The 72,089-nt window shown below is 38.0% G+C and overlaps 1 pseudogene; it reads left to right on the top strand.

Moving 5' to 3' along the window:
• Window positions 1-46,712: 46,712 nt before the first annotated feature.
• LOC110540332 (poly(rC)-binding protein 2-like) lies at window positions 46,713-47,904 on the top strand (annotated as a pseudogene).
• Window positions 47,905-72,089: the final 24,185 nt, after the last annotated feature.

Below are 72,089 nucleotides of genomic sequence, written 5' to 3'. Positions count from 1 at the left end.
TTGTTTGTTTGTTTGCTTTATCACTCACCCAGTAGTCATCAAGCAGAATGTTGTTCAGTTTCCATGAGTTTGTAGGATTTTTGTTATTTCTGTTGCTGTTGAGTTACAGCTAATCCATGGTGGTCTGAAAAGATACAAGGGGTTATTTAAATCTTCTTGTGTCGCCTGAGGCTTGCTTAGTGACAGAGTGTATGGTGAATTTTGGTGGAGGTTTTGTGAGGTCCTGAGAAAAATGTGTATTCTATTTTGTTTGGGTGAAATGTTCTGAAGATAACTGTTAGAAACATTTGATTCATAATATTTGTTAGTTTTATTATGTCTATATTTAGCTTCTTACTCAAGACCTGTCTGTTGGTGAGAATGGGCTGGTGAAATATCTCACTATCAACATTTGTGGTTAAGTGTGTGATTTAAGCTTTAGTATGTTTGTTTTGCTGAATGTGTGTGCCCTTGCATTTGGGGTATAGATGTTTAGAATTGAGACATCATCATGGTGGATTTTTCCTTTGATCAGTATGATGTTCCCCTCATCATCTCTTTGATTACTCTTGATTGAAAGACTTTTTCTCCCATTTTAAAAATTTATTTTATTTTATAAATTACAGTTTATTCAGTTTGTATCCCCACTGTAGCCCCCTCCCTCATCCCCTCTCAATCCCACCCTCACTTCTTCATCTCCTCCCATGACCCTCTGGGAGGGTCACTAATAGGGGAGGCCCTACTTTCCTTCCCTCTGACCCTAGCCTATCAAGTCTCATCAGGACTGCCTGCTTTGTCTCCTTCTGTGGCCTAGTAAGGCTGCTCCCCCATCAGGCTGAGGTGATCAAAGAGCCAGCCACTGAATTCATGTCAGAGGCAGTCCCTGTTCCCATTACTAAGGATCCCACTTGGAGGCTGAACTGCCATGGGCTACATCTGTGCAGTGGTTCTAGCGGTTCTAGGTTATCTTCATGTATGGTCCTTTTTTGGAGCATCAGTCTCAGAAAAGACCCCCATGCCCAGAATTTTTGCCTGTTGTTCTCCTTGTGGAACACCTGTCCCTCCAAGTCTTCCTATTTTCCATTTCTTTAATAAGATTACCTACACTCTGCCCAAAGTTTGGCTATGAGTCTCAGCATCTGCTTTGATGCCTTGCTGGGTAAAGTCTTTCAATGGCCGTCTGTGGTAGACTCCTGTCCTATTGCCTGTTTTCTCCTTCTTTCTAAGTCCATCCCCTTTGCCTTTCTGCATGAGGATTGATCATCTTACCCAGGGTCCTCTTCCTTGCTTAGTTTCTTTAGGAGTACAGATTTTAGTATATTTTCCTATATTTTAGAGTGTCTTTTCCTGCTTGTTTCTTGGGTCTGTTTGCTTACAAAAGCTTTTTCCTGCCCTCTAAGGTAATCTATAATTTTGTTGCTGAGTTGTGTTTCTTGTATGAACAAGAATGATGGATTGTGTTTTCATACCCACTCTTTTAACATATGTTTTATTATTGGGGAATTGAGTCCATTATGTTAAGTGTTATTATTGACCAATGATTGTTGATTCCTGTATTTTTGTTATTGGAGGTAATAGTGTGAGTGTGTGCTTCCCTTTTGTTTTTGCTGGTGGGAAATTATTGATTTCATTGCTTTCTTGGGTTTAGTTGCCGTCACTGTGTTGGAGGTTTTCTTCTAGTTATCCTCTTTAGGGATCAGTTAATGGAAAAATATTGTTTAAATTTGGTTTTGACATGGATTATCTTATTTTATCTATCTATGGTGATTGAAAGTTAAGCTTGGTATAGTCGTATGGGCTGGTATCTGTGTTTTTTTTTAGTGTCTGCAAGATATTTGCCCAGCCCTTCTAGCTTTTAAAGTATCTCCAGAAAGTTCTAGTTTAATTCTAATAGATGTGCCTTTATGTATTACTTGGCCTTTATTCTTTGCAGTTTTTTATGATTTTTAAATTTTTTAATTAATTATTTATTACAGATTATTCACTTTATATCCTGGCTGTGGCCCCCTTCCTTGTCTCCTCCCAGTTCAGTCCCTTCCTTCCTCCTTCTTCCCCTCCTATGCCTCTCCTCTAGTCCACTGATGGGGGAGGGCCTCCTTCCCTTCCATCTGACCCTAGCTTCTTATACATCTATAGGCATCTCTTTCTTTAGGTTAGGGAAATTTTTGTCTATGATTATATTGAATGTATTATTTGGGAATCTTCAATCTGAGAATCTTCTCTTTCTTCTATTCCTATTATTCTCTGGTTTGGTCTTTTCTTTGTGTCCCAAATTCCCTGGATGTTTGTGTTAGAAATTTTTTTAGACTTATCATTTTCTTTGACCTTTATATCAGTTTCTTTTCTAATGTTTTCTATGCCTGAAAGTCTCTCTTCTGTCTTTTGTAGTCTTTTAGTGATGCTTGCATCTGCAGTTCCTATTCCTTTTCCTAGGTTTTCCATCTCCATGATTGACTCAGTTTGTGTTTTCTTTATTGCTTCTATTTTTCTTTTCAGGTCTTGCAGAGTTTTATTCATTTCCTTCTTCTGTTTGCCTGTATTTTCTTGAATTACTTTAAGGGATTTCTTCAAGGCCCTATGCTGTTTTATTGTATTTTTCTGTATTTATTTGAGGGGTTTATTCATTTGCTATTTAAAAGCCTTTATCATCGTCAAGATTAGATTTAGGGTTGTTGTGTGCTTCAGATGTGTTAAGCTATCCAGGGCTTGCTTGTTTTAGTAAAATAGTTGGTTCCTGATGGTGCTGTATTGTGATGAGTTTTGTTGAGTGTATTTTTATGCAATCTTTTAGCCATTTGTTTGTCACTAGTGTGAGCAGGCTTGGAAGTAGTCCCTGATGGCTGTCCCCTCTGGTAGTTTCTGATGGCTGCTGACTCTGGTATTGTAGGCAGAGCTGGGACTTGGGAACTGGCATATGCAGGTCACACAGCAGACCTCATTGCTGCTGGTAGTCTATAATGATGTCCATCTCTGGAACTACCATTTGATCATAAAAATCCTTCTTACTAAATTACTATGAAAATATTTAATAACCAAAGGATTAATGCCTTTCATTATAAGCAGGCAATAATAGAATGAATAATAAGAGAATGAATGAATAAAAGTAGTTGTTCAAAAAATGGTAAGCTCAGGTAGATCATGAAGAGAAAATTGCACAGTACTTAGTGAGACATGAATTAGAGGAAGCTGTAACTTTTGAATGTTTATAGCAATAACAAAGACATATTGGCAACTTTTCATAATTAATTAATATTTACATGGCTACGACTTTAAAAGTTGAGGAAAAGATCATACTCTTTATGGGCTTATAAACTCTAATTGTCAAAATGGGAAAATGCATTTTGGTTCTCTCCTTAAAGTCTCTTAAACACAGTTGAATTCAGAGATCAAACAAAAATAAGGATCTCAGTAGAAGTCATTGTATCTATATTTTCCTGAATAAAACTGGTCTTAAAATTGGAACCAAAATCACCTCAGAAGAAATGATCAGACTAGTCTATAGTCTTTATAATATTTCCAGAAAGTCCTAAAAGCATAGGAAATATTTTTTTGTTGTAATGTCTTTAGTACACAAATATGGATGAGGCACTACCATATAACTAATAGTAGTCTCTATGTCAGGCATAGCAGAGGAAAAAAATACAATTTTCTTAAATTGGTTTTACATGTTTTCTGGGAAAATATAAAGGTGACACTAAATAAAAAGAATTCTGGTAGGTGTTAAGAATAGACTCTAAGAATAAAATTCAGTGCTAAAGCACTTATGCAGCATGCACAAAGCTGGGAATACAATCTTTACCAGTGAAATATATTTAAAAACAAAACAGGAAGTAAATAAAGGAGATTTAATGTTTTCTGTCTTTGTTAGAGTTCCTATTGCTGTGAAGAGACACCTTAACCCACTTCTGTAAGTAAAAATATTTAATGGGTCTGCCTTATTGTTCGGAGGTCTATTATCACGATAGGAAGCATGGCGGCATGCAGGCAGACGTGGTGCTGGAGAAGGAGCTGCAGCTTGTTCCCAAGGCAGTACAAGTGAAGACTGTGTGCCAAAATGGACACAGTTTGAGCATATAAGACCTCAAATCCTGACTCCACAGTCACACACTTCTGCTTACATGGCTACACTTATCCCAGCAAGGCTATACGTCCTCATTGTGCCACTCTCTATGGCCAATACACAAGTCTATGGGGATCATTCCTATTCAGACCATAGTTTACCTACATACCCTATTGCTATGACAAATAACCTAACCAAAGCAAGTTAAAGGGAAAGCACTTTCTTTTGGCTTACAGTTAGAGTGTACAGTCAACCATAGCAATGAAGTTAAAAAGGCAGAATCATGAAACAGCTGGTCAGAATGCATTCACAGTGAAGAACAGAACAAAGAATATGTGTGCACAGTTAGAAATCAAGAGCATAAAGTCCACAAGTGATGCTACCCAGTTTTTAGGTAGGCCTTCTTTTCTGTGCAGGTTAGTTTTTGCTAACTTTATGCAACCCATAATTATTTCAAGAGGAAACATCAGTTGAGGGTCCATAATATTGACCTGTAGACAAGTCTAGAGAACATTTTTTTGATTATTTGATTCACCATTGTTATTAGAAGTCTCAGTCCCCTCTGAGTTGTGTCAAATCTGGTTAGGTGTTCCTGAGTTATATGAAAAAGCAAGGTGAGCAAACTATAAAGAAAAGCCAGTAGTCAGCATTCCTTTAGCCTTTGCTCCAGTTCCTGACTACTGGTTCCTGTCTTAAGTTGCTCTTTATATATACTATAAGCTGGAACATAAAATAAACCTTTCCTTCTCAAGTTATTTTAGACAAAATTATTTAGCTCAGTAATAAAAGTAAAATCAGAGAGACCTCAATTAAGTTTATATCGTAAATCTTTCATAAGTGGGTCTATTTTATTCACAGTAATCTCTAACAGATTTGTCTGGAGCCTTGTTTCCTGGTGATTCTAAATCTTGTCAACTTGACTGTATTAAGCATTACATTGGGAAAAGTGGGGAGTGGTTGAGACATATGAATACTAAGAACCCGTCATATCCCTCAGCCATATCTGAAATTGTGACTTTTCTGATAATACTGTTCTTATGAATTTTGGGTTTTAGCAAAATGGATTATTGGGAAACAGCTCTTGATGCCATTTCTGATCATTTAAATTCAACTCCAACTCCTGTCTCACAAAGTGGAAGTAAAGAACCAACTCTTATAAATTGTTCCCTGACCTCCATTCATGTTGTGTGAGATCACACATACACTGACACACACACACACACACACACACTGACACACACACAAGCATACACACACATGCATACAGACAAATTTACAAAGACAGATAGTGAAAGGACAGTTAACATGTAATAACCATGTTATACACAGTCAATATGATATTTTCTATTAAAATAAGGCTGTATCACTTCCACATCTGAGATTTTTTTTTGATTTTTCAACACATTTTTTTTGTTTCAATTTCATCTAACTAACTCATTTCTTTCATAAATATCTTTCTTTTTAGCATAGGTGCATGTTTGTCTATATATATAAGGGTGATAGAGATGGGCAACTGGTATTGCAAGATTATGCCTATGGAGGCTAGAGGTCAACATTGAGTATCATTTCTCAGAAGCCATCCACCTAGTTGTTTGTTTTGTTTTGTTTTTTGTTTGTTTAGAAATAGGTTATTTACTGGCATTTTGAACTCATCAATGAGGCTAAAAAGGGAACTAGCATATCTTGGTATCTACCTATCTCCTTGTCCAAGTACTCATATTAAAATATGCTACCATAACTAGTTTTTAAAATTGATAAACCTACTAAAACCTGTACATCTAAACAAACTAATTAAGAGAGAGGACCCTGACTAAAATGCTCAATCTTCATCCCGAAAGGCAAAGAGGATGGACATCAGAAGAAGAAGAAAACAGGAAACAACCTAGGAACCTGCCACAGAGGGCCTCTGAAAGGCTCTGCCATGCAGACTATCAAAGCAGACACTGAGACTTATGACCAACTGTTGGGCAAAGTGCAGGGAATCTTATGTAAGAAGTGGGAAATAGTAAGATCTGGAGAGGACAGGAACCCCACAAGGAGAGCAACAGAACCAGAAAATTTGAACACAGGGATCTTCCCAGAGACTCATACTCTAACCAAGTACCATGCATGGAGATAACCTAGAACCCCTGCACAGATGTAGTCCATGGCAGTGTAGTGTCCAAGTGGGTTACATAGTAATAGGAAGAGGGACTGCCTCTGACATAATCTGATAGGCCTGATCTTAGATCACCTCCCCCTGAGGGGGGAGCAGCCTTACCAGGCCACAAAAGGTAACAATGCAGCCACTCCTGATGTGATCTGATATAATAAAATCAGAAGGAAGGAGAGGGGGGACTCCCCCAGCAGTGGCCTTAGGAAGGGGCATGCACAAAGAAGGGGGGGTGGGACTGGGAACGGAAGAGAGAGGGGCTTATGGGGGGATACAAAGTAAATAAACTGTAATTAATAAAAAAAGAAAAGAAAAGGAAAAAATTATGTGATAATTCATATTTGAAATAAAACACCCACAAAATATCTTCTCAGCTCTGATGAATATTTATTTGAGGGATGGCAAGTTATATAGCAGCAGACAGCTGTGAAGAAAGAAGCTGTATGCTACTTCTGTAATAATTATATAATCTACATAATTTATTTGAGATTCTTTTGTGTATGATTCTTGTCAGTTCTCTCTTTACTTTTGTTGCTATTACTATCAAATTAGAAATAGTTACAGTAATGTTTTGGCACATATCTCAATATTATTTAGCTCTGAAAGTGTTTCAACATTGGCAATGGGAATTTTACTCTACGTGTTTTTCAGCTGTGTCTTTTCAGTCCTGTGATTTTTCTTTAACTTTTAATTATTTATTTGTTTACTTCATAAATTTCTAAATGTACATAATTTCTTTCCTTCTGGAATTACATAGTACTCCAAGATTCGCTGGTTTAAAATTTACCATAATCCAATATTTAGATATTAATTTTTAAATTGTTTCTTTTATTAAAGGATGATATTAGAAACTAAAACCTAGCTCTGGTTTGCTGTTACTGGCATGGTGTAACTATATAAACCCATTGTCACTTATATTTTCCAGAAGTAACTTTAACCTACTCATTTTTTTTCTTATTTAAATATTCATCATAAAAGACTCACTCAAGATTCTACTGGAAATTACTAACAACACAGAATTTAGAATTTTGTGCTAGGCAATAAATGTTTTATGAGCACATACCAATGTAAAAATAATATAGAGTTTTTTCTCAAGCTTTCAATTTCTATGATACTCAATTAAAATGTTTTCATTTTGAGAGGTCATATAGTATTGAAGTTTCCTGAGAAATGTTTAAAAGTATCAGTAAAGCAGAGATTAAATTTAACTCTTACTGTGCCTTATCTGATTACATGTTTTTATTGAATAACTTTGCAACTGATCACACATTTGACTCAAGCAGTTTATGAATTCAAATAAAATACTGAAATTTGCTAATCTTTTTATCATTTACTTAACTACTCACAATGATGTCTTCAAATTTCATAAGCTCATCAAAAGTTATACAAAAAACATCTTTTTATTCTAATCTTTTTGACAACTGAGCAATTTATGAATTTGTTTTTTTCTAGAAAAACCTGTGGCTAAAACAGCAGAAAATTTGATATAATTATGATTATATGATTAATGTGAGGTTAACTACTGAATGAGTAAGTTTTAAGCAATGAAATCAATATGATTTGAAATGTTTAGAGTGCAAACTTCATTATCCTCCACTCATGGTTTTCACTTTCAACAGGGGCAATACATAATCTAAATAACTCCAGTGCCTCAACTACAAACAAATAGGTATCAACAGAAAAGCTGGCCATTACATATCCAAAGTAACAGTAACAAAATCAGCCACTAGAGTAAATAATTTTGTGTTATATTTTGAAAACACTGTATGCATATCCACATGTTTATTATAATGAAAATGCACTTATAAATGAATCTTTACATATAGGATGCATCAGATAGAAGGGGAGGAGGTCCTCGTCTATCAGGGGACTAGGGAAAATGTATAGTGGGAGAAGTGGGAGGATCAGTGGGACTTGGAAGAGACAAGGGAGGGGGCTGCATCAGGAATATAAAGTAAATAAATTGTAATAAATAAATAAAATAAAAAAGAATATAATGCAATATCTTTTCTTATGAAGGACAGATAACAAACACATTGTTCACTGCATGTTTTTCATATCCAATCATACTTAAATTAATCCAAACATTATGATGTAAACCAGCTTTTAAAAATGGGTATGAATTCATATGTTGTAGACTAAGACAAACTTTATTTTATTTGTGAAGCAGTGTCTGCTTAATCATAATTTCTAGTTTAGGCCTTAACCACATACTGTTATTCTACTTTGTCTCTTCCCTTTGACTCAATTAGATATATGAAATATTATTGTCTTTAGAAAGAATATCTATACTGGAAAGGAGGTGGAGAAAGTGGAACCTTCCTTCACAACTGGTGGGGATGTAACCTTGTACAACCACTTTGGAAATCAATCAGGCGCCTTCTCAGAAAATTAGGAATAGTGCTACCTCAAGATCCAGCTATACCACACCTAGGCATATATCCAAAATATGCTCAACTATACAACAAGGACACGTGCTCAACCATGTTCATAGCAGCTCTATTCATAATAGTCAGAATCTGGAAACAACCTAGATGTCACTCAGTGGTGCAATGGATACAGAAATTCTGGTACATTTACACAGTGGAATATTACTTAGCTATTAAAAACAAGGAAATCATGAAATTTACAGGCAAATGGTGAGAACAAGAAAGACCATCTTGAGTGAGGTAACCCAGAAGCAGAAAGACACACATGGTATATACTCACTCATACGTGACTATTAGCCATATAATATAGGATAAACCTACTAAAATCTATACTCCTAAAGAGCTAAACAACAAGGAAGACCTTAGAGAATATACTCAATCTTTATTCAGAAGGGCAAACACTATAGACATCGGAGAGACAGGGAACAGGACATGAGCCTACCACAGAGGGCCTCTGAGAGACTCCACTGATGGAGGTATTGAAGCAGAGGCTGAGACTCATAACCAAACTTGGGCAGAGTGTAGGAAATCTTACAAAAGGAGGGGGAGATAGAAAGACCTGAATGGAACAGGTTCTCCCAAAGGAGACTAACAGAGCCATAAAAACTGAGCCCTGTGGGCCCTAAAGAGAAGAAAACAGAATAATTTCTATAAAGCAAAGGGCAGCATTGTCCAATTTATTTCTAATATCAGAGATCAGACCTCTACTCTTGCCTGATGCGTCTAAAACAAAAAGGGGGAACTGTAGAGAGCTGCGGAATGCTATGCCTTAAAGATGGAGCTGGTTTCCGCCTTCCACCTTCCCGATGGTGAGTGCTCTCTGTCACGAACAACTCCACATTTGGCTTAGGCCGAGGATCTGGCTTGCTTCCATGTATGTGGACCTATCTGCATTGCCCCCGTGGCACGCCTGGGTTGGCTACCCAGAGGCTATTTAAGCTGTGGGCTGGCTTTCCCCGGGGTCCGAGGATTGTTCAATGTTCCTGAATAAACTGCATTGAAAAAAAAAAAAAAACAGCCTACAGACTTGGAAAGAATCTTCACCAACCCTATATCTGACAGAGGACTAATATCCAGATTATATAAATAACTCAAGAAGTTAAAAATCAACAAATCAAGTAATATAATTTAAAAAATGGGGTAAAGACCTAAACAGAAAATTCTCAATAGAGGAATAACAAATGGCAAAGAAACACTTAAAGAAATGCTAAACTTTCTTAGTCATCAGGGAAATGCGAATCAAAATGACCCTGAGATTTCACCTTACACTCATCAGAATGGCTAAGATCAAAACATCAAGTGACAACACATGCCTGAGAGGTTGTAGATAAAGAGGAGCCCTCTTCCATTGCTGCTGAGAATGTACAACCATTTTGGAAATCAATCTGTCACTTTCTCAAAAAAAATTAGGAATAGTGCTACCTAAAGATCCACCTGTACAACTCCTAGGCATATATCCACAACATTTTCAAGTATACAACACACGGTATATACTCACTTATAAGTGGATATTAGACATAAAATATAGGATAAACATACTAAAATCTATACTCCTAAAGAAGCTAAGCAAGAAGGAGGACCCTGGGTAAGATGCTCAATACTAATTCAGAAAGGCAAATGGGATAGACATCAGAGGAGGGAGAAAACAGGGAACAGGACAGAAACCTACCTCACAGGGCCTCTGAAAGACTCTATCCATGAGAGTATCAAAGAAGATGCTGAGACTCATAGCCAAACTTTGGGCAGAGTGCAGGGAATCTTATGACAGAAAAGGGAGAGAAAAAGACGTGGAGAGGACAGGAACTCCACAAGGAGAGCAATAGAAACAAAAAGTCTGGGTACAGGGGTCTTTTCTGAGACTGATACTCCAACCAAGGATCATGCATGGGGGTAACCTAGAACCCCTGCACAGATATAGCCCATGGCAGCTCAGTGTTCAAGGGGGTTCCCTAGTAATGGGAATAGGGTCTGTCTCTGCCATGAATTCAGTGGCCGGCTCTTTGATCACCTCTCCCAGAGGGGAGTACAGTCTTACCATTCCACAGAGGGAGACAATGCAGCAGGTCCTGAGGAGACCTGATAGGCTAGGGTCAGATGAAAGAGGAAGAAGACCTTCCCTATCAGTGGACTTGGGGAGAGTCATGGGAGGAGAAGAGAAAGGGAAGGTGAGATTGGGAGGGGATGAGAGAGGGGGCTACAGCTGGGATACAAAGTGAATAAGCTGTATTTAATTTAAAAAAGAAAAAAAAAGACAAATGTGCAAAATAAGTCAGTGGAATAAAGAACAGATTCAGTTTGACCTCAAACTTCAGAACAGTGCCCCCTGACCTTGCATCTCAGCATCTCAGAATCCAGAAGAATGCTCCCTGTGGTGTTCCAGAATCAGATCTTATAGTGTAAAGTAAGATAAGGGAGAGCCTTTTATCACCAGGCCTAGAAACTCCTTTTGTTTTACTGTATTTTATTTTAATTAACTAATTATTTTTTGAATAAACTACAGGTGGGAGGAAATTCATACAGCCCATTTTTGAGAACTGTACGTACAATGTGGGAGTTGGTTTCCTTCTGAAATTCTATGGGAAACCAATTTCTTAAAGTCTTGAGAATGTTTTATGGTTTTGGGGTGAGGAATTTCCTCTAAAAATTATTAACACATTCTTTAATATGCTTTTTTTGTAAGTGATTTTTTTTTGTAAAAAATTCTAAATGAAAAACAAACAATAACAACAAAAAGAAATTGAGTGGTTGGGTACATGGGAAGAATAGGGAAGAACTGGGCATGACACTGTGATTAGAACACATCTTACGGAAAAAATCCTTTGCATGAATAAAGCATAAACAGCAAATGGAAAATAAGGCTATAACTGTAGCATGTTCTGAGATTGCAGAAGAACTTAACTGATAGTAATGGAATTAATGTACAAAAATATAAAAAATTAGAAAGTAGAAAATAACCAATTATTAGTTTTAGAAAACAAAACAAAACCCAAGTGGTTTATAAAACATAAAGTTAAGTAGAAACTAATGAAATACTAATGGAGTAATACTATTTCTTTATGCTAAGTTTAGAGATAATTAAAAGTAATATGGAAGACAGTGATACTTGTTTAAAATGAAAGGATTTATTACTTTTAACATGTAACTCTGGGAGCAATGAAAAAGAAAAAAGAAAAAGTGATGGAATTTGTTCATACAACCTGGATGATATAATTAAATCCAGGATTTAGAGTGAAAACAAAAATAAAAGAGAAATGAGTAAATGTACAACAAGAAACATAATTAAAATCTCTTTTCAAACTAATTCTTTTGACTCTGAGCCACATGTGCTTGTAATTCTAACTGTTTGGGCTAGAAGATGACTTTTCTTGATTAAGATGGGGATATTTTAGGGCCAATGACATGTAATTCTGCTTTTATATTTAAAATCTACCAAGTAATTTGAGCTTTTGAATATAGGTATTTTTGACCTTTAATTAAGCACTACTGTAAATTTGTTTGGTTATTAGCCCAGGTCTTCTAACAAGCACCTTTTCCTTCTTAAAAATTAAGAACTACACAGAATATTTTGTCTTAAGTACTTGGGATATTAGCAGAGCTTCATTTTTATTCAGGCTGATTTTTAATTGTTTTCTATTAAGAACAATTACCTCACACACTAAAACGAATGGTAGTTTAGAATAATTCGAAATAGACTGATGTCATTCTTCTCTCTTTTTTTTGTTAAAATGTCAACCTCTTCCATTTATAAGTAAGTTTGCATCATGTCTCCTATGCTTTAGTAAATTTAGGAGCATTAGTAATGCACATATGACTTTAAAGATTAAAGCTATTTAAATATTCAGTCTTGAGTTCTTGAGAACCTTGCAGATGGATTATCTGTGTCTGTTACTAACATTCTGGGAACAAATCACCTAAGTATAGTGATGACAATAATGTATAATTGGTAAGCATGCATAGTGGAAATAAATCTGCAGTAGAAATGCTCAATAAACATAGATATGTAATTTTAAGCACACACACACACACACACACACACACACACACACACACACTAGGTCCAGTCCATGCATGGTGCTTGATTGGTGGTTCACTCTTCTCTGGATCCTGGTTAGTTGGCTCTGTTGGCCATCTTGTGGAGCTGCAGGACCTTCTATCCTTCCCTGTACTTTTCTACAAGACTCCCTATGCTATAACCAAAGTTTGGCTCTGAGCCTCAGCATCAGTTTCAATTGCTGCTGGATGGAGCCTCTCAGAGGACAGTTATGCTAGAGTCTTGTCTGCAAGCATAGCTGAGTGTCATTAATACTATAAAGGGTTGACTCTCTGTTGTGGAGTGAGTCTCAGGCTGGGCCAGGTATTGGATGGACATTCCCTCCATCTCTGCACTATCTTTATCCCTGCACATCTTGTAGGCAGGGTAAATTTAAGGTTGAAGTATTGTTGGGTGGGTTGGTGTACCCCTTCCTCCACTAGAAGTCCTGTCTATGGAGTGTGCAGTCTTCAGTTTCCATGACCTCTGCTACTAGAAGTCTGAGCCAGAACCTGTTGCAAGATATTTTATCACATAGTGAAACTCAAAATTGTGAACTCTAAATCCCTGTTTCTTGTTTGGTGTGGTTGAGCTCTATCACACATCTTTAATTCAAGAACTTTCAGTTTATTATAAACAGGTGATTATAGTGGGGTTCAGCAATTCCTAGCATACACCTTTAATCCAAGAGCTTTCTGTACACAGGATTTAATTAAATTAGCCCTAGGTTAAGAGGCAGAGCAAGAAACCAGCTGACAGGGAGTCAAGAGTAGGCAGACTTAGATTCGAGGAGTGTTTAAGAAAGCATGTTGAAGTTGAAGGAGCTTTAGCTCTTTAGCTCTTGAGCTTTAGCTCTCTGGCCTTTGGAGCTTTGAGTTATCAAGATTTTGGCCTTGGGTTTTATGGCATTTTCCTCCTGAGCTGTCAGTGGAGCTAGTGGCCCTTTTGATCCTTTTCATCCGGACATGAGCTTAGAAGTATGGTCTGATAGGTGCTTTCTCCGCCTCTCTGAGCTAGATGGTTTTTATCCAGCATCTGGCACCTGAGTCTTTATAGGTAAAACAGAACCATATCTTCTCAAGATTTCTCAACACTGCTCTTCAGATCAAACCCTTATTTATGGGTGAAACAGGTAATAAACATGGAAAAGATCAGTGTCTTCAGTTCCAGGCTTTTCTCAAATGTTGAAAACATTCTACTGGCTTAGAAATTATTTTAAATGAGCATCTGTTTTACTGGGTTAGGGTATCAGATCTAGGGCTACTTTTGAATCAGATTTCATGTAATGATTATATTACTAATACAAGAGCTAAACTTAATTACTTGATTTCCCATTATGTTTCAAGTAGGTAAAAAAACTTCCTGATTCCCAAATATCATTAAACCAATTTAAAAAATAGTCTAAGTTTCATCATGCAATTGTTATTATAATAATTCTTTTTGAGTACTGTTTACTTTTCAAAATATTGATGATATCATTCTAAATATCACAGCATTTATATAGGTACTTTAATTCAGACATAACCAAATCACCACTAGTAAAATTCTGAACTCAGTAAGTATAGCATTAGTGGAGGGAGAAGAGTAATGGCAGAACATTGGTTACCCTTAAAAGTGAGAAATTAAAGCTAGGCTAGTGTTTGGAGAAATATAGCCCAGTAATAATGATGTGATAGCTTTTTTTTAAAAATATGGTTGGTTTAATATGGAAGAACTGTATTATGTCTCAATTTTAATATAATGATCCAAGTCAATTGGCACAAAAATTCATTTGAATCTAATCTTTAAACCTTTGTACATATCTCCCCTTGTAGGTTCAGTCAACCATGCCAAATCTCTTCAAGAATGTTCCCTGCTGGCATAGAGATGTTTCCCTAGCATTTGTAATGAAGTTCCTTTTGACTTCAGGTAAGGTGACTTCTAAGTCTTCTAGCTTCCTTCAAATGAAATGAAAAAGTGTAGTTGATTTTTATTGATGGGATCTCTAATTTGATTATGCTCCAATCTTTCAAAAAGCTTTTAGAATGTGTGTTGGAATGAAGTCACATAATTACACATTGTCTTGCACTAATAATAGATATAAATTCATCACAGACTTAAAAGCCTGTGGGAATGTGCCAGTTTACAGTATGATATTGATATTGTCATCAGTCATGCATTTCAAAGAGAACACAAACATAAATGAGGGAAACTGTGCTCTTAACACAGTCTTCCTTGAAGGAAATTTCTACTTATGTTTTGGTTTCCCAGGAAACTAGTAACTTATCAGTGACAAGTATCAGATGCATGATAATATCATAACTCCTCTTAGGGTGGTTAGCTGACAACTGACAGGTCTGCAAGCAAGGCTTGCGACACTGGAGGGCTGAACTTGGGTCATGATGCTTTCTACAGTATGTTTTCACACCAGCCAAAATGCTTATCTCTAGTAACAGGTTATTAAGATGAGTATGAAGGAATGAAAGCATTCTCAGGGCACCTGTTTGGACTCTTGGCTTTTTAGGCATGTTCCTAATATAGTTTTCCTAATAACATGTGAGTTCAAGGAGTTTCTGCTTTCTTTTCCAAGCCAAATATATATGTCTTAATCCATATTTGACCTCGTGTGAACAAATCAATCTGTTTCAGTATATTGGACAGTCAATTGTACTTACTTGTTAGCAATAACTCAGACAAAATTGAGGGATATACAGTTTTGAGAAAGACAGAAATTGTTATATTTAGAGACTATGATAAATGTTATTTTTTTCATTCATTCATATTTTGACTGCATGGATATGATTTTCAATAAGCTGAACTTGAAAAGTTGATATTATAGCAAAATAAATAATACTAAATATTCATTCAAACTGAGAAAATAATGATGATTCTAAAAACTTGAGTACCATGAACAATGGGTATTGTACAATAATGTATATTTTAGTTTTAAATACTTGGGCTATCTATAAATAATAAAATTTAATTGATTGTATGTTGTGTTTCTATACAAAATGCTTAGTATATAAGCCCAAAATTTTATTCTAAGCATTTTGGTTAGCATTTGGTTTTCTGTGCAACATTATGCACAGAAAAGACAGGTGTATTTACTTTTGGAGTGTTTCAGAACTATAAAGATCGATTTTCTGATACTGTATCAATGCTATTACAGCTGAGTACCTCATAGAAAAAAGAATTTCACTACATGACTCAGAGAATTCAAGGCTAAAATTCTAAAATCCTATTCAATGTATCTGACTTAGACTGTGTGAGAGCATAGCAGATGGCATGATTGCAGGCACCTGCAAGTGGGAAAGATCTCATTCCTTTACAGAAACTTAGAGTTTGACAGAGGCATCAGATTGTTCTTTAATAAGTCATTCTCATGAGAATTAACTCTATGTGTCATGAGAATATTTTAGCTTCCTTTGGGGAGAGTGACCTCAAAGACCCACCTATTTTTCACTGTGCCTCACATTTTTAAAGATAAAGAGCACCCCACTCAGTGTCACCCAATTGAACAATGCTCCCGCTAGTTTTATGTCAACTTGACGTAATATAGAGTCATGTTGGAAGACACAACCACAGTTGAAACAGTTTACCCAACAGATTGGCATGTGGCAAATTTTCTTGATTGATGAATGATCTGAGAGGTAGCAGCTCATTCTTGATGGTGCATCTGCTGGTATAATAGTCCTAGGAGCTACAAGAAAGAAAGCTGAGTAAGAAACAAGAGCAACCCAGTACTTACTTGCATGAACTCTGCATTACTCTTACATCCATAGTCCTGTTCTACTTGAGTTTCTAGTCTCATTTTCTTCAATGGTAGAAGATATGAAAGTGTAAGCAAAGTAAATTTTTCTCCACATGTTGGTTATTGTCTTGGTGTTTTAGCAGGGCAATGGAAAGCTCAACTAAGACACATAATCTTTTGAGAGAAATATTTAAGCCATGTACAAAAAATATATATCAAACAAACAAGCAAAATTCCAAAGACTAATAAACAGCATTGGAACATGCACTTTTAGTTATATTTCAAGGTTTTATATTTTATAACTTGAGTCACTGCAGGCAAATAGCTTAATCAGTATACTTATATACATACAAATGTATACAAATACAATACACAAATTGTTTTTTTGTTTATTTGTTTGAAGGGTTTATTATTATTATTTATTAAAAGTTATTCACTTTATATATGTATGTATTCTCTCTCACCCTAGCTTATCAGGTCTCATCAGAACTGGTTGTATTGTTTTCCTCTGTGGCCTGGCAAGGCTGCACCCCCCAGTGGAAGGTGATCAGAGAGCCTGCCACTGAGTTCATGCCAGAGAAAGCATCTGCTCCCTTTACTACGGAAACCCACTTAGAGACTGAGTCTATGAGCTACATCTGAGTAGCAGTTTTAGGTCCTCTTCATGCATGGTCCTTGGTTGGGGTGTCAGTCTCTACAAGGCCACCAGAGCCCAGGTTTTTGTGGCTTTATTTGTCTTCTTTTAGAGGTCCTATCTCCTCCAGTCTTTCTCTCTCCCCATTCTTTCATAAAATTCTTTGCCTTCTGCCCAAAATTTAGCAATGTGTCTTAGCCTCTGCTTCAATACTTTGATCAGTAGAGTCTTTCAGACATCATCTGTATTAGGCTCCTATCCTGGTCCCTGTCTTCTCCTACTTGCGATGTCTATCACATTTGCCCCTCTAAATGAGTATTGAGCATCTACCCTAGGGCCTTCCTTATTGTTTAGCTTCTTTAGTGTTCTGCCCAGTTCACGAACCCCAAAAGACCAGGAATAAACAAACAGACTCTGCTGTAAATACATGAGGTTCTTTTTATTATATATTACAAGCTGAAGCTTGGGCCCACACTCCCCCCCACCCCCACCACCGACGTGGTGAGAGCTGAGAGTCCCCGTGCTCGGGCTAGTTGGGTGATTTAAAGATTCTGGTCCGTCCCAGCATGCCCAAGGCAGGGGCGATTCCTGCCTGGCAAGCATCTATTGGTCAAAATGTTGCATTTTGAATTGATTGGCTATAGGGAGGGACCTGGTGTCCCTCCCTAGGGGGATGGGCCAGTTTCCTAGTAACTGTATCTCTAGTGGATGGGGAAAGAATGCAGTAAAGCAGTTTTTCCCTCAGGACATTCCTGGACTTCTCCACCCAGCAAGTTCAGGCCTTAAATATTAATAACAGCTGGTTTTTAATCTCTTGGTCTCTCATTAGGAGTATAGATTTTAGTATGTTTATCCTATATCATACTTCTAATAACCATGAGTGAGTGTATGCCTTGTGTGCCTTTCTGCTTCTAGATTACCTCATTCAAGATGATATTTTCTAGTTCCCACAATTTGTGTGCAAATATGATTTCCTTTTTATTAATAGCAAAGTAGTATTCCACTGTATAAATGTACCACAATTTCTGTATCCATTCCTCTATTGAGGGACATCTAGGTTGTTTCCAGATTCTGGTTATTACAAATAAAGCTACAACAAAAATGGTTGAGCAAATGTCCTTGTTGTATACTTGAGCATATTTTGGATATATGCCTAGGAATGGTATAGCTGGATCCTGAGGTAGCACTGTTCCTGAATTTGTGAGAAAGCACCAGATTGATTTTGAAAGTGGTTGTACAAGTTTATATTCACACCTACAATGAAGGAGGGTTCCCTTTTCTCCACATCCTCTCCAGCATGTGTTGTTATTTGAGTTTTGATATTAGCCACTCTAAGCATAAGGTGAAAACTCAGCTCTACGGGGAGTCACTGGTCTGTCAGGCTGCTTTGTTATTTAGATCTCATCAGAAAGACATGCTTCCACCCTGGATTCACTGGAGTCCATGGTAAGCTAAAATCTCTATCTCCTTTTGTTTGGGAAAGCAGGTGGGATGTCTTGACAAGGTCATGCCTTTTGATTGTGTGAGGATCAGACAGACAGTTGGTTGAGGAAAAGAAGTTTTGACTTCCTTGTGAATTCATTCATTGTACTGAGGTGCTTTTGCTCTGACTTAAAAAAGCATTGCTGGAATAAAGCAACTCTCAACTAGTGTCTACTAGAGCTCTCTAAGAAAGATCTCATGTGTTGTGTTTATTATTTTTTTTCAGTCCTCACTCCTGACTCAAGAACCTTTTGACTATGCCGGCAGGCTCCAGCATAGCTCTGTGATGACTAAGGACACTGAACATTTCTTTAAGAGTTTCTCTGCCAATCAATATTCCTCTAATTAGCTCTGTACCTCATTTTTATCTTTATTTTATTTTTATTCTGTAAGCAATTTTATTTTTAATTTACTTTTGTCATTATCATTTATTATAATTTATTCAATTTCTATGCCAGCTGTGGTCCCCTCCCTCATCTCCTCCCAGTCCCATCCTCCCTTTTCTCCCCTATGCCCCTCCCCTAATCATCTGTTCGGGGAGGTCCTTCTCCCTTCTATTTGACCCTTGCCTATCAGTTCTCATTATGACTGGTTGTATTGTCTTCCTCTGTGGACTGGCAAAACTGCATCCCCCAGGCAGAGGTGATCAGAGAGCCTGCCACTGAGTTCATGCCAGAGAAATCACTGCTCCATTACTAGAGCTCCAACTTGGAGACTGCGTCTATGGGCTACACCTAAGCAGGGGATTACGTCCTCTCCATTCATTGTCTTTGGTTGAGGTATCATTCTCTTCAGGTCCCCAAGGGCTCAAATTTTTTGGCTTTGTTGGTCTCCTTTAGAGCAACTGTTTCTTCCAGGGGTTCCTATCTCCCCCTTCTTTCACAATATTCCTGCACTCTGCCCAAAGTTGGCTATCAGTAACAGCCAAAGAAATGCCCAACATCCTTACTTATCTTGGAGATGCAAATCAAAACAACCCTTAGATTTTACTTTTCACCCATCAGAATGGCTAAGATTAAAAACTCAACTTACATTACATGCTAGAGAGAATGTGGAGAAAGGGGAACCCTCCTCCATTGATGGTGGGAATGTAAACTTGTACAACCACTTTGGAAATGAATCTGGCACATTTTCAGAAAATTAGGAGTAGTGTGACCTACACCACTCCTAGATGTCCATCAAACATATGCTCAACAATTCAATAAGGACATTTGCTCAACCATGCTTATAGCAGTTCAATTCATAATAGCCAAAATCTGGAAACAATCTAGATGTCCTTCAATTGAGGAATAGATACAGAAATTGTGGTATATTTACACAATGAACTACTACTCAGTTTTAAAAACAAAAATAACATGAAATTTGCAGGCATATAGTGGGAGCTAGATAAGATCATCTTGAGTGAGGTCATCTAGAAGCAGTTGTTCTTAAACATATAACACAGGATAAACATACCATAATCTATACACCTAAAGAAGCTAAACAATCTCTGTTCTAGAACTAGCAGTGGTGGTGTCCGAGGTCTGAGTAGGTTCAGGAGACCATTGCCCCCAGGGGCAAGCCGTGCTCCCTGCCAATTGACTAACTCTATGTTTTCCTCCACTTTTGAAAGTCATTTAAGGTTCTTAAATTATTTTTTCCCTTTTTTTAAAAATTTTTCATCAATTACACTTTATTCATTCTGCATCCTCCCATAAGCCCCTCCCTCCTCCCCTCCCAATCCCACCCTCCCTCCTCCCTCTGCTTGCATGCCACTCCCCAAGTCCCGGTGAGTGCTCTCTGTCACGAACAATTCCACATTTGGCTAAGGCTGAGGATCTGGCTTGCTTCCATGTATGTGGACCTATCTGCATTGCCCACGTGGCATGCCTGGGTTGGCTACCCAGAGGCTATTTAAGGTGTGGGCTGGCTTTCCCCAGGGTCCGAGGATTGTTCAAGGTTCCTGAATAAACTGCATTGAAAAAAAAAAAAAAAAGAAGCTAAACAATAAGTACCTCCCTAGAGAAGATGCTCAATCCTCATTGAGAAGGACAAACATGATAGACATTGTGCTATACCTAGTTCGCGAGCCCCCAAAAGATCTCCAGGAATCGACTCCGTTGCAAAACACATGAGGGTCTTTTTATTGAAAATTACAAGATGCAGCTCGGGCCTACACAGCACCCACCGTCAAAGCGGTGGGAGCTGAGCGCCCCGCGCCCAGGTTAGTGGGGTGATTTATAGATTCTGGTCCATCCCAGCATGCCCAAGGCAGGGGCGATTCCTGCCTGGCAAGCATCTATTGGTCAAGGTGCTACATTTTGAATCGATTGGCTTATAGGAAGGTTCCCAGAACATTGATGACCAGGTGTCCCTCCCTAGGGGGAGGGCCCAGTTTCCCTAGCAACTGTATCTCTAGTGGGTGGGGAAAGAATGCAGTTAGCGAGGTAGCTCTCCCCTCAGGGAACTTACTGCTATACCACGCCTACTCTACGTAGTGTTAACAATCGCTGCTTATCTTTTGGTCTCTCAATTGGAAGCAGGAAAACTCAGGGAATAAGACAGGAGCCTACAACAGACAGCCTCTGAAAGCTAATGATAAATGTACACCATTTTTAAATTGGATTACTTTTTTCTTTGGTGTTTAATTTCTTAAGTTCTTTATATATTCTGGATATTTACCCTCTGTCAGATACGGGATTGGTTAAGATCCTTTCCCAGTCTGTAGACAGTCGTTTTGTTATGATGACAGTGTCCTTTACTTTATAGAGGCTTTCAGTTTCATGAGGTCCCATTTATTGATTGTTTATATTAGATCCTGTGCTGTTGGTGTTCTGTTCAGGAAGTTGTCTCCTGTGCCAATTGTTAGATCTATTAATAAAAGATGAGGCTGGCAACCGATCTTCTATAAAAGAGATTTATTAGGTGGATATGAAGGAAGGGAAGGGAGAGCAGGACATGATGGGGAGAAAGAGAGGGAGAGAGGGGGAAAAGAGAGGAGGGGGAAGAGAGTGGGCACTCCAACAGAGCAAGAGCAAAAAGCAAGAAAGAAGAGCAAGAGAGGGACCACGTGTCAGGTTGTTCCTTTAGGGACAAGTAACCACGCCTTCCAGGTGTGGCCACTTGTCTGGTGACACATGATGACATCATAAGTTGCTAGGTAACCCAGAAGCAGGTTTTGTTCCAAGATACTAACACCAATGTGTTCCAGGCTCTTCCCCACTTTTTTTCCCAACAGGTTTATTGTGTCTGGTTTTATGTTGAGGTCTTTGATCCACTTGGACTTTAGTTTTGTGCAGGGTGATAAATATGGATCTACTTGCATTTTCTATATGTAGTCATCCAGTTGGACCAGCACCATTTGTTGACAATGCTGTCTTTTTACCATTGTATTACTTTGGCTTCTTTGTCCAAAATCAAATATCCCTAGATGTGTGGGTTTATTTTTGTGTCTTTTTTTTTTTTTTCAATGCAGTTTATTCAGGAACATTGAACAATCCTCGGACCCCGGGGAAAGCCAGCCCACAGCTTAAATAGCCTCTGGGTAGCCAACCCAGGCGTGCCACAGGGGCAATGCATATAGGTCCACATACATGGAAGCAAGCCAGATCCTCGGCCTTAGCCAAATGTGGAGTTGTTCGTGACAGAGAGCACTCACCATTGGGAAGGTGGAAGGCGGAAACCAGCTCCATCTTTAAGGCATAGCATTCCGCAGCTCTCTACAGTTCCCCCTTTTTGTTTTAGACGCATCAGGCAAGAGTAGAGGTCTGATCTCTGATATTAGAAATAAATCGGGACTTTGTACCGATGTTCATTTAGGTGTCATCCACCCAAAGAGCATCAGACCCGTCCGATACCTTTTTCTCAGAGGCGGGACCTGGGGCATCAACCCGCATGCAATCAGACATGCTCTTTTCTGGGTCGAAAGTGGCTGACCCTGAGTGCAGTGCTTAGCCTCACATCCTGAGCGTATCATTTTAGCTTTTTATGGTATCCAACCATGCTTGGGGAGAATGTCCTGCTTCAATGGCTGTAATGATCATGGCTGCATCACACTGTTGTGAGACTCTAATCTTGCATATATACCACAGGCAAACCAAGGAGACCAACACCAGAAGGCCTGCTAACACTCCCATGCCCGCCCATTCCTTCAGATGATTCATGGCTGCAGCAATCCATGTTGATAATCCTGTGGCTAGTCCTGCGTCCACTCCGGTAGAATTTACTGTGACAATGGCCACTCTCAGCTGCTCCATCGTAGTATCGAATTCTCCAGTCCAATTACCTAAAATATAGCTCGACAATTGTTTAGACAGATTTGCAGCATAGGAAAAATTCTCATGTTGTATGCTAGTGACACAAAGTCCAGCATACTTTCATTGACAGCCAGGTTGAGCGATTTGCCATAGGGTATCAATTTGCTCCTGCAAGAGGTCAATCCTCTGATTGAACACCATCAAGCTTCCTTTTAGTTGAGCATTAATTCCTTTATGTACAACTAAGGCATGAGCTACATTGGCTAAATGATTATTCAGGGTCTGAGCAGTCTGCCCAGTATGACTCATGGCTAATGCCCTGGTGGTAGCTCCAACAGCCGTCAATGAGATGGTAGTAACAATGGTGGCTGTAGTTCCAAGATCCCTTTTCTGTCTGAAGAGAGTCATAGCGTGAGGGGCATCAATGGGCACAGGCACCCATTTTTGTGTCTTTTATTTGATTCCGTTGAGCCACTCTTCTGTTTCGATGCCAGAACCATGCAGTTTTTATTACTGTTGCTCTATAGTACAGCTTGAGATCAGTGGTGGAGATAACTCAAGAAGATCTGCTATTTTACAGGGTTGATTTAGCAATTCTGGGTTTTTTGTTTTCTGTCGGGAGCCGTTACTCAGCCGCCTGCTTTGATATTTAAATCTTGGCAGAGAGATGGTTTTTAGCAGCCCTTTACTAATGGCAGAGGAGAACTTGCAAGTCCATGTCCTTTTGTTTGTGACAACAGGTGGGATAGCTTGTGAAAGTTACACCTCTTCCTCAGGCTCCTTGTGGAAATTAACCTATTGTTCTGAGATGTTTTACTGGCTAAAGTAACTCCTCAAAAAATAAAGTGGTCAGAAGGCTGGAGGCAGAGGATGAGGCAGCACTTGAGACTGGCTGCTGCCACTGCTTGCTGCAGCAGTCTGCCTTTTGCTGTGGCTGTCGAGTCTGGACCTTTAAAAAGTTTCCTGTGTGCTGTGTGATTATTTTATTAATATTAATCCTCACACCCGACTCAAGAACCGTTCGACTCTGCCCGGCTGGCCCCGGCAGTTTTCCATATTAAATTTGGAAAGTTCTTTCAAGTTCTGTAAGAACTGTGTTGGTATTTTAATGGAAACTGCAGTGAGTCTATAGATTGCTTTTTGTAGGATGGCCAATTTTACTATGTTAATCCTACCATTCCGTGAGTGTGGGAGATTGTTCCATCTTCTGATATCTTCAATTTCTTTCTTTGAGACTTGAAGTTTATTTCAAACAGATGTTTCACTTGCTTGGTTAGAGTCACACTGTGGTCCTTTGTGTTATTTGTGGCTATTGGAAAGGGTGTTAACCTAATTTCTTTTTCAGTCTTTTGTGTACAGGAGGGCTACTGATTTTTTTTTTTTTTTTTTACTTAGTTTTGTATCTAGCCACTTTGCTGACAGCGTTTAACAGCTGAAAGAGTTCTCTGGTAGATTGTTTAGGGTTACTCATATATACTATCATATCATCTATGAATAATGGTACTTTGGCTTCTTCCTTTTCTATTTGTATTCCCTTGATCTCTTTTAGTTGGGTTATTTCTCTAGCTAGAACTTCAAGTACTAAGTTGAAGATATAAGGAGAGAGCAGAGAGCGGGCAGCCTTGTCTTATTTCTGATTTCAGTGGGATTGATTTGATTTAAGCTTCTTTCTGTTCATTCCGATGTTGGCTATAGGCTTGCATTATATTGTCTTTACTAAGTTTCGGTATGGGCCTTGTATTCCTGATTTCTCCAGGACTGTAAACATGAATGGGTATTGGATTTTCTCAAATGCTATTTTTGGCATCTAGGAAGATGATCATGTGTTTTTGTTTTTGTGTTTTTTTTTTTTTTTTTCTGTTTGCTTAAGTGGTGGATTATATTGATGGATTTCAGTATATTCAACCACACCTGCATGCCTGGGATGAAGCTTAGTTGATCATGGTGGATGTTATCTTTTATGTGTTCTTGAATTTATTTGAGAGTATTTTATTGAGTATTTTTTTTCAATGTTCATAAGAGACATAGGTCTGAAATTCTCTTTGTTGTTGTTTTTTTGTGTGGTTTAGGTATCAACTATGGCCTCATAGAATAAGTTTGGTAATCTTTCTTCTGTTTCTCTTTTGTGGAATAGTTTTAAAAGTATTGGCATTAGCTCTTCTTTGAAGGTCTGGTAGAAATCTGCTCTGAAACCATCTGGCCCTAGGCTTTTTTTTTTTTTTTTTTTTTTTGGAAGGGAGACTTTTGATTACTACTTTTATTTTTTGGAGGGGATATTGGACTATTTAATCCATTTACCAAGTAATCTATTTTGGTAAATGGAATCTATCAAGAAAATTGTCCATTTCATTTAGATTTTCAAATTTTGTGGCATATAAGCTTTTGAAGTTAGACCTAATGATTCTTTGAATTTCCACAGTGTCTGTCATTATGTTCCCCTTTTTGTTTCTGATTTTGCTGATTTGGATAGTTTCTGCCTTTTAGTTATTTTGGCTAAGGGTTTGTTTATATTCTTAATTTTTTTAAAGAACCAGCTATTAGTTTCATTCATTCTTTGAATTGTTTGATTATTTTCAACCATCTACTCTTCTTCGTGAGTTTGCTTCTATTTTTCTAGGACTTTTAGGTGTGCTATTAAGTTGCTCGTATTAGATGTTTCAAACTTCTATCTGAAGTTACTTATTGCTGTAAAATTTTGTATTAGCACTGCTTTCCTTGTGTTCCATAAGTTGGTGTACGTTGTATCTTTATTTTCATTGCATTTTAATTTCTTTTATTTTATTTCTTTCCTGATCCAAATGTTGGTGAGTAGACTTGTTTAGTTTCCATGTGAGTATAGGTTTTTTGTTATTTCTGTTGTTGAGGTCTAGTTTTAGGCCATGGTGGTCTGATAGGATACAAAGGATTATTTTGATCTTCTTGTATCTGTTGAGGCTTGCTTTGTGTCAGACTATACGGTCAGTTTTGTGTACCATAAGTTGGTGTACGTTGTATCTGGAATCTTTTTGTCTATTCCTATTATTTTGATTTCGTCTGTTCATTGCATCCTTGATTTCTTGGATATTCTGTGTTAGTAACTTTTCCAATTTCCTTTTTTTCTTGAGAAATGTATCAATATCTGCAACTCTATCCTCAAGGCCTGAGATTCTCTTTTCTCTTTTCTCTTATATTCTGTTGGTGACGATTAAGTTTGTGGTTTGTGATCTTTTCTCTAAGTTCTTCAGCTCCATGGTTTTCTCTGTTTGTGTATTCTTTATTGATTATAATTCTGTTTTCCTGCCTTCCACCATTTCTTTCATGCGTTTGATTGTGGATTCCTGACTTTCAATGATGGCATCTATTTTTTGTTTGTTTGTTTGTTTATTTCCTCTTTAGGTGCCTCTATTTGTGTGTCTAAATTTGCCTGTATTTATTTTTTTATTAATTACACTTTATTTACTTTGTATTCCCCCATAAGCCCCTCCCTCCTCCCCTCCCAGTCCCACCCTCCCTCCTCCTTCTTCATGCATGCCTCTCCCTAAGTCCACTGATAAGGGAGGTCTTCCTCTTCTTCTTTCTGATCTTAGTCTATCAGATCTCATCAAGAGTGGCTACATTGTCATCTTCTGTGGCCAGGTAAGGCTGCTCCCCCTTCAGGGGGAGGTGATCAAAGAGCAGGCCAATCAGATTATGTCAGAGGGAGTCCCTCTTCCAAATACTATGGAACCCACTTGGACACTAAACTGCCATGGCCACAAACTGTTTGGCTGCAACTTCCTGTATTTCTTAAGGGATGGCCATAATCTGTTTGTTTTTATCTTCCTCTATTTCTTTATGGATGGCTATAATATGTTTGAGTTTATCTTCCTCTAGGTCTTTATGCATTTTATTTGTTTCCTCTGTTATCCTCTTCATGAGCATGGATGTTAGGTCATCTTCTTGAATTTCTTTTTTTTTTTTTTTTCATCTTCTTGAATTTCAATTATGCTGGATTGTCCAGGGCTACTTGTCCCTGGATACCTGGGTTCTGGACATGCCATATTGCTCTGTCTTTTGTTGATTGAGCTTTTATGCTGGCCTCTATCCATTGGGCTATCTTAGGTTTTTAGAGTTAGTTTCTCATGGTTCCTGTGATCGTGTGGTGGAGAGAATCCCCTTGGCAGGAAGATGTTTTTTCCTGAAGGAAGCCTCCTCAGCTTTTTGGGTGTAGTTACTGTATGGCTGGTATTTTTCAGGAGTTGTCACAGTTCACCTCAGGCATAGAGACCTGAGTGGTAACTGTGGTCCTTGTTAGTCGAGTGGGCTCTCCTCTCACCCGGAGAAGTCCTGGAGACAGCTGCCCTGATTTTGGGTTTCTTGCTGTTAATTTAGTGATCGGCTGCTCTAACCTGTGTGTCCCTTGGTTTGCTCAGTTTTGTTAGGAATAATTGGTTACCCCTCAGAGCAGTATCTGTGGGTTGATCTCAGGGATCACGGGCTTTTGTAGGTCTGATGTTGGGGCTCTGTGCCCCAGTACCCAAGTGTTAATCTGTGGTAGATGATTATTGCTCTCTTGGTAGCAGCAGGCTATATGGTGCACAGCAGGTTCCTGGATTGGGCCAGTTTGTGGGACCTTTTTCAGGGATATACTGGGTGGCCTCATTCCATCCCCTTTGCTTCATTCCCTGTGAGGATTTCTCCAGACAGTGACTCCAAGTCTCTGGTGTCCTGGGGCTCACAGTCCTGTCTGTGAGGAGTAGTTGGTATAGAGCAGGTCTCTGGGCTGGCGGTGAACCTGCCCTCTAGTCTGCGGGACCTTTTCCAAGGGTATACTGGATGACCTAATTCGGGTCCCCGTTTCCTTCCTTCTCTGTGGGATTAACTCCCAACAGGGACTCCTAGTCTCTGTTGCCCTGGAGAGCACAGCTCTGTCTGTGCCGGAGATCTGGGCATGCAACAACTGTCTGAGCTAGCTGCTTGAGCCCAGTTCCGTGATTGTGGCTCATACCCGCTTGTCTGCAAGAACTTCTCCAGGCAAAGCCTGGGTGACCCAAGTCAGCACCATTTCCTTCCTTTTCTGTGGGGCTTTCTCCTGAAAGGGACTTCCAGTTTCTGTTGCACTATGCTGCACAGCACCTTCTGTTATGGAGAGCTGGGCATGCAACAACTGTCCGTGCTTGTGGGTGGAGCCCAGTTCAGTGATGGCTGCTTGTACCAGCTGGTCTGCAAGACCTTTTCCAGGTAAAGACTGGGTGACCCGTCGCCAGTCCTGCTGGTTCCTTCCCCATGGGTTTTTCTCATGACTGGGATTCCCAGTCTCTGGTGTTATTGTGCCCACCACTCAGATTGGGAAGGTGATCGGGGCATGCAGGCAGTAGCTCTGGTCGGCCGACCTAGTGCCTGCGCGACTCAGGATCTCTTCCAGGTTCTGGCTAGGTGACCTGAGAGCGGACCTGAATGATTCCCATGCCGTGAGGATTTTCTCACACCTGGGAAACATGATCATGTTGTTTTAGGGCCCAGAGTTCAATCTCTTGGTTGCTGTAAGGAAAGTGTTGTCTTGCTCCTCAGACACAGTTTTCTCTTGGCACCGCCATCTTTGCTGTGTCTGCTTGTATTTCTTTAAGAGCTTTGTTGATTTTCTTTATGTGCCTCTAATAACTGGATAAGTATTGATTTAAAATTATTTTCCTATGTTTCCAATGATAAAAATATCCATTGATTTTGTTTTAGTTGCTCTTATACCTATGATGTCTTGATTTTTGTTGGATGTGTTAATTTTTAAACTTAATTTATTTTTTATTAGTTACAGTTTATTCACTTTTTATCCCAACAGTAGCCTCCTCCCTCATCCTTCTCAATCCCCCCTTCTATCTCTCATCTCCTCCCATGATCCTCCCCAAGTCCACTAATGGGGGAGTTCTTCTTCTCCTTCCATCTGACCCTCTCATCAGGACTGGCTGCCTTGTCCTCCTCTGTGGCCTTGTAAGGCTGTTCTCCCCTCCGGGGTAGGTGATCAAATAGCCAGCCACTGAGTTCATGTCAGAGATAGTCCCTATTTCCATGACTAAGAAATCCACTTAGACACTGAATTGCCATAGGTTATCTCCATGCATGGTCCTTGGTTGGAGTATCATTCTCAGAAAAGACCCCTGTGCCCAGAGTTTTTGGGTCTGTTCCTCTCCTTGTGGAGCTCCTGTCCCCTCCAGTTGGATGTGTTTTTATGTCTGCCTCTAGCCATCTGATGGTCCATACCTTTCTCTGTTTATTCTTGGAGTCTGTAACATAGACAGGGTCAGTCTGACTCTGGAGTCTGTAGTATTCTTCAGGAAGAAGAGAGAAATCCACTGGTTAGTGAGTGGGTGTTGGTATTTCAAATGCAGCAAAGGGAGAAAGGTTACAGGAACATGTGCCCTAGCACAAGAATGTGTGTGGAATTGTTCCTGCCTGTATGGATGGAGTGTAAGCGAGGAGGGTAAACAGATAATGCTGCTGGTGCTGTTTGTGGGTACATTGTGCTTGTGCAGTTACCCTGATTGGCTCAATGGCCCACAGGTCTGTTGTTGTATTGGGCTCCCAGCTCTCAGACATGTCTGGGCTGCACCATTTTGTCTCCAGTAATTGTTTCTAGGAATGTTTGATTGGACTTCATTGGGAGACCCACGGAACAGTGGCTTCAATGTTGAGAATACTGTCCCAGGGATCCCTATATTGCCCAAAGTAAGGGTGTGGGTGAAAGGAAGCTGAGATCTGGTGGCTAGAGTAGAGGGACCCCTGATCTAGGTTTTATAGTCACTTTCTCATAGATGCACTCCCTTGCAGGTGAGTGTGGTAAGCTCAGAGGGTCACAGTTTTCTAGTCTCAGATTTGGGTTACCTGTTTGACCTTTAGAGTAAGGAAGCTCCATTCCTGGGATTATGCATTTCCTGCAGCTACTGTAGGTGAAGGGGCTGCTGAAAGTGTAGGGGTTCAATAGTTTGCCACTCTCAGACCCCAGAGAGGTCCAGCAGGGGCCTAGATCCAATCTGTCCCAGCTCAGGGGTTGTCCCTTCTAGTGTGGAAAGCCACAAAGTCAATGCTCTGGCTTCAGCTGCCCATCCACTCACCAGTTTCAGAGTTTCAGATCTTCTGACCTTCAGAAATGGTATGCACTGGACTTCGCCATATTGGAATCCCCACAAGGTTTATTTTTAAAGAAATAAAGCTTAACAATCATTAAGAAACTGCTAAATAACACCTTCTACCCTTAAAGCAATTGGTGACATTTCTAAACCACTAGTAATTACACATTTGAACTTCTTTCCAGATTTTGACATGGAGTTAAAAACCACCTTAGGGATTACTACAAAGTTATGCTTAATCAAATCTTACCCTATCTTACATAGCTTGAAGGAATATCGACATACTGAACTCTACAAACTGCAATCTCAGCAGTAATATCCTTAAAACTGGTTTGTCTTATCAAGAATAAAATCATTTTCCTGCTATGAACTGAGTTGTACCATTTTCTGAAGCAGCATCAACTGTCCCACACACACAAAAAATAGTAAGACTTCATGAATATTTTAATTTATGCCTACATCATAAACCATTGTCTAAGAATTTATAAATAGATATTCACTTGTTTAATTTTTGATACTTTATCAATTCAACCATTACATTAATTACATTTAGCTGAAGATGAATAAACAGTATTTTGTCCTTGCAGTCACATAGTTGAGAAGAAGAACAGAATATCCCCAGATACATCACTATGAGATGCACCTTCCTGGATCTAAAATTAAGGCTGGTTACCTCCAGAATCAGCTTCCTAGTGAACTCAACAGCATATGGCAATTTAGAATATAATATACTCAATGAGGTAAACTCCTATAACAATTATTTTTCTTGTAAGAATTTTCTGAATACAGTATGTTAGTTCCACAGGCATGAATATTGTTATCTTCGTTTTGAGGCAAAATTATTGTGATAACTGTCAGGAGATGCCTTACAAGAGATGATGCCTATTAAAATTTTCTCAGAAAAAAAATCTGGAGGGTTCCAGAATTTAACAAACTAACAATATTTTCATAAGACCTTCACAATATCTTCATGAGGTATCTTCTTTCATCCAAAGTTACAAGAGCATATAGAAGAGTTAATCAATTGATAAGGTGGAAACTTATTAATGATGGACTCCCAATAAATTCTCCAGGAAATTTATTAGTGATAATTATTGGTTTAAACATTTTTACTTGTGCTAAGTTTCTGTATTGCCTCTTCCAGTTCCTATTCAGAACACAGGAAAAGCATGATCTTAGTTTAGTTCATGGTGAAGAAAAATACAGATATATGCAAAACCAACCTATTTGAAAATAAGGACTCTGATCAGTGATATGGAGTTAAAATTTCATCCTGAGGAGGTTATTATCTGTGAAGTAAATATTCAAGAAATCAGAAGCTTTAAACTCTTACCTACTTGACAAAACATTACTAGGCGTGTGTGTATGTGTGTGTGTGTGCATGTGTGTGCTTGAGTTGCGTGTATCAAACATCTTATCTCTGATTCATTTATATATGATATACCCTCTCAAATAAATTGCATATAAAAAAATGAAAGAAAATAAAGCAAAAAGACAGGTCGGCAGAAGGGAGCATATAAAATGGAGGAAGAGAGAGGAGAGCAGGCTTCCTCCACCGCATAGACATCTATTCACTCAATAAAAGGACACTGCCTCCTGAGTGTACTCCTAAAGTACACTCCCAGTGCTCAGGAGACTGAGAGTTAGGATACATGGTTAGGGCCAGCTTGTGCTAGATGAGAGCCTGAGTCAGTATGAGCAGGTATTTTCATTTTCTTCACAACCACTAAATGAAAGACATATTTATATAAAAATATGCTAGTTCCATTTTCTGAGTAAACTAATTATGGTATATAATCTCAACTTTAAAAATCCATGTAGACTCTATCCACCAGGGTATCAAAGCACATGCTGAATCTCATGCTAAAACTCTGGGCAGAGTGCCAGACCTTGTAGAAAAAGAGGGAGATAGAACGACCTGGGGGGACAGGAACTCCACAAGGAGAACAACTGAGCCAAAAAATCTGGGCCCAGGGCAGCCTGCAGAGACCAATACTCCTACCAAGAACCTTGCATGGAGAGGACCTAGACCCCCTGCACAGAGGTAGCCCATAGAATGCTCAGTTTCCAAATGGGTTCCCTAGTAAGGGGTACAGGGTCTGTCTATGACATGGACTCAGTGGCTGGTTCTTTGATCACTTCCCCCCCTCCTGTGGAGTGCAGCCTTGCCAGGCTACAGAGGAACATGATGCAGCCAGCCTTGATGAGACCTGATAGGATAGGGTCAGATAGAAGGGGAGGAGTTCCTCCCTTATCAAGATACTAGGGAAAGGGCATAGGGGGAGAAGTGGGAGGGTGGGTAGGATTGGGAGGAAATCAGGGTGGGGGAATCCAGCAGGGATAGAAAGTTAATAAATTGTAATTAATGAATAAAAATATACAATAAAATTTAAAATAAAATTGAAAAAATTCCATATAATTAAATTTGGTAAGTATGTTGAAACAGTAAAATATTTAGCAGTTGATCTATAAAAATTAAGTAATAATTACATCTTGAAAATATTTTGAAGTTAAAAATATTAGAATTGCATTCACATATTTTATCACAATATTTATAATCTCTAAATTATGACCATTTTTGGAAATTTACTAATATGATGCATTTTCTATCATACTATAGTCTACATACTCATAAATATATGACCTCACAATTGCATATTAGATTTCTAAATTAAATATTTAAATAAAAATGCTAATTTTTTATGACTCCAACCAAGTTAAAAAAACATTATATTCACAGGAGCTGTCTCTGAAATGAACTCAGTGGATGGATCTTTGATTACCTACCCCTGGAGGAGCAGTCTTGACAGGCCACAGAGGAAGAGGATGCAGCCAGCCCTGATAAGACCTGATAGGCTAGGGTCAGTAGAAGGGGAGGACCTCCCTTATCAATAGACTGAGGGAGGGGCAAGGGAGAAGAAGGAGAGAGAGTGGAATTGGGGAAGGAAAGAGAGGGCTACATCTGGGATACAAAGTTAATAAATTGTAATAAATAAAAAAATAAGAAAATAAAAACTATAATAAAAACATTATGTTCATAATGGATGCTACAAAATTAAAACAGGAAACAAATTAACTCCTATTATTTATAGGCTGATAGACAAAATATGCAATGAAAAGAAAAACTATGGCTCTGACTTTGCTTCCAACTAGGCAGTTGAGTATAGTTCTGTAGTTTCTGAATTGATGGGAACAAGCAACCGTAGTTTACAGAAAAACATTTATTCAGATTAATGGAGCAAACTTCCAGTATCTTTTTGAGATCTTCAACCAGCCTTTAAATAGTTCTGTTACCTTAGCTTTGTATCAATCCTCAAATCGTGGGCACTATGTTATGTGACATAATTCACTTGCTATCTAACTTTCAGCTGCTCTACAGAACGTGAACTAGAACTTGTTAAAGCAGCAGAACTAAATACAATTAAAAAACACATTCAACTATGTAAGAAATATTAAAAGTAAGTATTTTAAACACAAGTTAAATGACATTCTTAGTGAGGAGAAAACATGCAAAATAAATTTTTGTTTAGGGAACTCTTACTTGGGTTAAATCAAATCCAGTTTTCTGCTTACTCAAACCGTGTAAGCAACAAGGAGTTCCTTAATTGCACATGGCAGTCACATAACTAATTACTAAGGTGTATGACTAGATGCCTATCATTTTTGTTTAATCATTTGAGCTATTGTTCACAAAAGAATTTTATAGCTTAACAATTGCAAAGATTGTGTTTACTTCTCAGTATTTGAATTTGAAAAAATTTCAGTATAGACTGCTTTATATTAAATGTGGTTAAAATAAAATTATCTTCCACAATCAATACATTGTTAGAATTTACTTTATTTATTCTTGTTTGTGGCATGTGCATGTGCTTGGGTATATATGTGGAATATGCTCACTACTGAGCACTTATGTGAAGGCTAGAAGTCAAAGTCAGAATGTCTTTCTCTCCTGCTTTTCATCATAGTTTTTGAACCTAGGAATCTCTGACTCTGTTAACAAAAGAGACAGTTAGGTTCTACCTGTCTCCTTTCTGTCCACCATTGGAGTAATCTACAGGTCATAGCTGCCATATCCAGTAGCAATGGATTTAAAAAATATGTATATATTGTCTGTGTACATGTGTAAGGAAGGGATAGGTGGCAGCTTTGTGGGGTTTATTCTCTCCCTCCACATTTATGTGGTTTCAGGAATTAAAGTCAGGCCACCAGGCCTATGTGGCAAGCAAAGTTTACCCACTGGCTTGTATTGCTTTCCTTGCACCCAGGCTTGATGTAGTTTCCAGAGACCCCATTCCAGGTGCATTCTTGTGCAGTAAGAACTTCATTTCCCCAGCCAAAGCATCAGTGCATTTTAAAACAAAATTACAGAAAATCAATTACAGATAATAGTCATAATAAATAAAAAACATAAGCCCAAACAGTTTAAGAAAATACAAGACTCTCCCTGAAATTATTCCTAATAAATATACAAGATATAAAATGGTGGTGAGTGTAATTATACATACTGTTCCCTGACTAACAATATCAAAATAATCACTATCACATTCTAACATAGTCTCCCTCTACTATTACAAGTAATCACTAGGTGTTAGTAATGCTGATTACAGAAAGCTCACATATTCTTAAGACTATGTATTAAATTGTTGAAAGCTTTTACAGTGATAAATTACCTTGTTTCTGTAATGATATAAGTTTGTTTAATGGAGATTATATTGAAACATGTTTTACTGATATTATACATAAAAAATTTTTACAACTTTAAAATGAGAAAAACAGTCTTACTGTGTAGAGGTAATAATACTAGAGTAATATAAATACAAACAGCATTTTAAAATTTTTACATTGTTCTTTCTTTGATTAAAAAATAAAACATGAATGTTTCTTGTTACCATTGATTGTGATATTTATAGCAGTTTTCTTAGGAAATCAGCTTACAGATGCCATAAAATCAACATAAAAACGAAAACTATATGAGAAACCCATACTTTCTATTTACTAAATAAGTTTACTATTTCCTCAGAAATATTTTACAGAAATTAATTGTACAACTCCCTCTTTTTTCAGGTGAGGAATACTGTCTGAGGAAAGATTCTCAGAAGTGTGTATATATTGAAAATTCTTTTGAAAGTAGCCATTGCCATTATTGTTATCTTCATCTTCTTAACCCTTCTCAATGGAGGAGTCTACTATGACCAACAGCTCAGGTATCATTATCTTCCATTAACTCTGCATTGAACCAATTACTTACTCTTAACCAATAGTATAAGGCAGAGATTACTTCTCAGATAGGTTTTAGGAGATATTGCAGCTTGCCATTGTAATTACTTTAGGGACCCCAATTTCTTTACAGACAAATTGAAATTGAAATGTTGGGAGGCTAAATACAATGAGTATAATGAAGGGAAGAAGGGTGTAAAGCACAGAGGTGACCAAGATTTCTCTGAGGAAAGAGAAATTTTATCATTCCAACTGCCTTAGCATAGTGGCAGATCCACACTCTCATAATTACTATCTTGCCCCAACAGTGAATAGAAAAAATAATTATCCTAATTAAACTTCCATCAAAATACTGATTCACAGGATAAAATTATGTGGTTCCTGAGATAGTGAGATGGCTCAGCAAGTAAAGGTCCTTGCTGTCAACCATGATGATTCAAATTCTATTCCTAGAACTTTTATCATCAAAGAAAAGAACTGATTTTTTCAGCTTGTACTCTCACCTTTACAATATGCCATTCCACACATGTGAGAACACATACATGTACAATCAATCAATTGATAAAATAAAATGAAATGAAATGCAATATAAAATAACAATTTTGTGAAAATTTTTATGTTATGAAGGTTTTGAATTTTTTGAGTCATTCACTTTTGGGGGATGTTTGTTATTCTTTCTTATACACACAAAAGGCATCCAAAGGACAATTAATGCAAAGATCAAAATAATATATAGAACCTTTTAACTAAAATATGAATAAGTTTATTATCAATAAATTTATGACTTTTGCTCTAATAAAATATAAATCCTATATTGATATACGTTAACATCATTAAAATAAAAGAATGAATTCAAGCAACAGTTCACAGATCATAAAATGGGGTCAAATTTCATTAAGCTTTTCTTTTGCATCAGATATATAGAGAAATAAAATTTGGATGATTTGTACACAGAAGTGATACAGGGTAGGCTTGTTTGAAGGATCATGTGAACATGGGTATTCTTATTTGAGAATAAGATAAAAAATGTTCAACATCCTTAGTTATCAGTCAAATGCAAACCAGAACAATTCATTATATCTTATACCAGTCTGAAATGCTAAGATAAAAAACTCAAGCAACAGGTGTACTGGAGACAATATGGAGTAAGAGGAATACTTCTCCACTGCTGGTGGGAGCGCAAATTTGGAAAAACACTTGAAAAATCAATTTGGTGATTTCTCAGTAAATTCAGAATTATTCTACCTTAACAGCAAGCTATACCACTCCTGGGCATATACCCAAAAGATACTCCACCATACCAAAAGGACGGTTTCATAACTATGTTCATAGCAACTTTATTCACAATAGCCAGAAAATGGAAACAACGTAGATGTCCCTCAACTGAAGACTATATAAAGAAAATGTGTCACATTTACACAATGGAGTATTACTCAGCCATTAAAAACAATGACCTCAGCTAGGAACAGTGGGTGGGCTAATGCCTGTAATTCAAATACTCAGGGAGGCAGAGTCAGGCATATTGTCAATTTGAGGCCAGCCTGGTCTACACAGAGAAACCTCATTTGGACAACAACAACAACAAAAATGGAAAAACAAACAAAAAGCGAAGGACATCATGACATTTATAGGCTAATGGATGGAGCCAGAAAAGATCATCTTGAGTGAAATAACACAAACCCCAAAAGACACACATGGTATGTACTCACTTATAAGTCCATATTAGTCAGAAAGTATAGGATAATTGTACTGCATTTCACAGACCCAAAGAAGCCAAGTAATAAAGAGGGCCCAAGGGTGGGTATTTGAATTTAACTGCAAAGAGAAAAGAGTTTTGACATTAGAAACGGTGGAAAGAGAGGACATGGTGGAGAAGGGATTGAAAATGGGAACAAGAGGGAAGAGTTGAGGGGAGGATGGAAGGATAGAGTACTGGGAGACAGAACTGGATGGAGGGGCGCATCTCTGTTATGAGCCAGATACCTAGGACAATGGAAACTCCCAGGAATCTAGGAGGGTGACCTTGCTAAGACTCCTAGTTGGTGATATGGAGCCTTTACTGGTGGGATCACACATTCTTTCATTGACACACACTCATTAGAGTCCATTGAAAACAATTCATGAAAAATTTCTTTAATTGTAGAGGAAATTTGTTGCAATAACATGGGTTCTCTGACAAGAGATCCCATCCAAAGACATTCTGGGTCTGTGGGATCCAGCTGGAATGAAACACCTTTAATCCCTCTGGCTGGAATATAGGCATTCCCTTAGTACACCTGTTTAATCATAAACAATAAACGTAAAGTTAGTTTGTAGAAGGAAGCACTCATGTTCAAAAGCGATGATGTCTAACTGAGTGACAAAGGGACAACTCATAGAAAGATTTGACAGAATGAGTTAGAAATAATGTATGTCCAACTTTCAAGAGGACAGGAAAGAAAAGCTACATAAGAATAGTATAGTATCCAGTTGTTATGCTTGTTTTGTAAATATCTGCATATATTAAAGTTCATCAAATTTTTGCTGTCTAAAATATATAACTGTGTATTCATTAAAATAGTTTAACTAAAATATTCAGTATAGCGGTCTTGTTATACCAAACTTTTACCAAGTCAATGGAGTATCAGAGGCATACATAATATGCCCATAGACTTATTCAAATGTCTGTTGCTGGTAGAAATATTAAACTGGCTGGGGAAATCATAAATCATAAATGAAAGTGTTATTTTTCATGTGTAAATAAAAAGAATAGTATAGTAAAGTTGAGACAGTAGAGAAGGGCACAGTACAGAGAGAGAGTAAAGAAGACAATATAGTAGAGTCCTGTAGAGAGTTCAGTAGATAGTATGGAACAGTTGACTTCAGTCAGTGCAGTTCACATCAGTTCAAAGTCCCTGCAAAGTCAGTGCGGTAGTTTGTTTGACAGTTTGCGGCAGTTGACTTTGTGAATTTGTGCAGGTCAGCCTAACTTCTGCAGTTGAAGCCAAAGAATTAGAAGGAGCCAGAAGATTGGAACAGATTACCAGAGTTAGTTTGAGATCAAGGAGAACAATATAGTGAGAATCCAAGAGGAGCCAGATTGGTTCAGTCAGTTCTGAGAGGAATTTAAGCCATAAGAACTGAATTAAACCAGCCAGCTAAAACAACAAGGAGAACCCTAGGGAAGATACTTAATCCTCATTCAGAAGGGCAAACAGGATAGACATTGGAAGTAGTAGAAGACCAAGAAATAGGCCTTTCACAGAGCACCTCTGAAAAACTCTACCTACCATGGTATCAAAGATGATCAATCCTCCCTTAGAAAGACAAATGGGATGGACATGGGAAGTAGGAGAAAACAAGTAACAAGTCAGGAGCCTACCACAGAGGGACTCTGAAAGATTCTACCTAGCAGTGTACCAAAGCAGATGCAGAGACACATAACCTTCGGCAGAGTGTGGGGAATCATACGATAAAAGGGGGAGTCAATATGACTGGGAGAGGACAGGAGCTCCACAAAGATAAAATATATCAGGGCACAGGGTCCTCTCTGAGACTGTTTCTCCAACCAAGGACCATGTATGGATATAACCTAGAACCCCAGATTGGATGTAGCCCATGGTAGTGCATTATCCAAGTGGTTTTTCCCCTAGTAAGGAGAACAGGAACTATTTCTGATATGAACTCAATGACTGGCTCCTTTACCTCCCCACCTCCCCCCCCCCATGAGGAAGGAATAGTCTTGATAGGCCACAGAGGAGGACATGGCACCCAGTCCTGAAGAAACATGATAATCCAGGGTCAGATGGAAGAGGAGGAGGACCTCCCCTAACAGTGCACTTGGAATCAGGCAGAAAGGAGATGAGGGAGGGAGGGTGGGATTGGGAGAGAATGAGGGAGGGGGCAACAGCTGGGATACAAAGTAAATAACCTGTGATTAATATAAAAAATAAAAATTAATAAAAAAGAAGAGACTGAGACTCAGCTAAGCTTTGGGCAGAGTGCCAGAATCCGTATAGAAGAAGGGGGAAATATAAAGACCTGGAGGGGACAGGAACATAAGGAGAACAACAGAGCCAAAACACCTGGACCCAAGGGGGCCTGCAGAGACCAATATTCCACCCAAGAATCATGCATGGAGAGGATCTAGACCACCTGTTAAAAGGAAGCCCATTAGCTGCTCAGTTTCCAAGTAGATTCCCTAGCAAAGGGCACAGGGGCTGTCTCTGTCATGAACTCAGTGGCCAGCTCTTTGATCACCTCCCTCTGTGGGGTGCAGCCTTGCCAGGCCACAGAGGAAGATGATGAAGCCAACCTTGAAGAGACCTGATAAGCTAAGGTCAGATAGTAGGGGAGGAGGTCCTCCACTATCAGGGCATTAGGGAAAGGGCTTAGGGGGAGAAGAGGGAGGGTGGGTAAAGCTAGGAGGAGACAAGAGAGGGACCTACAGTGGAGATACAAAATGAATAAATTGTAATAAATAAACATAAAAATTAAATTAAATTTAAAAAATATCCAGCTAGAGTTCTACTAATAGGGCTGCTGCATTTCCTTGGACCAGAAACCAGAAATAACTAGGAATCCTAGTCATTTACCAATAGCCTTCAAGATAACAATTGCATCAAATGAGTAAAAATTAGTTTTACATTCAATTACTTTCAAGACAAACGTTCAATCAATTACATGCTGTTGTAGCTTTCATAAAGTCTGTCAGCTGTTTGTAATCACCAAAATGTTGATCCACATGTCCAGAGCAAAAGATAACCATTGTTAGGAGAAAGACAGGAGAGAGAGACAGAGACAGAGAGACAGAGAGAAACAGGAGAGAGAGCATACATTTAGCAATGTGGGAAATTTAAGAAGACATTTTAAACTATCAGTAAATTTAATAAACAGTCACAAAAGGAATTTATCATTAAATCTGGAGACTATTGTTCATTTTAAAATAAAATAAAATTATTACTTTTTATTGAGCTTATGAAAGACATAGGTTCTCAGATAATAAACCTAAGAGGTTTATGGCATATGAGAAAGCAAGTTACAGAGATAGTGCTATGAATATTTAAAACATAAAGACTTCATTAGTTCCTATAGTTATCTATTAGAAATATTAAGTTGGAAAAGTAAATAATATAAATTAACATCATAAACTTTCCCTAAAATATGAATGTGGGCAACCATTGCTAGCTCTTTTTTTTGCTTGTTTTGTTTTGTTTCAAGCTGACACAAGCTTGAGTCATTTGTGGAAAGGAAGTTTAAACTGAGAAACTCACCCTGTGTGATTGCCTGTTGCAAAACTTGTGGTTTATTATTATTCTGATTAATGTGATGCAATGTACTTTAAGAAGGCAAGTTGAGCAATTAATAGAAGCAATACATAAACAGCACTATTTCCATTAAAAATCATTTATTTATTTATTTATTTATTATTACAATTTATTCACTTGTATCCTGGCTGTGGCCCTCTCCCTCGTCTCTTCCCAGTCCCACCCTCCTTAGTTCTTCTCCCCCTATGCTACTCCCCTAGTCCCCTGATAGGGGAGCAACAATCAATAAATGGGACCTCATGAAACTGAAAAGCTTCTGTAAAGCAAAGGACACTGTTGTTAGAACAAAACAACTGCCTACGTATTGGGAAAGGATTTTCACCAACCCTCTGACAGAGGGCTAATATCCAGTATATATAAAGAACTAAACAAGTTAAACAGCAACAAATCAAGTAATCCAATTAAAAATTGGGCTACAGAGCTAAACAGAGAATTCTCAATAGAGGAATATTGAATGGAAGAGAAACACTTAAAGAAATGTTCAACACCCGTAGTCATCAGAGAGATGCAAATCAAAACGGCCCTGAGTCACCTTACACCCATAAGAATGGCTAAGATGAATAACTCAAGTGACAAAACATGCTGGAGAGGATGTGAGAATGTAAATTATACAACCACTTTGGAAATCAATCTGGTACTATCTCAGACAATTAGGAATAGTGCCTCCTCAAGATCCAGCTATACCACTCCTAGGCATATATCCAAAAGACGCTCAAGTATACAACAAGGACATCGGCTCGACTATGTTTGTAGCAGCTTTATTTGTAAGAATCAGAAGCTAGAAAGAGCCCAGATGCCCCTTAGTTGAGGAATGGATACAGAAATTGTGGTACATCTATACAATGGAATATTATTCGTCAATAAAAACAAGGAAATCATGAAATTTGTAGATAAATGGTGGGAACTGGAAAAGATCATCCTGAGTGAGGTATCCCAGAAGCAGAAAGACACACAGGGTATATACTCACTCATAAGTGGATATTAGACTTATAATATAGGATAAACATACTAAAATCTGTACACCTAAGGAAGCTAATCAGGAAGGAAGACTCTGGCTCAGATGCTCAATCCAGATTTGGAAATCATGAAATTTTTAAGTCACTTTACATACTGAACACAGCCCCTGCTCCAAATGTTAGGACCACATGAAGACTAAGCTGCCCATTGGCTACATCCATGTCTGGGGCTTAGGTCCAGTCCATGCATGCTCTTTGGTTGGTGCTTCAGTCTCTGTAAGACATAGGTTAGTTGATTCTGTTGGTCTTCTTGTGAAGTTCTTGTCTGCTCAATGTCTTACTATTCTTCCCCCTCTCTTCCACAAGGCTCTCCAAGCTCTGCCTAATGTTTGTTTGTGGGTCTCAACATCTGTTTTGATACATTGCTGGATGAAGCCTCTTTAAGACAGACATGCTAGGCTCATGTCTGCTCATGCCATAGCATAGAATGAATAGCAGTGCAAGGTCTTGCCTCTCTCCATGGGGTGAGTCTAAAATTGTGCCAGTCATTGGTTGGCCATTCCCTCAACCTGCTCCATCTTTAACCCTATACATCTTGTAGGCGTGTAAATTTTAGGTAGAAGACTTTGTGGGTGGATTGTTGTTTCTCTCCCTCCATTGGAAATACTGCCTGGGTAAGAGCTGACCACTTCAGTCTCCATGCCCTGCTGCTAGGAGTCTCTCCCATATTCTCCCAGGAGCCTGCCCTGTCACATGTCTCTACCTTATCCCAGAGATACCCCCCCCAGTATTTTCCCTTCTTTCTCCTAGCCCTCTCACCTCCCACTCCCACTATTCCTATATCCTCTCCCATCCAGTTCCCTCTTTACATCCACTTCTGATGTCTGTTGTGTTTCTGAGTGAGATTCAAGCATCCTCCCTTGTGGCCTCTTTGTTACTTACCTTCTTTGGGTCTGTTGATTGTAGTATGGTTATCCTTTATTATATGTCTAAATATGCACTTATAAGTGAGATAGATTCCACTTGCCAAAGTTAAATCAAAATCTGGTAAATAATTTATATAGTCCTATAGCCTCTATATAAAAACAAGCAGTTATTAAAAATCTCGATAACCAGAAAGAAGCACAGTGACAGATGATTTCAGCACAGAATTCTACCGGACTTTCAAAGAAGAGCTAATACCAGTACTCACCAAAATATTCCACAAAATAGAAACAGAAGGAACTTTCCCAGACTTGTCCTATGAGGCCACAGGCATCGTGATACCTAAATCACACACAGACCCAACAAAAAAAGAAAATTTATGACCAATTTCCCTTATGAATATTGATACAAAAACACTCAATAAAATACTCACAGATTGAATCCAAGAATATATAAAAAAAAATCATTAAACATGAAGAGCACTCTGTTGTTACTTCTGCTCTTTTAATGGACTCTGAGTTCCGGAAATTGTTTACCTAAGTGATTGATATAAAAATGAAAAAACCTCTTTCTTTCCTAAATTACTTTGTTCCTGATGTTTTATCAGAAGAATAGAAACTCTAGCTAAAAGAGCAACCATCATGAGTAAAACTTTGAGCATTTTGTGATTAAAACCTTTAAATTAACATTGCATAATAACATATTGTGACAAAAGAGTAAATTGCAGAAAAAATTAGGTACATAAAAATTCAATTATAACAGTATTAACAGAAATAAATTATAACAGTATTCAGTTAAGCAAATAAAGTGAGAGGGTAAGGTCAATACACTGTCTTCAAATGTCTGGAGGGATCTCTCTAAACAAATATTTCAGCTATGCATAAATTGCTTTATTTCTCTGCTTTTGATTTAGTTTTATAAGGCATCTTAGGGAATGTCATGTCTTAGAGAAGCTGACAACATCTGCAGTGTTTATTAAGGCACACCAGAGGCTCTCTGTACTTTGCTCAAAATAAGAGATGAAACCATGAACAAGCTACAGAGTCCAGGATATTAAAAACTTTATAGGAAGAGTGATGAAGAAAATACCCTGGGTAAACTCTAGTGTGTAATGATATCAAGAAAGGTCATAGTGGGAAAAGATGATAAATTGTTCCAGGAGATAGACTTTGAGGTTATGGAAGAGGATGCAGAAAAATAACTAATCCCCAAAAAAGTACAAAAGAGAGATAAATTAGCACAAAGCATATTTTCCTAAGATTGTGCATTGGAACATAAGTAATTGGTAAGAGAGGGATGAAAGTTCAGATTAACAAGTAAGTACTATGAAAACCTGATGCTGTTCTGTTTTCCTTTTTCTTCTAAATCATCAACACAATTTTAGGGAGGCATATATTATGGCAAACCAAATTATGAAAAATATAATCAATTTCCAGAGATAGATAATTCAGTAGTTACATCTGGTCTCTTTACTTGAAAATCCTAATAATTAAACACATTATTTTAGAGATACTTTAGATTTATTGGCATACAGTTAATATTCTCACACATATAATGTTCCAGTATAAACACGGATTTTCCCATTTTTAACCTCACAGGGAGATCTTTGTCATAGCTGATGGCTACTTGCCATAATTTTTGTTATAAGTTCATCGTTTGAGTGACAGATCATTTGTGCTGGTATACACACTGTCAGTTTTGCTAAGTGTATTAAAGATTATATTTGACATTAAAGTAATATTGGAATCATTTAATTATGCTAAAAATATTTTGTATCATATAAGTAAATTACATGTAAATTTTAAGTTGGAAATGTTACAGAAAGGACAAACTAGAGGATAATTACTGGGACATTATCTAAAAAAAGAGAGAACCACAAATGTGCGTTTATTTTTATGTCTGCCTGGAAGAGTGCCTTTCATTTTCCAGATGCTCATCTGTGACTGAGACTAGGCTTCAAATGCCTGCTTAGACCACATATACTATTGCTCAGGGTTTTTGAGTGGATGTCAACTCACAGATTGCAGGTTATTGGGAAATATTTTGCTCCTCTCAAATACATGTCCAAACACCAAATTAATTCAACTTAGTATCCTCTGTACTATGTTCGAGAAAAAAGTCATTACGAGTATCAATTTAATGTCTTAAAAATACTTGTTTTCTTTGTGAAAAATATTTCGCTAGGCATATAAGATAATTGGGGTTTAATTTTAATTAACTTATGAAAATTTTTGCTTTCAGTGTGTTCTGCCTTTGAAAACCATCTGATTATAAAAACAAAAAAACATAAAGCACAGTTTTCCTGTTGACTACATTTAATGTTGCTGTTAAGGAGACAAGACATCATTCTGACTGATAAAGTAGTTTCTAGCCTGTGTGAACTCTAGCAATTGTAGAGTACAGATTTTTCTGAATATAGGATTTATTATCTGTAAGTTGTGCATAACTGTAGTCTATTTTATTTGACTATAGTATAATTATATGAAAGTATAAATGTCAGTTATCTTACTGCCTCTCAAAATTGTTCTTTTTGCCCGTTTATATCTTTCCCGTGTGTACATTGCTTTACTTCCTAGTCTCTCTCTCTCTTCTTAACTTCTCTGCCTGTCTCTTAAACATATATTTCCCTGGCACTACTGTTTAACATTGCTTGTCATGTTACCCAATCATCCTTTTGTCTAGACCAAAAGAGAGTGATGGAATTACCTGTGTAGTGGACACTATTTGTTGTCTATTCAGTTACAATTAATAGTAGCATTTTCCTGTTGGAGTGTTATTTATAGGGAAGAAAAGATGTAAGCCACTGATTTATAATCAGGATGTCACAAGTTATTGGCACAGTTAAGATCAGTAAGACAAACAATCCTATCACAAAGACAACTGCTACAAACTCTGTATAACCCTTAGGTTGTGTTATTTTTCAGTTTCTTTTATTAAGGCAGTTAGAAAAGATGCTAAGAGCTACAGAGAAGGCTCAGCTGTTAACAACTATGCTCACAGCTAAAAGTATTTTAAAAACACTAAAACTGAGCAAAAACAAATAGAATAAAATAGTAAGAATAGAAAAGGATCAAGCAAGGTGAAGGACACATTATTTATGAAGACATTGACAGGTAACATATGCAGTCAATTATGATGAAAAGAGGGATGCACTATGCTGTTCTGAAGAACATTACACAATATACTCGTGTCTTTCCTCAGTTCATGTTATCAACCTTGCCTCCAGTATGATGTTAAGAAGAGGAGCCACTGGTCATTAGATTGCTAATAAGGCTAGAATCCTCATAGGGTCAGCATTCTTATATAAAGAGATAAGAAGACTTAACTTTCCCTGCTTTTTCTACAGTGAAGTGGCAAGGAGACATGGCAATTGCAAACCAGGAGTCAGTCCCTCAGAAAATCAGGTCCCATCAGTTTCTTCACATTGGGCTTTCCTCCACCTAACGGCAAATGTATATATTCTTTTAAAATAGGAATTATTTTATAATTTGTGACTGTATCTCAGACTCTTTACATAGAGTAGAAGGTCACAAGGATATCATGTATTTTCCCTTTCAACACAAAATTAAATCAACTATTGGTGGAGTATGTCTTTATTCATTAATTGGAATAGATGTTAACAATTTTGAGCTTGCTATTCTTTGTTATTTAGAGAAAAATTTGCATACTATAAAAATTAAGTCATTCTTTATAAACATTTTAAATTTATTTATTTACATTTCCCAGTATCTCATGAGATTAACTTTTGATATATTCACTATCCATTGACTATTTACTGTTAAAATTACCATATTAACCCTCATTTCTATTTCTTTAACAAATAAGTATATGAAGCAGTCTATGCATATGAATATGCAATCTTAAACAAAAGCCAAAGTATTTTTTGACAGATTTTTTTATTGCTTAGAGTGTGAATTAAATTTCAAATAATTTTATCTATGGATGTAGACTAGGCTAACTAAAGTTTCATCTTTACATTTTTTTTTGAGTCTAATGATTTTCCTAGAAATTGAGTTTATATTTACATTTTTACTTATTTATTTATTTTGTGTGTGTGTCTGTGCACACATATGCACACAGGTCATGATAGAACTTTGAAGGTCAGAGAGTTGCTTATGGAAATCAGTTCTTTCCTTCAGTCTGAATTCATGTCCTTATATTTAGAGCCAAGTCTGTGGGGACATTGCCCTAACCCAATTGTTAAAATTTAGTTTTTTACCTATGTAAAAAACATTTCGAGACCAGCAGAGGCAGCAGCTGGAGCAGCCGCAGCCTGCGCCCTCTCCCGCCTGCCCGCCCTCCGTCGCCCTCCACCTGCCCCGGGGTCTCTCTCCCCTTCCTCCTCCTCCACCCCCCCTCCTCCGCCAGCCAGCGGGGGGGCCCCCATTGCCTTCCCGCCCGCCCCTATTGTTCCGCCCCCGGCCTCCCGTCCTTCCCCTTCCCGCCCCCTCCCCTTTTCCCCTCCGTCGACTCTCGCCCTCCAGTGACCAAAGACTTGACCACTCAAAGTCCAGCTCCCTGTAACTGCTAGACATGGACACCAGTGTGATTGAATGTCACTCTCACCATTAGGCTACTTATGCATGGAAAGGAAGTTGGCAGTATCATCGGAAAGAAAAGAGAATTCTGTTAAGAAGATGCATGAGGAGAGTGGTGCCCGTATCAACATCTCAGAAGGGAATTGTCCTGAAAGAATTATCACTCTGGCTGGACCGACTAATGCCATCTTCAAAGCCTTTGCTATGATCATTGACAAACTGGAAGAGGACATAAGCAGCTCTATGACCAATAGCACAGCTGCCAGTAGACCCCCGGTTACCTTACGCCTGGTGGTCCCTGCCAGTCAGTGTGGCTCTCTCATCGGAAAAGGTGGTTGCAAGATCAAGGAAATAAGAGAGAGTACAGGGGCTCAGGTCCAGGTGGCAGGGGATATGCTCCCCAACTCAACTGAGCGAGCAATCACTATTGCTGGCATTCCGCAGTCCATCATTGAGTGTGTCAAACAGATCTGCGTGGCCATGTTGGAGTCCCCCCTGAAGGGCGTGACCATCCCGTACCAGCCCAAGCCCTCCAGTTCTCCAGTCACCTTTGCAGGTGGTCAGGCCTATACCATTCAAGGACAGTATGCCATTCCACAGCCAGATTTGACCAAGCTGCACCAGTTGGCAATGCAACACTCTCATTTTCCCATGACCCATGGCAACACCGGATTCAGTGGCATTGAATCCAGCTCTCCAGAGGTGAAAAGCTATTGGGCAGGTTTGGATGCATCTGCTCAAACTACTTCTCACGAACTCACCATTCCAAATAATTTGATTGGCTGCATAATTGGGCGTCAGGGCGCCAAAATCAATGAGATCCGTCAGATGTCTGGGGCGCAGATCAAAATTGCAAACCCAGGGGAAGGATCTACTGATAGGCAGGTCACCATCACTGGATCTGCTGCCAGCATTAGCCTGGCTCAGTATCTAATCAATGTCAGGCTTTCCTCGGAGACAGGTGGCATGGGGAGCAGCTAGAACAGTGCAGACTCATCCGTAATCCCTTTCTGCTGTTCACCACCACCCATGATCCATCTGTGTAGTTTCTGAACAGTCAGCGATTTCAGGTTTTAAATAGTTTGTAAATTTTCAGTTTCTACACACTTTATCATCCACTCATGATTTTTTAATTAAAGTGTTTTAATTCCTTTCTCTGTTCAGTAGTTACGCTGAGATATCCATATTTAGTTTTATAAGCTTCTCCCCTTTTTTCCTTTTTTTGGGGTTTTTTTTTTGGCTCATGAATTTTTGTTTGTCATGGAAATGTAAGAGTGGAATATTAATACATTTCAGTTTAGTTCTGTAATGTCAGGAATTTTTCAAAAGGAAAAATTAAAAGATGGACTGGAGCTTTTTCTTTGTGAATAGAAAAAAAAACATTTCACACATAAATTCACTATATTTGTGTTATTTCTTTTCCTTCCTTTTAATTCCTCCCATAATATCCAAATAATACACCTTCTTTTGTTTTACACACATACAGACACATAGAAACAGAGAGAGAGAAAGAGAGACACAGAGAGAGGCAGAGAGACAGAGACACAGAGACACAGAGAGACATATGAATTACAGCATTCTGAATACTTTTAGGGTTCCCCTTATTTGTGTAGATTTAAGGTTGGCAACTTAAAATTGGCATTTCCTCCTGGAAAAAAAATAATAATTTCTACTATGCCAGTACACAATGAATGCGTTTAGCTCTTCATCTATGGGATGGGGCTTAACTGGTGAAGTGAGAGAAAGAGTAAACTGGGAAGAGGACCTCTCAGAGAGGGCACTTCCTCCCTAATTTTGGTCTGTGGGTTGTCTGTAAGGACATCTTCCTGATTAATGATTGGACTGGACCATTTCAATCATCTGCTTATAGTGTTAACCCTCACCCTGTACCTGTAGTCCTAGGTTATGTAAGAAAGCCAGGTGAGTGAGCCCTTGAGTACCATTTCTCCACTGTCGTTGCTTCACTTTCTGCCTCTAGTTTCTGTCCTAGTGTCTCTCAAAATTGTATTGTAACCTAAAAGTTGTAAGCTAAATTAAAGCCTTTCAATTCCAAGTTGCTTTTGGATCATGTTCATCACAGGAACCGAACTAAAACATGAGACCTCTGAGGGCAGGAGAGGTAGCAAGGATAAATAACAATAAGGATGTTTGAAACAGCCAACATTTTCTCAAGATTGTTTTGTTCTTTTATTGTCACAACATTCTTGCAAACCTTTCATCTTTAATTAGGGAAAGAAAACACTAGTAAATAATTACTGGGACATTACCTAAGCAGAGAAAAGGGCATAGGAGTGTGAGCTTCATTTTACATTTCCCTCACCTGAAAAATGACCTTTCAGTAGCATCTGGAGGCTCGAATAGGTCAACTGATAAGGCTCCTGAGCTTGAATCTCAGAGTCCAGGGTTCAGTTCCTTGCAACCTTTAGAATTTTAAGAGTGCTTCACACTGCGGCTCAGAATTCAAACAAAAGAGAGCATTAGTAGCATCTAAGACTCACCGAGTTTTTAATGCCTAATGGGATAAACACATTCACCTAGGATCTATGAGTGGAGAGTAAAAATGGGTGCCAACTCCAGAATTGCATATTAGTCAGAAAAATCTTTGTCCTCTCGAGATACATGGCGAAACTAACTATCATTTATGCTCAAAATCCTGTTTAACATTATTTTCTTTTCATTCTGGGAAAAAAAATCCTTACAATTTGAGTCAATTCTGTTAGTTGTAAATTATATTAATATCTTTAACAAGTGAAAAGATTTTTATTATATTTTTGAAAAATGTTTTCACTAAGTAGGAGTTTGAGGCTTTATTTCATTTTTCATTAGATGTTTTGCTTTGTATTGCTTCCTGTGACTTCTGGCTTTGAATGACTTGATGTAATGGTTAAAATATATTTTGTTTATTTTTTTCATTAATTAATTCATTTATTTTCTTTACATCACAGTCACAGCCTCCTCCCACCTCTCCTTCCAGACCCCCTTCCACACCCCTTCTCCCATTCTTGCCTTCCATTTTCTTCAGATAAGAGGACTCCCACCTTAGGTACACCTCCCCCCATCTGTGCTTCTCCCCTTGCCCCTCCTCCACATCACCTGACACATCTTCCCTCACTGAATCCAGACAAGGCAGCCCAGCTAGGGTAAGGGATACAAAGGCAAGCAAGAGAGTCAGAGACAGCCCCTGCTTCAGTTGTTAGGGACCCACATGAACACCAAGGCTGCACATCTGCTACATATGTGCAGGGGATATAGGTTTAGCCCATGCATGTGCTTTGGTTGGTGCTTCAGTCTCTGTTATCTGCCTTCGGCCCAGGTCAGTTGACTTTGTAGATCATCCTGTAGTGTCCTTGAACCCTGTGGATCCCTCAGGTTCTTTTCCTAATATTCAACAACACACCTTGACCTCTACCTAATGTTTGGCTGTGGGTCTCTGCATCTGTTTCCATCAGCTGCTGGATGAAGACTCTCAGAGGACAGCTTTGTCAGGCTCCTGTTTGTAAGTATAACAGGGTATCATTAATAGCCTCAGGGGTTGGCTGTGTGGTCGTTCTAAATTGTGCCAGTGATTGGTTGGCTATCACTTCATCTCTGCTCCAACTCTATCTCTATACATCTTGTAGGTAGAGTCAAAGTATTTGTGAGTGGGTTTGTGTCCCTGTCCCTGCAATGTAAGTGATGTCTGGCTACAGGAGGTGACCACTTCAGCTCGCATATCTTCAGCTGCTCTAAGTTTCAGGTAGGGACACCCCATCCAAGATATCCAGCTCCTTTCAGTGATGCTCCGAAATGACTTCCAAAGTCTTCCAGCCCTCCCATTCCCCAATCTCCTCACACCTATTCCTTCTACCCCTTTCCCACACCCACCCAGTTGGCTCAATCCATTCATGACTAATATCTATCTTATTTCCTATTCTGAGTGAGATTAAAGCATCCTGTCTTGGGCCCTCCCTGTTACATAGCTTCTTTAGGTCTGTGGAATATAGCAGGGTTTTCCTGTACTTTGTGGCTAATGTCCACGTATAGGTGAGTACTCCCATTTGTGTCTTTCTGGGTCTTGGTTACCTCATTCAGGATGATATTTTCTAATTCTATCCATTTGGCTGAAAATTTCAAGATGTCTATGTTTTTAATACCTTAGTATTATTACATTGTTTAAATACACCACATTTTCCTTATTCACTCTTTGGTTGAGTGATATCTAGGTTGCTTTCAGTTTCTGGCTATTACAAATAAAGCTGCTATGAAGATAGTTGAGCAAATGTCGTTGTTGCATGGTTGAGAATCTTTTCGATATATGACCAGGAGTTGTATAGCTGGGTCTCAGTTTTTCTAAGAAACCACCAAATTGATTTCTAAAGTGTTTGTACAAGTATGAACTACCACCAGCAATGGAGTAGTGTTCTTGCTCAACACCCTCTCCAGCATGTGCTCTCACTTGAGTTTTTAATCTTAGCCATTCTGATGGGTATAAGAAGAAATCTTATAGTCATTTGATTTCCATTTCCCTGATTAATAAGGATGTTGAACAATTCTATTATTGCTTCTTGACCATTAAAGATTCCTCAGTTGAGAATTGTGTTTCTGAAAACAACAGATCATCTGGAGGTATCTCCATCCCAGATCTCAAGCTGTACTACAGAGTAATAGTAATAAAAACTGCATGATATTGGCATAGAAACAGAAAAGAAGATCAATGGAACCGAATAGAAGACCCAGAAATAAACCCACACCCTATGAATACTTGATTTTTGACAAAGCAGCCAAATCCATTCAACGGAAAAAAAACAAAAAACAAAACAAAAAAACCCAAAAAAACAGTATCTTCAACAAATGATGCTGGTCCAACTGAATGTCTACATGCAGAAAAATGAAAATAGATACATATTCATCACCCTGCACAAAACTAAACTCCAAGTGGATCAAAGACCTCAACAGAAAACCAGATACTCTAAATCAGTTAGAAAAAAAAGTGGGAACAGCCTGGAACTCATTGACACAGGAGACAACTTCCTGAACAGAACACCAACAGCACAGGCTCTAAGAGCAACAATCAATAAATGGGACCTCATGAAGCTGAAAAGCTTATATAAAGCAAAAGATACCATCATCAAAACAAAATGACTGCCTACAGTTTGGGAAAGAATCTTCACCAACCCTTTATCTGACAGAGGGCTAATATCCAGTATATATAAAGAACTAAAGAAGCTGAAAAGTAACAAACCAAGGAATCCAATTAAAAAATGGGGAACAGAGCTAAACAGAGAATTCTCGACAGAGGAATATCGAATGGCAGAGAAATACTTTAAGAAATGCTCAACCTCATTAGCCATTAGGGAAATGCAAATCAAAATGACCCTGAGATTTCACCTTACACCCATCAAAATGGCCAAGATGAAAAACTCAAGTGACAACACATGCTGGAGAGGTTGTGGAGAAAGGGGAACCCTCTTCCATTGCTGGTGGGAATGTAAACTGGTACAACCACTTTGGAAATCAATTTGGCGCTTACTCGACAATTAGGAATAACACTTCCTCAAGACTCAGTTATACCACTGCTAGGTACATACCCAAAACTAGCTCAAGTACACAACAAGGCCATTTGCTCAACCATGTTTGTAGCAGCTTTATTTGTAATAGCCAGAACCTGGAAACAACCCAGATGTCCATCAACGGAGGAATGGATACAGAAAGTGTGGTATTTTTACACAATGGAATACTACTCAGCAATCAAAAATGAAGAAATCATGAAATTTTCAGGCAACTGGTGGGATCTAGAAAAGATTATTCTGAGTGAGGCATCCCAGAATGAGAAAGACAAACATGGTATATACTCACTTATGTCTATAGACCTAAAGGAGATAAATAAGAAAGCAGACACGAGGTAAGATGATCAATCCTCACTTAGAAAGAAAAATGAGATGTGCATAGGACCTATGACAGGAGTCTACCTCAGAGGGCATCTGAAAGACTCTACCAAGCAGCGTTTCAAAACAGATACTAAGACTCATAACCAAACCTTTGGCAGAAGGGGAGCTAATATGACGGAGAAAGGATTGGAGCCCCACAATGACCAAATATATCTGGGCACAGGGTTTTTGTCTGAAACTGTTTCTCCAACCAAGGACCATGTGTGGATATAACCTAGAATCTCTGCTCGGATGTGGCCCGTGACAGCTCAGTAACCAGTTGGTTTCCCATAGTAAGAGGAACAGGGACTATCTCTGACAGGAACTCAATGGCAGGCTCTTTGACTCTCCACCCCCGAAGGGAGGAGCAGTTCTGCTAGGCCACAGAGGAGGACTTTGCAGCTAGCCCTGAAGATACCTGATAAAACAGGGCCAGAAGAAAGGGGAGGAGGTCCTCCCCAATCCGTGGACTTGGAAAGGGGCAGAGAGAAGCTGAGGGAGTGAGGTTGGGATTGGGAGAGAATAAGGGAGCAGGATACAACTGGGATACAGAGTTAATAAAATGTAACTAATAATAATAAACAATAAAAAAACTGTGGAAAAAAAAGAGAATTGTGTTTAGATCTGTGCCCCATTTTAAAATTGGATTATTTGGGTTTTTTTTTTTTTAGTTGTTTGTATATTTTGGATATTAACTCTCTGTATGATGTAGCTTTAGTGAAGATCTTTCACCATTCTGTAGGGTACCATTTTGTCCTTTTGGTGCTGTCCTTTGCCTTACAGAGATTTCTCATTGTCATGATGTCTTATTTATTAATTTTTAATCATAGTGACTGGACCACTAATGTTTTGCTCAGGAAATTGTCTCCTGTACCAATGCTTTCAAATTTCCCTACTTTCTCTTCTATTAGATTTAGTGTATATTGTTTTATGTTGAGGTCTTTGATCTACTTGGACTTGTGTTTTGTGCAGGTTGAAAAATATGGATGCATTTTCATTTACTATATGAAGTCACCCAGTTAGAACATCATGTGTTGAAGATGCTCTCTTTTTATCCACTATGTAGTTTTGGCTTCTCTGTCAAAAAATCATGTTCATAGGTGTGTGCATTTGGGTGGGTGGGGGGCTTTGATTTGATTTCTCTGGTCAACATGTCTATTTTTATGCCAATACCATGTGGATTTGATTACTAGCTCTCTGCAGCAAGGCTTGAAATCAGAAATGGCAATATTTTAGAAGTTCTTTGATCATACAGGATTGTTTTAGCTATCCTGAGGTTTTTGGTTAGTGGTGGTTAGAAGTTGGGAACTGCTCTGTCAAGGTCTGAATGAATTGTACTAGAATTTTGATATGAACTACATTGAATTGCTCTGAGTTTCAGGTAGGGACACCCCATCCCAGATATCCAGTTCCTCTCAGTGATGCTCCGCACTGATTTCCAAACTCTTAAAGCCCTCTTGTTCCCCACTCTCTCACACCTATTCCCTGTACCCATTCCCCATACCCACCCAGTTGACTCCATCCATTCATGACTAATATCTACCTTTTGGTAGATTGCTTTTGGTAAGATGGTCATTTTTACTATTTTAATCCTACAAATCCATGAATATGGAAAATCTTTCCATCTTCTTATATCTTCTTCAGTTTCTTTACTCAGAGACTTGACCTTCTTGTCAGAGAATTCTTTCACTTGCTTGGTTAGTATTACACCAAGATACTTCATATTACTTCTGGCTATTATGAAGGGTGTTTTTTTCCTAAGTTCTTTCTCTGACTGTTTATCATTTGTATAAAGGAGGGCTGCTTTTTTTTTTTTTTTAGTTAATTTTGTACCCAGACACTTTTCTGAATGTGTTTATCAATGAATGTGTTTTTTGGGGTCACTTACGTATACTATGATGTCCCCTTGATCTCCATTTGTTTTCTTATTGCTCTATCTAGAAAGTCAAGTACTATATTGAACCGATATGAAGAACATGGGCATCCTTGTCTTGTCATATGTTTCAATGGAATTGCTTAAGTTTCTTTCCATTTAATTTGATGTTTGCTATTGGCTTGCTGTATATTACCTTTATTTTGTTTAGTTATATGTCTTTTATGTAGGCATACCGTTATTCTGTAACTAAAAATGTTGATTTCTCTGGTTGCAAGCTTTGTTCTGAGAATCTCCTGTCTCAACATTGAATAAACTCTGCTCCCCGATTGTCCCCTGATATGCCAATAAAGATGCTTATAGCCAATCACCAAGCAGGGGAGAGAACTGGGCTGGACTTTTTGCCAGCATGAGGAAAAGGAGTTAGAGAATAAGGGATTCAGTCACAAGAGAGGTAGAAGAGACCTAAAGAGAAAAAGAGCTGGAGCAGAAAAAACTACACAGTGCAAGTGTTTCTGAGACATATGCTGGGAGGAAACCAGATTTGCTTAGAGTGTTAAGACCAGAGTAATACAAGTTTAACTTCCGACCAGGAATGAAGGAAGATAAACTCTCCAGCATGTGTTTTCACTTGAGATTTTCGAGTTTTTTTTTTTTTTTTTTTACAATTTATTCACTTTGTATACAGGCTATAGCCCTCCCACCCCTTGTATCCTCCCAGTGCCACCCTTCCTCCCTGTTTTCCCCCTATGTTCCTCCCCTAATCTAAGGACAGAGGAGGACACTAGTTTATCAGGTCTCCTGCTCAGATGAAGCCCATAGGCTGCTTAGTTTCCAAATGGGTCACTTGAATCTTTGATCTTAGACATTGTTATGGGTGTAAAGTGGAAGCTCAGGGTCATTTTATAAAAATAACTTTAAAATTTTGGCACTCAATGTAGGGATGAACTTACATTGAAAGTAAAACTACAGAGCAGATTCTTAGTTCTGTTCATTAAGCGAACAACTGCAAATTCTAAGGGAGCAGTAGGTCCCAGCTCCCAGATTAGACCTCAGGAAGAGCAGCAAGGCCTCAAACAGGCTGCAGAAAAACTAACACTGATATAAAACCCAAAGAGGCAGGTTTTTTTTAATTTTATTTTTTCTTATCAGTTACATTTTATTAACTTTGTATCCCAGCCGTGTTTAAGCCCTTGCTAAAAAATAAAAGAAAAAGAAAAGGAAGACTCTTTAACACAAGCAATGCAAGCATGCTTCGCTTCTCAAACCCAGATTTTCCTAGCCAAGTCAAGAAGCTAAATCCTTTTGAGGATGGGCTATTGTTGGCCTGACTCCTGAAGGACAGAGGCAAACACTTGTGGATCTAATAACTGCCCAGGGTGGAGGAGGGGTCAGGATTCCTTGAGGGATTAAAAAAAATAAAAGGCTTCTTCTGGAAGCAGGAGTGGATATAGACTGAGAAGCCTCAAATATCTCAACTGGTAAAGTCTAGAAGGAAAGCTGGGTCTAAGAAAGTAAAGTCCTTAGGGAGAGGAACTGAGATTAAAGAAGATTATTTTCTGTTGAAAATGTAGGAAGACACAGAGCTTCTGGATTCCATTTGAGTTTGTTACTCTTATCATACAAATATATATGTGACTATTACAGTTTTATACATCCTCTTTGGGAGAGATCATAATAAGACAGATATGGAGAAAGAAAAGACTGGGTAATTAGATGTTAAGTTAGAGGACATAAACCAGAAGTTGGAGAAATCTTTCAATGAAAATAGAGAACCTTAAGGGAATTCCATCTGGAACTTACAATAACACCGAAAGGAGCAGTTCCAGATGAGAAAAATCTACCAAGGATTAGTGAAATTACAGAATGGCAGCCCATTGATGAGCTGGATAGAAAGGCTTTGGTTATAGGCAAACATAATCAGACTGGATATCCTATGTATATTGTCAAGGTTCAATTACTAGATGAAGATCTAAAGTAGAAATGCAGGTCCTATCTGGTGTTGCCTTGGAACAAGGTCATACAGTGGCTTGTATGCTCCATTTTAGAGGGATTAGTGAGCTGAAATATATGCACCAAGCCATAGGTCCATATTCAAAATTCCAAAAGTATTTGCCTCAATTTATGGAGAGTATGAGTTTAAGGTTACATATTTGTTAGAGGTGGTGAATGTCTTGGAGATGCCTTTGCAAATTGGGGCGCTGATGTTTCAACATGCATATCCATTTTAATACAACAATTTTTTTTTTAGATATTATGGCATGAAGCCCATCACTGATATAGCTTATAATCCTATAGGTCAAAAAATTAGAAAAAGTCTAACAATAATTTTAAAATGGTGGTCATAAAACAGAAAGGGAATATAATATCTCCACAAAATAGATTAAATAATAATATACTGACTTTAAAATTTTTAAATGAGACAAGTAGTACACCTGCTAAGATACACTGGATTTAGAAAGAACTGCTGAATTAGATAAGTCTCAATGCCAAAATATGTTGCTTTGAGGAGAAGATGCTCTTGACAGAACAGAAAAAGTAAAAGCTATGTATTCAACCCAAACTGATGCAAATCAGATTTGATGGGGGGTGGGGGGCTCCTGAAGATCTTGGCTACAGATAGAAAGAAAGACAGGAAGAAGGTCAAACAGGACAGGTAATATAATTTGAGGATCCTTCCACATGGGAATAGCTTCGAGCCTGACTGAAAAATGAAAATGTCTCCAGCCACAACTTCAAGTATACATGACCAATAAATCTTTGGCTACAAAATCCTCAGGATTTTTCATGCATTCTTTTAAATGACATAGATAAAAATGCATATTAGAGTACAGCGCCTTACCTATTCAAACAGCAGAGAATCATCTTTAACTGTAACTGTGCTCAATGCACAGTCTACACATATATTATTAGAGAAATATATAATACCTTTGAACATTTATATATTTTGCAGAGCAAGAGGACCAGACACCAAAAAAGACAAGACAAGTAGCCCAGGTGATCCAACCCCACAGGTGTACTCAATAACTGTTTCCAAAAATCTGTATTATGGACAATTTTAAAATGACTAGCTAGATTATCCAACATCACAGACTCTTCCAATCAGGACTTTAGTTAAGCTCTGAACTTTCTCAGTATTCAGAGATGGGACTGTAGTAAAAGTTATAGCTAACTTTCTTTTTTTCTTTTATTTTATTATTATTTTTTTTATCAGTTACATTTTATTAACTCTGTATCCCAGTCGTGTCCCGATCCCTCATTCCCTCCCAGTCCCTCCCTCCCTCCCTCCCTCATCTCCACCGTGCCCCTTTCCAAGTCCACTGATAAGGGGGACCTCCTCCCCATTCATCTGATCCTGTTTTATCAGGTATCTTCAGGACTGGCTGCAAAGTCCTCCTCTGTGGCCTAACAGGACTGCTCCTCCCTTCGGGGGTGGGGAGACCAAAGAGCCAGTCATTGAGTTCCTGTTAGAAATAGTCCTTGTTCCCCTCACTTTAGGAAACCAATTGGTTACTGAGCTACCACAGGCTACATCTGAGCGGAGGTTCTAGGTTATATCCATACATGGTCCTTGGTTGAATGTCAGTCTCAGAAAAGACCCTGTGCCCAGATATATTTGGTCCTTGTGGAGCTCCTATCTTTTCCCCATCAGACTAACTCCCCTTCTTTCTTATGATTCCCTGTACTCTGCCAAAGGTTTGGTCATGAGTCTTTGCTTTGAAAACGCTGCTAGTTAGAGTCTTTCAGATGTGCTCAGTAGACTCCTGTCATACGTTCAATGCACATCCCATCTGTCTTTCTAAACGAGGATTGATCATCTTACCCCATGTCCGCGCTATTGATTATCTTTTTTAGGTGTATAGATTTCATTATGTTTATCATATCTTATAAGTCTATATAAGTGAGTATATCCCATGTTTGTCTTTCTCCTTCTGGGATATTTCACTCAGAATGATCTTTTCTAGATCCCACCATTTGCCTGCAAATTTCATGATTTCCTCCTTTTTGATTGCTGAGTAGTATTCCATTGTATAAAATACCACAATTTCTGTACCCATTCCTCCGTTGATGGACATCTGGGTTGTTTCCAGGTTCTGGCTATTACAAATAGAGCTGCTATAAACATGGTTGAGCAAGTATCCCTTTTGTGTACTTGAACAAACTTTGGGTATATACCTAGCAGTGGTATAGCTGGGTCTTGAGGAAGCACTATTCCTATTTGTCTTAGAAAGCACCAGATTGCTTCCCAGAGTGGTTGTACCAGTTTACATTCCCACCAGCAGTGGAGGAGGGTTCCCTTTCTCCATAACCTCTCCAGCATGTGTTATCGCTTGAGTTTTTCATCTTGGCCATTCTGATGGGTGTAAGGTGAAATCTCAGGGTCATTTTGATTTGCATTTCCCTGATGGCTAATGAGGATGAGCATTTCTTCCAGTGTTTTTCTGCCATTCGATATTCCTCTGTCGAGAATTCTCTGTTTAGCTCTGTTCCCCATTTTTTAATTGGATTACTTGGATTGCTGCTTTTCAGCTTCTTTAGTTCTTTGTATATACTGGATATTAGTCCTCTGTCAGATAAAGGGTTAGTGAAGATTCTTTCCCAATCTGTAGGCAGTCGTTTTGTTTTGATGACAGTATCCTTTGCTTTACAGAAACTTTTCAGTTTCATGAGGTCCCATTTATTGATTGTTGCTCTTAGAGCCTGTGCTGTTGGTGTTCTGTTCAGGAAGTTGTCTCCTGTGCCAATGAGTTCTAGGCTGTTCCCCACTTTTTTCCAATTGATTTAGGGTATCTGGTTTTATGTTGAGGTCCTTGATCCACTTTGACTTTAGTTTTGTGCAGGGTGATAAATATGGATCTATTTTCATTTTTCTGCATGTAGACATCCAGTTGGTCCAGCACCATTTGTTGAAGATGCTGTCTTTTTTCCATTGAATGGATTTGGCTTCTTTGTCAAATATCGAGTATTCATAGGTGTGTGGATTTATTTCTGGGTCTTCTATGCGGTTCCATTGATCCTCCTTTCTGTTTCTATGCCAATACCATGCAGTTTTTATTACTGTTGCCCTGTAGTACAGCTTGAGATCAGGAATGGAGATACCTCCAGATGATCTGTTGTTGTACAGGATCGTTTTGGAGATTCTGGGTTTTTTGTTTCTCCATATGAAGCTGAGAATCTTTTTTTCAAGGTCTGTAAAGAATTGAGTTGGTATTTTGATGGGAATTGCATTAAATCTGTAGATTGCTTTTGGCAGTATGGCCATTTTCACAATGTTAATCCTACCAATCCATGAGCATGGGAGATCTTTCCATCTTCTGATATCTTCTTTGATTTCTTTCTTCAGAAACTTGAAGTTTTTCTCAAACAGGACTTTCACTTGCTTGGTTATTGTCACCCCAAGGTACTTTATGTTATTAGTGGCTTTCAATGTGTCCCATAAATTCGGGTATGTTGTGCCTTCATTTTCATTGAATTCTAGGAAGTCTTTAATTTCTTTCTTTATTTCTTCCTTAACCCAGCTGTCATTGAGTAGTAAGTTGTTCAGTTTCCATGTGCGTGTTGGCTTTTTGTTGTTTCTGTTGTTGTTGATGTCTAGCTTTAGTCCATGGTGTTCAGATAGTATACAAGGGATTATTTCAATCCTTTTGTATCTGTTGAGGCTTGCTTTGTGACCCACTATATGGTCTATTTTGGAGAAGGTTCCATGTGGTGCTGAAAAGAAGGTGTACTCTTTTGAGTTTGGGTGCAATGATCTGTAGACATCTATTAGGTCCATTTGATTTAGGGATTCTGTGAGTGCTTTTATTTCCCTATTTGGTGTCTGTCTAGTTGATCTGTCCCTTGGTGAGAGTGGAGTGTTGAAGTCTCCCACTATTAAGGTATTAGGATCGATGTATGATTTAAGCTTTAATAATGTTTCATTTACGAATGTAGGTGCTCTTGTATTTGGGGCATAGATATTCAAGATTGTGATGTCCTCTTGGTGGATTTTTCCTTTGATGAGAATATAGTGGCCCTCCTTATCTTTTTTGATTAACTTGGGTTGAAAGTCTATTTTATTAGATATTAGGATGGCTACTCCAGCTTATTTTCTGGAACCATTTGCTTGAAAAACAGTTTTCCAGCCCTTTACTCTGAGGTAGTGTTTATCTTTGTTGCATAGGTGTGTTTCTTGGATGCAACAGAATGTTGGATCCTGTTTCCTTAACCATTCTGTTAGCCTGTGTCTTTTTATTGGTGAGTTGAGTCCATTGATATTGATAGATAATAGTGACCAATGCATGTTAGTTCCTTTTGTAATGGAGTCGGTGATCTAACCCTGTTTCATTGCTTGTTTTCTTTTCATTTTTGTTGGGACATTATCTGTATGCCCTGTTTTCTTGGGTGAATTTGTTTTCATTGGATTGGAGTTTTCCTTCTAGTATCTTCTGTAGGGATGGTTTGCTGTGTAGATATTGTGTAAATTTAGTTTTGTCATGGAATATTTTGTTTTCTCCATCTATGTTGATTGAAAGCTTTGCAGGGTATAGTAGTCTGGGTTGACATTTGTGATCTCTTAGAGTCTCCATGATACTTGCCCAGGCCCTTCTGGCTTTCATAGTTTCCAATGAGAAGTCCGGTATGATTCTGATAGGTCTACCTTCATATGTTACTTGGTCTTTTTCCCTTGCTGCTTTTAATATCTTTTCTTTGTTCTGTAGATTTAATGTTTTGACTATGATGTGATGTGATGTGTTTCTTTTCTGGTCTAGTCTATTTGGAGTTCTGTAGGCCTCTTGTATATTTATGGACATGTCTTTCTTTAAGTTGGGAAAATTTTTTTCTATGATTTTCTTGAAAATATTTTCTGGAACTTGGAGTCTGGAGTCTTCTTTTTCGTGAATTCCCATTATTCTTAAATTTTGTCTTTTCATAGCATCCTTGATTTCTTGGATATTTTGTGATTGGAACTTTTCTGATTTTACTTTTTCTTTGAGAGAAGTATCCATTTCTGCAAGTGTGTCTTCAGCTCCAGAGATTCTCTCTTCCATCTCTTGTATTCTGTTGGTGATGCTTACTTTTGTGGTTCTTGATCTTTTCTTCAAGTTCTCCAGCTCAAGGGTTTTCTCATTTTGTGTTTTCTTTATTGATTCTAATTCTGTTTTCATGCCTTGCACCATTTCTTTCATGTGTTTGAATTTGGATTCCTGTCTCTCTACGATGGCCTCTATTTCTTTTTTCATTTCTTTCTTATATGCCACTAATTTTTCCTCTACTTGTGTATCTATTTGTTTGGCTATGTTTGCCTGTGTTTCTTTAAGGATATTGTCTATTTCTTCTTTCTTTGCCTCCAATTGACCTGCCATCTCTTTGAAAGACTTGTTCATTTCCTCCTTATGAGCCTCAAATAATTGGGCAAGCATGGATTTAAAATAATTTTCCTGTGCTTCTGCTGAATTGGAGTATCCATCGATTTTGGGGTTTGCTGGTGAAGTCATGATGTCCTGATTTATGTTGGAAGTGTTCTTTCGCCTACCCCTGGCCATTGGCTTATCTGAAACCTTCCACGTTTGTTTTTGGATTCTGCAGATCAGACTGGTGCTGTCTCTCTCTGGTATCTGGAGAGTTCTTCAGGAAGCTGAGCACTCTCAGCGTGTGCTGAGGACTAGCTGTACCTGTGGGAGGAAAGAACGCAGGCGCAAACGGGGCAAATGCAAGCGTGTGTGCGTGCGCGTGTGTGTGTCTGTGTGTGTAAGTGTGCATGGACGAGTTTCTCAAGGGACAGAGTGATGGCTAATGTTGAACCCTTGAGTGTGTGGGAGGGGCTCTGCACTGTATATGTCCCAGGCGCTAATGATGACCTCAGCGCAATTTCTGGCATTAACTGTCTTAACTCCTCAATCAGGCCCACAGGGCAGGAACTTCAATGTCCCTAGTGCCCCTCTCTTTCCCAAAGTGGGTATGTGGGTGGGAGGGGGGTTCGATGCCTGGCTTCTGATTTAGAAGGACCCAGGATCTGGGGAACTGCAGATTCTCAAGGGTGCACTCACTTACAGGCAGGTCTCTTGGCAGAGATTGTGGTATCCGGGGCTCTCTGCTCTCTGGTTTGGCACTGCCTCTTTGATGTGCTCCGCCAGTTCTGTGCTGCTGTCACTGCCAGGTTCTGAGGTCTTGCTGCAGCTGGAGATTTCAGGGTGGACACTTCAGCAGGGATGGGGTAAACAGGCTCTCTGTTCTCTGGTTTGGCCCTGGTTAGTCTTAAACTGGAGGGCTGTGGTGCTCCGCCAGTTCACTGCTGCTCCACAGCCACGTCCTGCTGTAACTGGAGACTGGGTTGCTAGTCCCAATGTTTTCTGGGAAGTCCTGGGGTCTCTTCGTTGTGCTCTCCAAGCTTGGGAGGCCCAGCGCCTGGTGTGTCCAGGTTGTATGACGTTTCTGCCTGGTTTTGGTGAGTACATAGCGTATTCTCTGTCACTGTGGGATTGGGTGGGCCGTACCATCAGTGATGGCGATCCTGCAGAGCTAGTATGGTGTCTAGCAGATCCGTGCCCTGGGAGGATGGTGCTGCCGCTGTGCAAATCTGGGACTCCGGGACATGTACTGCTGGCTTTTGTCTGCCGCTAAAGTACTTGGGGCTCCAGTGGCTATATACCCCAGGCAGTTAGGTCTGAGCTGAGAAAGATGAGTCTGCTGTGCCGCTGTGCCAGGAGGAAGGAGGTCTGCGGGAAGGGAGTGCCGCAAGAACAAAGGATCGTTTCTCTCCTTCCCCGAGCAAGTCTCCTGGTGACTGGAGACCAAAGTTTTCACCTCCTGCGATGTTCCCTGTTGTTCAGAAAGCCTCACCGTGGGTGGTTTTCCTGGGTTGGTGGTCCTTCCATTCTCCAACTCAGAAGATCGGGTATCCCACTGCTCAGAAACTGTGTGTGCTAGTCTGCTAAGTTTCTTAAAACTGGATAATGTTCCAATTTTGGACCCCCTAAAAAGAAAAACTACATCCCAAATCAGCAGAAAGCAATTTTAAAAGAAGTATATCTCATTCCCAAGACAGGGTGCATGTTTTGTTTTTTTTTTTTTTTTTTTGATCATTCTGTAGGTAATAGATGTTTATTATTGTTTCAAAAGGGATGGTTATAGGAGTCATAAGAAAAGGGGTAGATTATTGAATCTGCTGACCAAAGAACATTAATGAGCTATTACATTTCTATTGATCATTGTATATTAATACAGATTTAAGATTACATTCGGTTACAACATGATCAGGTATTGTACTTACAAATTTTTAAAAATGCAATGTTAAGTTCTAGTCATTTTGAAAGCTACTCTTACTGTTTAGGATAATAAAATTCATATTAGCACTAAGATAAACTCATGGTCATGCTAGATACTAGTTTAATTAATTACTAAAACATGTTTCTTAAATTGACAAATTAAAAAATAGCAAAAAACAAACAATGCAGATTAGATAGATGACAGATATAGATAGAAAATTGATAGATAGATGCTCTTTAAAAACCTCAGATATCTACAGAATATACGCCTTTGAAAATTTTATTAACTTAAACCATTTTTGACAATGAGACGGGTCTGTACTTAGAAGCACCAACATTCCACTGTAAAGAGCATCAAAGGCTCCATGTGTGGCAAGCTAGCCACTGGGAATAAAATGCCCTTGCTTCTATTACATACAAAATACTGTCCAAAACTGGACAACCTGGGATGCAGGAGAGTTGACTGCCAAGCTTTGTAAGGACAAGGTATGCAAATCCTTTATAATTCCTACTTCACAGAAATTTCTGTCAAATATTCTGAGCTGAACATGCGGCTCTGTTATGGAGAGATTTTTGTAAACTATCTCTGTCATTTCTATATATTTGGAAGTTGCTTGCTTGTACTTCCTACATATTTTGGTATTATTTATTCTTTCTTAAGTTTCTAATTGGGTTAAAGACTATATAGTTATATTCTCACAGAAAAACAAATTGTTTAAGATGATAAAATTTGATAGATAATAAAATACTTTATCCAAGCATGCCAAATATAGAAATGTAAATTTTACCTAATAATTTTCCTAGTTATTAACATTATTATATGTAGTTTGTTATTGTAAAAGAAAGAGCCTTTTATTAGGCTCAAAGGGGGAGTTGTAGGCATAATGTTATTGTGTAATTCAAATGCTGATTTTTATCCCCTATATCTGGTTGCGAGCTCTGTTCTGATGCTCTTCTGTTTCAATGTTGTTTATGCTCTGCTCCCCAATTGTTTGCTGATTTGCCAATAAAGCAGCTTACAACCAATAGGTGAGCAGGAAAAAGAATAAGGCTGGACTTCTTGACTGCATGAGGAGGAAAAGTTAGAGGAGGAAGACGGATTCAGTCACAGCAAGAGGTACAAGAGACATGAAGAAAAAGGAGCTGGAGCAGAAAAGCTACAAAGTGCAAGTATCTCTGCTATCTATGCTGGGAGGAATCCATTTTAGCTTAGAGGGTTGAGAAGAGAGCAATAAATGCTCAGCTAATGTGTTGTTAAGCTTATTAAACTAATACAAATCTCTCAAATATTTGTGTGATAGCAGGGGTAGGAGAGAAATTGAAAAACAAACACAGTTTTATGCAAATAACTTAAAAACATGTATCTCTGATCTCTCTAAAACTTTTTTGATTTTTTAATTAAATTTTTATTTTTTATTATTAGTTACAGTTTATTAACTTTGTATCCCACTCTCGCATTCCCTCCCAATCCTACCCTCCCTCTCTCATCTTCTCCCTACCCATTTCCAAGTCCACTGATAGGGGAGGACCTCCTCCCCTTTCATCTGACCCTAGCTTATCAGGTATCTTCAGGTTTGGATGCAAAGTCCTCCTCTGTGGCCTAGCAGGGCTGCTCCTCCTTCAGGTGGGGGAGGGAGAAGGTCAAAGAGCCTGCCATTGAGTTCATGTCAGAAATAGTCCCTTTTCCCCTTACTAGGGTACCCACTTGGATACTGAGTTACCATAGGCCACAGAGCACGGTTTCTAGGTTATATCCATATATGGTCGTTGGTTGGAGATACAGTCTTACAAAAGACCCCTGTGCCCAAATAAGCAATAAATGAAGCAATCCAATTAAAAAATGGAGTACGGAGCTAACCAGAGAATTCTCTGTAGAGGAATATAGAATGGCAGAGAAACACTTAAAGAGATGCTCAACGTCCTTAGCCATCAGAGAGATACAAATTAAAACAACCCTGAGATTTCACCTTACACCCATCAGAATGGCTAAGATGAATAACTCAAGTGACAACACATGCTGAAGAGGTTGTGGAGAAAGGGGAACCCTCCTCCATTGCTGGTGGAAATGTAAACTTGTACAACCACTTTGGAAATCAATCTGGTGCTTTCTCCAAAACATGAAGTGGTATTGGATTCTGTCAAGGTCTTTTTCAGCCCCGAATGACATGACCATTTTGTTTTCTTTTAGTTTGTTTATAATGTGGATTACATTGATAGATATTTATATGTTGAACCACCCCTGCATCTCTGGGATGAAGCCTACTTGAGCATGGTGAATGATGACTTTTATGTATTCTTGGATTCTTTTTGTGAGTATTTTATTGAGCATTTTTGAATCAATGTTTATGAAGGAAATTGGATTGAAATTTTCTTTCTTTGTTGAGTCTTTGTGTAGTTCAGGTATCAGGCTGACTGTGGCTCTAATGAAGGAATTTGGAAATATTCCTTTTCTTTCTGTTTTGTAGAATAGTTTATGGAGGATTGATATTAGCTCTTCTTTGTAAGCCTGATAGAATTTTACAATAAAACCACTTGGCCATGTTTTTTATTTGTTTTTGTTTTTGTCTAGAGACTTTTCATAAATGCTTCTATTTCCTTACAGATTTTGAATTACTTGCATAGTTTACCTGATCGTGATTTAACTTTGCTAAGTGATATCTAGAAAGAAAATGATCCATTTTATTTAGATCTTCCAATTTTGTGAAGTACAAGATTTTGAAATAATACCTAAAGAATCGTTGGATTTCCTTGTGTCTGTTGTTATGTCCTTTTTTTTTTTCATTTCTGATTTTGTTAATTTGAATATTGTCACTGCTTTTCAGTTACCTGGCCTAAGGGCTTTTCTATCTTGTTGATTTTATAAAGAACCAGCTCTTGGTTTCATTGAGTCTTTATATTGTTTTCTTTTTGTCTAATTTATTTATTTCAGCCTTTAGTTTGAATATTTCCTCTTGCACGTATTAGTTTCTTTTTGTTCTAGAGCTTTGTGTTGAGCTGTAAAGTTGGGAGTTTGATATCTCTTTAATTTTTTAAAGGCAATTACTGTTATGGATTTTCTTCTTGGCACTTCTTTCAGTTGTTTCCCATAAGTTTGGGTATGCAGTACCATAATTTTTCATTAAATATAGGAAGTATTTAATTACTTTTATTATTTCTTACATGCCCCACAGGTCATTTAGTAAGGGATTGTTTAGTTTTCATGACTTTGTATGCTTTCTGTTCTTTCTTTCTTTCTTTGTTTCTTTCTTTGTTTCTTTGTTTCTTTCTTTCTTTCTTTCTTTCTTTCTTTCTTTTTTTTGGTTTGTTTGTTTGTTTTTATGTTCAGCTTCAATCCATGATTGTCTGATAACATATTATAGCTTTATTTCAATTGCCTTATATGTGTTGAGGCTTGATTTGTGACTGACTATATGTTCTTTATTATTGTTTGGGTTAAAAAATTTGTAGACATATGTTAGGTACATATGATTCATAAAGTCTGCTAATTTTATTATTTCTCTGTATATTTTCTTTCTTAATGAATTATCTCTTGGTGACAGTGGGGTGTTGATCTCTGCTATTATTAAAGTGTGGGTTTTGATGTGTGATTTAAGCTTTAGTAATGTTTCTTTTACTAATCTGGATGCCCTTTCATTAGAGTCATAGATGTTCTGATTTGAGAGATCATCTTGGTGGATATTTCCTTTGATGAGTAGGAAACCTTCTCCCCCTTACATTTTGCTTAATTTTGGCTAAAAATTTATTTATTTATTTATTTATTTATTTTTAGATATTAGAATGGCTGCTCCAAGTTGCCTTTTAGGTCTTGGGTTTTCTTAGAAAACCTTTGTCCATCCTTTTACTTTGAGGAAATGTCTATCTTTGATGTTGAGGTATGTGCCTTGTATACAGCAAAATGATGAATCCTACCTTTATATCCACGCTCTTCTCCTGTTTCATTTTCTTTTCTAATTGGTGTATTGAGTCCATTAATATTGAAAGATATTAATGACCAATAATTGCTAATACCTGTTATTTTTTTGTCTCTACTAAGAGTAGTGGTATGTGTGTATGTGTGTGCATGCTTCCTTTTCTTTGTTTTTTGTTAGTGTGTAGTTATTTATTTACTTTGTTACTCTGGGTGTAGCTAACCTTCTTGGGATGGAGTTTTCCTTCTTGTATCTTCTCTATGGATGGATTGGTGGGTAGATGTTGCTTAAATATGTTTTTGTCATGGAATATCTAATTTCTCCATCAACGATGACTAAAATTATTTCTGGGTAAAGTAGTCTTGGTTGACATCTGTGGTATCTTAGAGTCTAGAGTCTACAGCACATCTTCCCAGGCCTTTTTTGGCTTTTAGAATCTCTGTTGAGAAGTCTGGTATAATTCTGCTATTTCTGCCTTTATATGTTAGTTGGCCCTTTTCCAATTCAGATTTTAATAATCTTTCTTTCTTCTATACTTTAATGTTTTAATTATGATGTGTCAGAATTATTTTCTTTTCTGGTTCAATCTACCCAGTGTTCTTTAAGCTTCTTGATTAGATATTATTTAGACATTTCTCTCTTTAGGTTGGGAAATTTTGTTCTATAATTTTGTTGAAAATGTTTTCTAGACCTTGGAACTTAGAGTCTCTTCCTTCTTCTAGTCCTCTTAATTTTAGGTTTGGTCTTTTCATTATGTCCCAGATTTCCAGGATGTTTTGTGCCAGAAACCTTTTAGATTTAATAATTTCTTTATCTGACATATTGATTTATTCTATTATATCTTCTATGCCCGAGGTTCTTTCTTTACTTTCTTATATTCTGTTGGTGATGCTTGCATCTGTAGTTCCTGTTGTCTTCACTAGGCTTTTGTTCTCCAGGATTTTCTCAGTTTGTGTTTTCTTTGTTGCTTTTATTTTTATTTTCACAGCTTGAGCAGGTTTATTTATCTCCTTCACCTCTTTGACTGTATTTTCTAAGGGATTTATTCATTCCCCCCTTAAATGCAGGCAGAGTTGTGGGCTGGAGATTAAAGCACAGGGGAGGGAGTCCAGTTTACCACTGTTGGGTGTGCTTTAGGGGAACTTGGCAGGCAGGAGATTGGCAGAGGGGGGAGTAATCTGAGTATTCCTGATGTAAAACGTCATTTTCTTATACAGTGTACCCAATGTCACCTATTAGGAGATATTTCACTCTTCCTTAATTTTTTCTGTATTTACTTAAAACTACATTCATTCATTTATCTGTGATAGGTGTATGGCACTGAGCACATGTGAATGTCATTGGACACCTTGAAAAGGTTATTTCTCTCCTGACTAATGTGAATCATGTTATTGAGTTTAGGTCATTAGGAATGGAAAAAATGACTTTACCTACTGAGCCATTTTGTTGCCTACTAGATTAGAATTTTAAAGTGCCAAGCTTAGTAGCCATTTTTAAATATTCTGAATTCACTTACATCATAACCAATCAGAAACACAAAGGAAAATGAACAGCATTATATATGTCTTTTCTGTGGGTTTCTCACATAACTTGTCTTGTTACTTTTCATTTTAAGAATAATTGTCTTCAGAAGAAGCAGACAGACAGTGGGTACCACCATTTCACCACAAATTATACTTGAGCCCTGGTAAACACTCGTTATTCCTGCAGAGCCACAAGGTCTGCATAAAAGGTCAGGAAACATTAAACCAAATTGGGTTTTGGGCAAACAGAGTGAGATACAGACTGCTGTAGCACTTTACACCATCGATAGTGATTCAGGATAACTGATAGGCAAGGGCAAATTTATCAACTTGCTTTCTCTGAGGCAACAAAGACTATAGTTTAGTGTCCCAAAAGCCTAATGAAGTTCACATGGAATTCTAGGTTCCTACAAAGTTCTTGGAGATAATAGCTATAGACCTGAGTATGCAAAAATCACTTAAGTGTGTATGTGTATGTGTGTGTGTATAAACATGCTTTTAAAATCTTTTTTTGCCTATTTTTGAAAATACTTAGTCAATGTACTTACCAGAATGTTACTTTTGTTTTACTTTTAAATGTTAATGTCATATTTTGCTTTCATGAATTTTTTTGTGAGTTTTTTTAATGTTTCTGGGTTTTGTTTGCTTTTTGTTTGTTTTATATGTATATAATATATAAAACCTATATAGTGTATAAAACATAGTATATCACATTTCACATATCATGTTCTATATATAATAATATATGATCTATAATGCATCTATTATATATTTATCATGTGTTTATTTTACATTACTATATATTTCTTATCTATATAACATATGTTATATAGATAAGAAATACATAATAAAACTATACTTACACACACACACACACACATATATATATATATACATATATAAATTTGAAGCTATTTGAGATTGATAGTGGCAATCATAGTTAAACAAATACTTAGCCCATATTATAGGACAATATTAACTTGCCTATGCATACTTGTGTGGCTTTTAATGGGCACATGTCATTTTACTGATTCCTATTCTAACTTTCTTCACTAAAACAACTAAAATAAAAAATCTGAATTATATATAAATTATATATATATGCATATATATATATGCACACAATGGAGTTTTTAGAATCAGAAGTTAGAAAATCATGCCATTTGTAATAGCACATGTGAAATTTGAATGCATTTTGTTAAATGCAGTTTGCCTCACTGAATAATCAAATACCATTTTCTATCTGTGAAATATAAACACAGTGAACCCACAGAAGCAGAAGGGAGAGTTACAATGATGTTAATCAAAGAGGTGGATAGGAAACTTGGGAGGCCAAAATTTGGTAATTTCATGCAAAGTTTGTTATTTTCTGTGTATCTATCACTCAAAACAAGTAGCTGTGTTTAATGTTATATCTTATGTTTGGTTTTGTTATGAGAATATATTTTGAATGTCCGCACCAAAGACATCCACATGCAAGCTCGTTTACGTTTATATATGTGAAAAGACTAAAGTATGGAAATCATGAATACATTGATCACCTGGTATATTAATTGGTTTTATTTTTGTTGTGATAAAATACTTGAAAAAAAGGGTATTAAGGTAAATATTTTTTCTTCTGTTTTATTGCTCACAGAAGGTACAGTCCATTACAGAGGAGACAGTAAGGGACAGACAGTGATGAGGGGACAGAAATTTTCATCTGGGACTTCTTACCTCACGTTCTAGTAGAACCAGAAGCAGAGAGGAGATTGGATGTGGGCCCCAGCAGTAAAAAGTCATGGCCTATTCCCAGATGCTCACTCTCTTCAGCCATACAGTGCAAACCAAAATTTTCATACCCTTTCAAAGCAATTCAATAACCAGAAACCAAATGTTAAAGCATATGAGTTAATGGGGATGTTTCATATTCAAATCAAAATTTATTATAGACAATAATTATTGTATAACATATATATATCAAAATGTTACAGCATAAATATAAGGTTTTATTTAATATATACAGATGTAAAATGTGTAAAGCAAAAGAAAATATCTAAAAACATGTTAATTATTTACTACCTAAAATAGGATTAAATTTATGTTATTAAATAGAATTAGTCTTGTAGGATCCACTGTACTGAGAATCTATTTATGTTATTAAGCAACTATTTATGGTATCAATTTAAATGCTAAATGAATGAACTAAACAAAACACCACATATACAAGCTCATTAAGATATTTTTGCATTAAGTCATATTCAGAACAACAGTAAGAGGGAGGAAGTAGCAGTCTGGCTCCCACGTTAAACACAATAATCAGTCTAAGACTATTTGCAGTTTATGAAATATAGTTCTCAATTGAAATGCATGAAAATGTTATTACTTCTAGTTCAAAAGGTCATCTATAAAATTTATTTTTAATGTATCTTATTACAGAAAATTTGTACCCCTATTCGAAGAAAAGGTAAACATGTTTTTCCTTGAAAGGCAAAAGGAATTTCTTCAGTATTCATCTTATAACTTTTTTCTTGCTAACTGTAATGTTGTGACAAAACAAAACAAAAAATATTAATTTTCATCCTTGACTTCTTAATGAACCAAATAGAAGAAATAGAAAAAATAGTGCAAACCCCCCTCCCAGCAATATACAAATCAGAAGATAACAATGTCTTTATGGATAAAATTAGAGCAAACTGATCATAAGGAATATTATTGGACATTTACTCACAAATCTTGAACCAATAGCATACATTTCAATTAAAAAGAGATTTCAAGGGGATAGAAGGACCCAAAAGTGACAGATTCTCCACAAGGAGACCAAAAAACAAACAAAAAAAACCCAAACAAATAACAACAACAACAACAAAACAAAACTGGGCCATGGGGCCCTGAAATGAC

This window comes from Meriones unguiculatus, chromosome 2 (assembly GCF_030254825.1).
Source record: "Meriones unguiculatus strain TT.TT164.6M chromosome 2, Bangor_MerUng_6.1, whole genome shotgun sequence".
Classification (NCBI taxonomy): Eukaryota; Metazoa; Chordata; class Mammalia; order Rodentia; family Muridae; genus Meriones; species Meriones unguiculatus.
Note: the sequence above shows the minus strand (reverse complement) of the source record. Positions and strands in the feature narration are given on the sequence as shown.